At 42.2% G+C, this 72,089-nt stretch overlaps 2 protein-coding genes and 1 long non-coding RNA gene across 9 annotated transcripts; 2 read left to right on the forward strand and 1 right to left on the reverse strand.

Annotated features, from left to right (window-relative positions):
- The first annotated feature begins 8,954 nt into the window (after positions 1-8,954).
- On the forward strand, positions 8,955-56,164 carry eya1 (EYA transcriptional coactivator and phosphatase 1). 7 transcript variants are annotated; one of them, XM_061758693.1, is made up of 19 exons: positions 8,955-9,263; positions 16,530-16,591; positions 19,066-19,196; positions 19,424-19,489; positions 20,907-20,984; positions 22,999-23,065; positions 23,391-23,536; positions 24,932-25,069; positions 31,081-31,163; positions 31,492-31,678; positions 32,733-32,875; positions 33,944-34,027; positions 39,523-39,612; positions 49,528-49,586; positions 50,402-50,562; positions 50,665-50,779; positions 50,856-50,977; positions 52,334-52,434; positions 55,112-56,164. In XM_061758693.1, the coding sequence occupies exons 3-19, from the start codon at positions 19,070-19,072 to the stop codon at positions 55,190-55,192; spliced, it is 1,848 nt and encodes a 615-aa protein (XP_061614677.1). In that variant the 5' UTR covers positions 8,955-9,263; positions 16,530-16,591; positions 19,066-19,069; the 3' UTR covers positions 55,193-56,164. The 7 variants fall into 7 exon arrangements, with proteins under 7 accessions (XP_061614677.1, XP_061614680.1, XP_061614682.1 ...); XM_061758696.1 differs by having other exon boundaries at positions 24,947-25,069; XM_061758695.1 differs by having other exon boundaries at positions 8,956-9,263; positions 23,394-23,536.
- LOC133470370 (uncharacterized) lies at positions 11,941-53,630 on the reverse strand. The gene is made up of 3 exons (XR_009785966.1): positions 53,113-53,630; positions 51,563-51,662; positions 11,941-13,231 (listed from the first exon to the last, which is right to left on the reverse strand). It is a non-coding gene; the product is annotated as an uncharacterized LOC133470370 (long non-coding RNA).
- Positions 56,165-69,715: 13,551 nt separating the features above from the next.
- On the forward strand, positions 69,716-71,235 carry LOC133470553 (tropomyosin isoforms a/b/d/f-like). Its single transcript, XM_061759039.1, has one exon. It carries the CDS (start codon positions 69,724-69,726, stop codon positions 71,233-71,235), a length of 1,512 nt encoding a protein of 503 aa, XP_061615023.1. The 5' UTR covers positions 69,716-69,723.
- The last annotated feature ends 854 nt before the right edge of the window (positions 71,236-72,089 follow it).

Genomic DNA, 72,089 nt, shown 5'->3' on the forward strand with positions numbered 1-72,089 from the left:
CAGTGGAAACTTCCTTTTTTTTCCCTCACAGAAAACAAACCTGTTGTTCAGTGTGGTGTGCTTCAAGGTGCCTAAAGCCCAGGTGCAGCTGCAGCCAATGAACAAACCCCTCAATTTACTAACCCCCCCCCCACCCCCCGATAAGTCCCATTCAATGACCTCTCTTAATTGCGGCGGACCGACATTACCTGTTCCATGCTCTATTCTTCCACATAGTTTCCCAGGCAACTGCGAGTTTTTTTTCTGACCTACAAAAAAGTTGCTACTCCTGTAACCGAATCCCAGTTAGCTGGCGAGCTGCTTGTTTCCATGGCAGGACTGCTGTGCTATTTATATCTATCTATCTCTCTCTCGCACTCTCTCGCTCTAACTGGCACCGAATGTTGATTAATGCAGTAGAAAGTCTCACTTGCTTTCTGATAAACAGAAAAAGTCCAGCGAGGATGCGCGTTTTGAGAGCAAAAAAGTAGCCAGATGCAAGAGGAAGAAATCCTGTATCCAAAAACTCATGTTTATTTTGGCGTATGAACGCATGAATGGAATTTCTTTGTTGGTGTTTGCTAAGCAAAGGCGTGCTGAGCTTCTGGAGCTCGGTAAATCATACGCATAAGTTCTCCTCACGGTGGGCGTCCTCATCAAAATGTCCATCAGAGAATCCGTGGAATTAAAACATTTGTCAGAAGTTCACAAGGAACTCTGTCCTAAAGCAGGGTGCACACTGGTTTTTAACATCTTAACTCAATGTCTTAAATGATTATAGTCTTCTATCGTCGTAGCTTGAATTTGTGACGTGTCAGTCGAAAAGAAGATGTTACTCAACCCAACCAAACAGCAATGTTGTTTATGCAGTGCAATGACCTTTACATTGGGGAGACTAAGCAGCCGCTGCACAGGCGCATGGCGCAGCATCGACAGGCAGAAGATTTATTTTTTTAAACCTATCCCCTGTTTTTTGCGAAAACCACCACTTTTTTTTGGACCCGATCCCTGCTTAGTAGCGTTTACCCCCACCCCCAGCACTTTTTTTATGGCAGTTATTATGAGTGTTAATATTAACAGATTTTCGCACTTCTGGATCGGGCCGGGTCCTATCTCCCTTGAACAGCGGAGGTTCACTGTCCGACTTTTTTCCGTGATGGATTGCACCTTTCTTAAAATAATATAAGGCTTGTTTTTCTTAAAAAACTCTAACTTTGTTTAAGAAAGATTGCCATTTTGTTCTAAAAAAATAAACGACTTAAATTTTTTTTAATTTGCAAATTTATTATCAAAATATTTTTTTTTAATTCTGGGTAATATTTCTTTTAATTGCGGCCCTAATACTCCCTCCTTAAGTGGATGTAAAATCAAAATAAACGGTACCAGTCACAGTGTTACAGGGATAAAAAGAACTCAAACTACTACACGTTAATGGCAATGCATATTCCTCACTTAGTGTTCGACTTGTGAGAATCATGTCTGTGCATTGTCCTTTTACACTTTCCGTGGCATATCTGGAAGGTGGAAGCAAATTCTGACCTCTTTTGTTTGCGTCGTTAGCCAGCGGACTGCAGATTGGCTCTGACCCAATGTGAGTGGCTTCCATCAGGCCAATTCAAACAGACGTTTGACCCCAGACATTTGCCTAATGTGTTTTTGTTGTGTGGACTCCCCGGCTTCGCAAATGTCTCTCTGGCCTCACTACTGTGGGTTTGCTGGTGACTCGCGGGGGGGAGGGGGGGGGGTTTGCTTTGGGACGCCCCCGAGGAGTCTGCCGCGTCGACGGCCAGACTCTATACGTACGGCGGCAGCCGGGGGCCCCCGGAGCTCGGCTGACCCCAACTGCGGAAGGCGAGGCAGCTGTGCGGCCGAGACGGCGGGGAGTGGCGCATTGCTGGACGTCCTTGTTGCACAAATCAGAACCCCGGCCCCCCGACAGTTGGGCCCGGCCCCGACAAATGTTCCCATTAGACGGGTGTTGACAATTTATTACCAAAACCTATTGGTATTTAGGGTGCAGCTGATTCCGTTTTAGTGGCATTCCCGCTTGACACTCGAGCCAGTAAGCTCGGATAAATAGTTAATAGTTGCAATATTTGCTGATCTCAGCAAGATATCCCTCAGCATCCATGAAAAGTTTAGTTTGGGAACCGTTTGTCTTTCTCAAGATTGCACCAGGGAAACAAAGCTTCATCCAACAATGAATTCCATGCATGTTTTTTTTTTCTCACACAGCTCACCCCCTGGCCCTTGCACACACCCTAAAAAAAGAAAGGAAGTCAAAACAAAGCTCGTTTATAGTCTTAGCAAGGCACAAGGCATTTTGTTTATGTTTAAATTGTAAATAAATACCACAAAGTTGGAGAAAAATATGCTCCCACAAAGTTGGCTATGATGATTTCATTCTTTTTTTCCCCCCTCAAACCTTTTTCAGCCACGCACCCACATTGACATATTAAAAAAAAAAAAAAAAAGTCGGTCAAATCTACAGCCATTAAAGCAATTGTTTGCATTATGCCCGCTATGATAATTTCATGTTTTCCAACAGCGCATCTCCTGTCCCCCTGAAAATACCGCATGACTCGTCAGTGGCTTTTTTACATGCCGTCTGTCATTCACTGCTTGCGCTGCGTCATCTTTTCTCACGATCGCGACACCTACTTTCTTCTACCTATTGGGCATATACTCGGTTTATACAATACATACTCTGCTCGAGTGTGAGGTGCCTAAACTTGTCCGACGTGTTGGAATTTCTCTCCTTCATATTCGCTGTGACAATCCGAGATTCGCCGCCTAATCTTTATCTTCTACTCAAAAGCCGTGCTAATCTCAAATCCAAAGCGATGCAACGCTGGCATCTACGGGAATCTGCTAGTCATTACAGAGGGTTTACAAACCTGAATTTCACAGAGGAGCTGAGCGAGACCGTCTTCTACGTCTACCCGTTGAGAAACGTACTTGACGAATCTATGCGTCAGTGGCAGTAAACGGTTGGATTCGACGAGTATAAACGTCCACAGCAGTGAACGAGTTTTTAGACTCCTTTAGTTAGTCGGTCTATATTGTGTTCATAACGCATGTCATATTGATGGCTCATTGGAGTAATAGCTCTTCACAGTGTGCTTGTTTAGCCTTCAGAGAGCCGTCAGAAAGTAATAAAGTATCTCTCGGAGACCTTCCCTAAAAGCGTCTCATAGGTCATAAAGTACAATCTGTAGTCTCATCAGGGATAAATGTGTCATCTTCGCCTAAACACTGTTCCGGAACATAGTAATCAAAACATCATCTCCTTGTTGCGTTTGGAAGGCAAATTGTCTGGGTCGCTCACGCCGAGGTGAGCCATTTACTTCTGTTCCCTGTCAAGTAAAGTGTTGACTTTTATCGCTGCGAGGAAAGCAGGTAGGCCGATCCGATGCTTATGTTTTCGGGCTTCTCACTGAACTTTCATTCGCCACTTGAAACCACTTGACTTGTTTGTCATGTAGCTCGAGGGATCTGTCTGCACTCAGATTCTTCTTGATATGGTTCATGACAGTTTATCATTAAAAGATTGTCTTTGGACTTTTATGACAGCTTGGAAGACTCTGGATTCAAGTTATAGTGGGTTTATATCTGCTTAGCCCTCTGGTTGTGTTTCGGGTTAAATTGACCCACCTTTTTTCTGCTTGGCTTAACAAGTGTAATCAACATATCCAATGGAAATTGTTCATTTCACAAATATGTTTCAACATGCATTTTTTACAAATAAAAAGTTAGTTATGCATTTATTGAAAATTTGATTTCTTTTGTTTCTGAAACTTTTGGATAATTAAACATGCCCTGGGTCAAATTGACCATGCAACATTATTGCTGTTCCAGAGAAACAAAAGTAACTTGTTGAAGATACCGAATTTGCTAATTATTATTTTTAAATTCATAATTAAAAGAAAAAAAGAACAAAAACAAGGGCAGCACAAAACTTTTGATTCCCCCCTCTCCCTTTCTCTTTTTACATCTTAAAAGTTTTGGTTTTTTCCCTGCATTTATTTCAACATTTAAAATGTGTCAATTTGACCCAGGAGCATGATTGCTGTTCCTGAAAAACAAATTCATGTTCAACATAAATATGTATGTATGTAAATTGGAAATGGATGTGCTAATTAAAAAAAAAAAAATAATAAATAAAATATATATATATATATATATATACTCTATATTGGTGATTAAATCGAATCTGCTAATTAAAAAAATATTTATAGAAAAAAGATGTAAATGAACAAAAATGAAGCCAGCAGAAAAAAATGTTTTCTTTACATTTCAAAAATATATTTTTTTTTAACTTCTTTTTCCATACAACTTTGTGTCAAGTTTTAAACTTGAAACTGTCAATTTGAGGCGCAATCTATTTTCGGGGCCATCCCAACAGTCTGCAGTAGCTGTCAGAGGGACTGTGACATCGCATTCAACCTGGTCTTGAATTTCCCTTTGTCATCAGTGCTGCTTTGCTGAACCAAGGATGTGTCACTCCGTTTCATGCTTTTATTTTCATTAGGAAGAGGACCAAGTGTATCCAGTACCTCGCACTTACAGAGCGCACAGACAAATTGCCCGTCCGGCGACTTTATGTCACGGGGGCAAGGCGAGGAGTTTGCGCTTTCGCTTTAACCCAGGTAATGTCTGTGTAAATATATCAGCGTTGTTATTCCATCCAGACTTGCCCATAGTTCAGATTTCTCCTCCCGGTGTGAGACGGCAACATTAAAAAAAAAGAAAACTTGATGTGTGTGACACTGAACAAACACTGAAGTGGTTTTAAGCAAACAAATTTGCGGCATATGCATAAGAAAACATTGCAACCGTGTCACTGGGAGTGGAGTGTTAGGGTTCTGCTTCATCCGCACCATTTTTGATCTGCTTGTCATGCCATTTTTTGCCCCATTTGCACAATTTATGTAAACACTGTCAAGGCGAGTCAGCTCCGAACATGAACGTGTGCACGTATTTTATTGCGGAAAAACACTTGTTTCATGTTTTACGTGAAATTTTGATTTTCATCTTTTTGAGACGGTTGGGCCGACATCATCAAGATAATCCTTGCAAAAGATTTGCTTCCTAATTAATCATTGTTGAAATGTTTGAGTTTAGCATTGCTGCGGCTTACTGAGAAGTGCTCCTAACCGTATGGCTGTATGATACTGCCCCCAGGTGGCCAAGGTGCACACACCAGAAGGACCAACACGATATCTATTGAATTTAAGCAAAAACGATGTGACACAAATTGTTTAATTAGTTAATTAACCTAAATTGTTTTTATGAAGTACAATATTATAGCATGCTAAGTTCCTTATTAAAACACATTACAAACTCATTTGTTAGATTTTTGAGGAGTTTGGAACGGATTGTTGGACTTTACATTCATTATAATGGGGAAAGATGATTTGAGATACAAGTGTTATTAGTTACAATTATGGTCACAGAATGAATTAAACTCTTATGTCAAGGCACTCCTGTGTTTTTTAATGCACAATGTATTAAAAAAAAAAATTCTGGAAAACATTTTAGTTGTTTTTTTTGATTTACTGAAAAATTCAATTCAGTTATTTAAGTTGTTTTGGCAGACATTATAGTGAACTTAAACTAGAGCCAAGAGACAATCATTCACACTACTCTTATTCTTGTCATTGTTTAACAAAAATACCCCAATCCAAAACAAGTCATTTAACCTGAAATTGAAAAAAACAACCTTTTTTATACTCTACGTATGCTAGAGCAAGTACCGGTACATAATTTCACCAAAACTAGCATCCAGTATTCTGGACATAATAAACGATTACGCACAACTACAGTGCAAAGCCTCAAATAAGTCTTCCACAGAGCTGCAGCTTGAAGACAGAGAGCGTAAAAGCAGCACCTCCTTTGGCTGCTGCGCCGCCTGGTTACTTGAGAGCTCCCATCAGTCTATTGAGTTAGCGAGAGCCTGTTCGGCGCGCAATAAACGCCACGCTCGAGCACGGAAACCGGAGCCAATGGATTCACCTGCGGGCCGCCGAGACGGATGCAGAGGGGGGTTGCTGCGTCCTTCGCACTTCCAATTTGTTTATTTCTAGTCCATTTCTTTGTAGTTCCTCGCTGACATGATGAAGGGTAGAAAGAAGGAACTAGTGACAACTGGACATTTTTGTTTCTTTGCGTTGTGTGTACAGGCTGTCAAAACGACTTCCACCGGTTCAACAACATTTCACACTGATCCTAAGCTTAGACATAAAATTGGCAGAGGTCCTTTGAAGTCCTGTCCTCTGAAGTTTTTAACGTCAAGGAGAAGAGTTTTAGTTTCCAGATATCCCAACAGCTAACCTAGCTACTTCTTCTTCTTTTGTGATTTCTGGTAGTCTCGCAGATCAGTCTGGGTACTGCGTCAGGTTTGAACGCGTAAGACTTCTGGTAGAGCGTTAGTGTTTAAATCAGTGGTTCTTAACCTGTGTTCGGTCGAACCCCAGGGGTTCGGTGAGGCTGTCGCTGGGGTTCAACGGAGGACTCGACACACATCGTGCGTGCGTGCTGGCATGTATCCGTAATGCATTTTGAATGCCGTGTTCGTGCCGTTCAAAACGCAACGCTGCGTCAAGGTGGGTGTTTACCTTTTCGAGGATTGTAGAAATAACAAAGAAAAGGAACAGATTTTGTTGTGAGTTTTCACAACGAAGTCCGTTCCTCTGACATGACAGTGGCACTTACCAAGGGGAATGGCAACAGCAAAATTCACATTCACTGACAGAACATTTTCATTGAATTACATTTTTTGTTTATTTTTGTGTGTGAAATTCAACTTTTATTGGTTTTGTTCTTTTAACACAATGATTTTGTGTGCAACTGATGCATGGCTAATGCTGGATGACTGAGAATCTACACAGACAATAAAATATATACATGTTTTGAGTTTGAAATCAACAATATTTTATTTTTCAAATTAGGAAGGGTTCCGTGAACTCCAGATGAAACTGCCGGAGTTCCGTACCTCCACCAAGGTTAAGAACCACTAGTTTAAATGCTATCATCACCTGTGAGCAGGAGGTCCAGTGGCTAACACAGCATTCCATTATTTTAGCTGTTGGTGTTCTTCTTCTGTCACCACCTCTTTAGCGCAATGAATGTTTGATTTCAGTTTTCTCAGTGAAGTTTCTTTTGGGGGTGCTTTAGGGGAATTACGGGTGCCTCATTCACAGATTTATTCAACGGATGACATACTTTTATGGAATGCATAATCGGATATGAAAAAGGGAGTTATTGGAGAAACAGCTTGAGCAAATCACCAATTTGGGGCTGATCAGTAGCAGCTTAGCAGAGTTGAAACAATAACCCAGAGTGGACAGAAGGCGCACAGACGCGGCGTGGACGTGTTGACGGAAGACTTCCACTAGGCCCGAGACGGACCAAGACGATCCGCCCGGGCTCACCCAGCCCCTTAAAGCTAATGACCTAAACCCTTGTTTACCCACCCGGGTCCGTCTGCAAAGGAGAGAACTCCAATGGTGACCTACGACATATGGGGAAAATAGAGCAAAGAAAATGGGGTTTGTGTATTTTGGGGGGAGTGGAAAACAAAAGCAAAAGGGGGGTTGAGTGAGGGCACTCGGGGTCTTAAGACTTCTTTATACTCGCGCGGACGGCGACCGCACTGACGTCACTGCGGCAATCCGGCGCGTAGTTTGCCTTTATACTCCAGCGCAACCCACGCACGCAGTTTTGAAAGTGTGCTGCAGTTCACCTCCAAGTCGAGGGTGTCGCTACTGCTGGTATTGGCTAGGACACCACAGTTTCCTCTGCATTTTTTTGGGCCATTTCCGGTAGCCGTTTTTACTTTGCTTTCAGTAACAAAGAACAAAGCAACAACAATTGTCTGCTAGAACAAATTGACCTAGATGACCAGATGATACGTTTAATTATGCTGCAAAATCGATCGAGAAGGCGCCGGCGTAGATGGTATGTAGAACCAAGGGGCACGCTGAGTACGTCATCACAGCATGTGACTAAAACAGACCAATCATGAGAGATGATCTCTGCAGCGTTCGACGCGCAGCAACTATTTTTGCCGTGTGCGCGGCAAGCTACACAGAGGGGCCGTGCGGGGCAATTCGTCGGTCCCGTGATGCAATGCGGGCGTTGTCAGATGCGCGACCGCCGGAGTATAAGGAGGCCTTTAGCCTCCGCTGATACAATCTGGAGAAGACCCGCATGCTTAAAGACGAAAAAGTGTCAGGGATTCCCGGTGCGTAATAGGAGTGGGAATCGCAGAGTAGTTCACGATATGATATTTCTTTCATTGGAACTGAGAGTATCACGAAAGTATCATGAAAATAGAATACATTCATTTTGTTGTGTTCGGCAAAAATCACGTTTCATATAACAATTTGGGAAACATTGACGGGCTTAGTTTTGACTTTTTGGGGACGTAAGAGAGAAGGTGCGCTAACTCTTGGGATGTCGAGGGTTAATCTTTTATGGGTTGGGACGGAGTATGCCAACTGCGTTGCCGATGATGAAGGGCTTAAAACGTTTTGTAAGTTTGTACCTATTTTATGAGTGTGTGCGCAGTGGCGATGGGGTGCAGACTTTTTTAAAACTTTTTTCTTGAGCAGAAGAGAGTGGGGGTGCACCAACTTTTATTGGGATGTCGAAGAGGGTGTGTGCCTAAAAATGTTTGGGAAAAACTGCCAGGCTATGTTTTGATTTATTATTTTGGAGGCGTGTGCGTTGGAGATGCGGTGCGCCATCTCTCTCGGGAGGTCGAGGGGGTGCGCGGCTTAAAATGTTTGTTAAAAACTGACATATTGAGGCTGGTGTGACCAAAAACTTCCTACTAGAGCAACTTTTCTTTTTTTTCTTTTAGCCACAACCTTTCCCTCCTTTCCCACTCCACTCCATTCCCTCCCTCCCTCCCTCCCACTCCCTCCCTCTCTCTCTCTCTCTCTTTCTCTTTTTTTTGTTCCTCCACTTCCTCAGAGACATACACTACTAGCCAGCGCCTGCAGCAGTAATCGGACAACTCTCTCCGTTCTGGCCGGACCGGACTGGCCCTGCTGAGGTACGGTGCTGGCTGGCAGCAGTGCGGGGGTGCGCTCTATGGCTTCCCAGGCTTAAAATGAAAAAGAAAAAGGCTGTCTTGTAAAGTTTCATCTCCGTCCACGAATCATGCCGGAGATTCGGGAAGGAGAACTTTTTTAGAACATTGGTGCTGGATCTTCTTTCAACAGATTTTTTTTTCTTTTAAGAAGGGATAAAGACACAAGGATTCAAGCATAATTGTAGTGAGTATAATATTTTGTTTGTTATTGTGTGGAATTGCTGCTTCCACTTTATAGTATAGTGGTGTGTGTGTTTTCAAAGAAAGAAACCATTTTTTTCCCCATAAATGTTCATTTTCACATCATGGAGAGTAAAATTAATATTAATTGGATGCAGAATTAATTAAAGATGTAATGATTTCAAAGGATGCCAATGGTCCAGATGGACACATAATCCCTAAAATGTTCAGAAAAGGTTTGAAATGTTATTACAGTTAAACACATTTTTTAAAAAGCGTATCTTTTTTTTTTTTTTTTAAATTGAAGCAAGACTCTATTAAAAGATTCTGGTCTAATTTAAATAAAAAGTTTTAATATGAGGTAAAATAAAATAAACAATTGTTGTATACAAATCCAATATTTCATTTGTTTCCAAAAAAGAAAACCATAAAACGTCCCACTTTTAGCTCCTAAAACTGCTTTTCAGTAGTGTAATTTTTATAAATCAAGAATTTTTATTTTTTTCAAAACATGTCTTAAAGGGAACATTTTCTAAATGGGTCAAATTGACCCATGTTTAAGTTAAAAAACATGTATGGAAGTAACATAACAAACAAATTGCAATTGGAGCTATTCATCCATAAAAATGGATAAAAAATATTCATTAGGATTTTTTGTTGTTGTTGGTCCTGACACTTTTGAATAATTATACACGCCACAGGTCAAAGTGACCCGAGAACATTATTGCTGTTTGAATGCACCCGGAGGGGTAAATAGCAAAAAGTGCTGTCTGAATCGCTCCCAAGTGGAAGCTCTTGACATTTTCTGCCATCTGCTTCGGCCGTGGAATGCAACGAGGAGACCCCGAGACGGAGGGCCGCATTTTAGCGTTCCCGGCTCGCCGCGTAGTAAAGACGACACACACACACAAACGCGCACAGCGAGTAATCACACACTCCTGTAATTGAAGGGGTTTAATGTTATTGGGGAAACTCCTCTCCCTTTTTTTTCATCCTCTTTAGTTCTCTCCGAGGTGTGAGATGAAAGAACTGGAAGCGACGGTGGGCAACCAATGGCTCGTGGGCCATTGGTTACGGAACTGTAAATGCGCAGTATATTACCCAAAAAGAGCAAATTGTAAATTTCGAATGGCCCTCAGAGGGCTGATGGGGAAAGGGACCCCACCCTTGGTGTTAGACAAACACGAAAAGCTGCTACCATTCACTGGCACAATAACCTTATTTATCCAATTAGTGCGTATTTGCTCGCGTGGCTGTATGTGCACAAGCAGGAGCGGTCGGCATTGTGGATGCAGAGAACGGTGGGGGCCGGTGGGGGGCAAGTAGTAAGTGGGATGATTTAGCGGGGCAGGGGTTGTTTACTAAATACCGCCGGGCGTTGTTTTGTTCACATGTTGGTGTTTGGGCCTGGAAATGAGATTTAAAAACAGCAAAAGCACTCCAAATATGTGGAAGTGACCGAATTGAACGGATGTGGAAACCCACCCTCAAAAAAGGCGATTTAGTTGTCAGATGAAAAAAGGAGCTTGAATAATTACATTTTCTTTTCACAATATAAAAATAATTCCTGTATAAAATGTCATTTTAACCCTCTCATTACATTTGTTTCTCAGGAACAGCAATAACGTCCCTGGATCAATTCTAACCGCAGCTTGTGTAATTAACCAAATGTGTCAAAAAGTGAAACAAAAGAAAATCCCAAAGGATGTATATCCATTATTTAATATGATATATCAAATATCTATTTATATCTCATTATGAACTCCACTTGCAAATATGTGAACTGAAGCATTTAGGTTGTACGTTGATTACACTTGAATATCGAAAAACTACTTGTCAGCTTTGATTTATGTTTTTCAAAATAGGTAACAGGAGGGTTTTTAACTCTACTTGATTGCATGATAACACACTTTTTTAGATTCATGGCATGGCATGAATCCTTCGTAGACACGTCAGTACTTTTGAGTGATATTCAACTGAGCAATTCAGCTACAATCAGCTCGATCAATCATAATGTTGAAATCGAGATTTTAAACCTTAATAATCCTTCTGGAGGCCTTTCCAGAAGTGATTGTGATGAGGTTTCGTGTTAGACTTCATTAGCAAAATGCTGATAATTACACTTTTAAAAAAATGACGCAGGTTTTAATCAGCCGTCAGCGTTTTGTTTGCTCAGGTTGATGAAAGGCAAATGAGGAGTGATTTACATTTAAATATGCACACTGAGTTTATTTGATTAGTCTCCCGCCGCTCAAACTACAACACATTTTGAAAAATTTGCATTCGCGGTCCGTCATCCCAAGCGGCGCCCACTCGCAACATCTGTGTCCAATTGTCGTGCGCGTCCACATTCTTTTGCTTGCCTGCCGGATTTATTTTCCCTGGGCCACCATGTGGACTCAGCTGACCAGCTTAAGTGAGGATTAGACGCTTTAAGGTTCACATTTTTTTTTTTTGATTAAAGAAGTGCAAAACATGATAATAAATGGCCTAATGATATTAGGTATCAGTAACAGCCCTTTTTTTTTTTTTTTTAATGCGCTGTAACATATTGGGAAACCCTCACCATTATAATTTTACAAGCACGGTGATGTTAATATTGAAATGGAAGGACTGATTTCTTAAAAAAAAAAAAAAAAACATCAACAAAAATGCTGTTTAAAAATCCAATCAAGTTAAAGTGACTGAGAATGAAAACATCAATCATGCCATAAACATAGACAGTTGTATCGTATTTCATTGATTTAAATTTTGAACTGAATGGGCTGAGATCTGTATTTTACGAAAGGCGTTTTAAAAAAAACCTAATAAAGTTGCTGTTGAACAGGACATCATAAAGTTCCAGAGAATGGAAACATCAATCATGCCATAGACATCAACCGTAGAGTTCATCTTCATAAAAATAAAAAATGTAAAAAACGATACAGGTCCACCGTATTCCACTGTTCAGTCTAAACTGAAAGGAACTGATTTCGAGATTTCAAGTAAAAGCGGTTAAAAATCTAACCAACTGCTTTTGAAAATGACATCAATAATTTCCTGAAAATGTCATATAAATGATGCCATAAATATCAAAGGTTGTGTCGAGCTACATGAAGATGCTATTTTCTTGCTGTTGATTTTAATACCGAACTGGAAGGACTGATTTCTTATATTCAAGGAAAACGGCTTTAAAAATCCAATCAAATTGTTTTTGAATCAGTAATCATAAAATTCCCGAAAATGTACTGGTTAAAAATCAAATAACGTGCTTTTGACAAAGGCATCATAAAGTTCCTGACAATGTAAACATCAATCCTTGCGATAAACATCAGAAGTAATGTTCATCTAGGTACATAAAAACGATACAGTTCCATCATATTATGAGCATATTTTGTTGTTGTTCTTTTTAATACTGGCCTGGAAATACTGATTTCTTGAAGTAAAAACAAAACAAAAACATTTTAAAAAAAGCGTTTTTGAATCTTAAAGGTCCTGAAAATAGCACCATCAATGATGCCATAAACATCAACAGTAGTGTTTATCTATGTAAAAACTAAACAGTTCTGTCACATTCCAAGCATATTGAATGCATTTTAGTACACAACTGTAGGGACTGATTTCTGAAATGTGCACAGACGTGGCCTAATGATATTAACCATAAACCTGACAGTAGATTTTTATGAGCTCCACCATACAGGGTAACCCTCAGCACTCAAAGTGTCAGCTTATGTTTACCTGGAAAACAAACAGCGAGCAACCGTGACGGGAGCCTGTCGTGGCAGCGCTTCTCCTTCTTCTCCCGTCGTCACGGTGACGCTTCTCCGCCCGCTTTGTTCCCGCTGGCTTCAAAGACGGACCCGGCGGCTCAGATCCAAGGAGATAAAAGATGCTTTTTCTTTGGTTTCGACGACAAGTATTTCGAAGGACGGCTTTGAAGTCGGTCTTCTTCACGCCTCATTCTTGGCTTTCTCCTCACCTGGATGCTTTCACCTGCGCGCAATGGCGGAGACACACGTAGAGGAAAACACTTAAACACAAGTCACCATCATTTCTCCTAGATAATGTGCTGTAGCAAATGTGTTTTCCTGCTTTTTCTTCATGGTTTTCCTTCATTGAAAAATATTCTCTCACATGGGGAAAACATGCTAATGTTTTCCCTTTCATTTATAAACTTTTCTCCTTTTGAAAACCATTGCTGAAAAGCAAGTTTTTTTTCTTTACATACCGTCACCATATTATAATACGCATTCAAACTAATTTCTTAAATTTACTTTGGTCCTTGACGGATGTTGGAAAATTTAAATGGCCCTTGATAGATTAACACACACACACACACACAACACACACACAAACACCAAAACATTTCAGAAAAAATATAACTCATGAAACATTTAATTAAAAATTAATTAAATTAAAAGAAAATATAAAGTTGCACAAAAATAATCACAAAAAATGACAATGTGCAGTTACATTTATTTAAATTTATATTCTCAGGACAAATATTTCTGTAAAGTTGCACAAAAAACACAATGCCTCAAAAGTCGCAAAAAAAAAAAAAATGCTGAAATATTTTCAAAAATGCTGAACTAGCCCTCGGAAGTCACACAAAAATATACTTAAAAATATGTTTGATTTTTTTTGAAGGAAAAATATGGTTCAAATGTCTCACAAAAAAATATTAAAATATTTTTTTAAATTATAAGTCAGAAAAAGATATGCCTCAAAAGTTGCACAAAAATAATACAAATACTTGTGTTAATTTTCAAAAAGAATACGTTAAAGGTTTCACCAAAAAATAAAAATAAATATATATATATATATATATATATATATATATATATATATATATATATTCAAGATTTCAGGGAAAATGTGCATCAAAAGTTGCACAAAAATATATATATTTTTTTTAATTAAAATTCAGAGGTAATATCCCACAAAGGTCAAACGAAAAAGGATGTAAAACTATTTAAAAAAATGTCAACTGTCAGGAAAATTATGCCTCAAAAGTCACACAAAAAATGTAGAGTATGTTAAAAAAATACTTCAATTACATTTCCAGTATTTACTCTATGGTAAAATATGCTTCTAAGAGGTTAAGAAAGCAGAGGAAAAGCATAGTTATTGACCTAATAGGTTGCACTGTATTGCTTTGGGTGATATTTTTGGTTTGTTTTTTGTTTGTTTTCAACCTAGTGTAACACACTCAAAAAGCAATTCATGTCAAAACTGGGGGCAGTGCATCTGACTTGAAAAAAACCAAAAAAACTCCACTCTTATGCTCTTGACCCTGTATCCCCACAGTGGGCCCTTAGTCGAGTCAGCTCTAATATAGTGTTATGGCCGCGCCGGTGTATGGCCCTCGTGCGCTCTTGATGTCGGACTGAGCTCTGAAATGTAACTGTCAGCTAAAGGAGAGTAATAGAGGTGTCGGCGCTGTCATAGGAAACATATGTGGCTCCATATGCTCGCATCGGCGCATTGTCTTCAGATGGGCCTCCGAAAGTGCCCTGAGCGTGTGTGTGTGTGTGTGTGTGTGCGTGTGTCTGTGTGTGCCCTCATGAACTGGGGGCCTCTCAAGAAGACATTCTGTTTTACAATGTCTGAGTGAGCACTTACATGTACTGTATAATTACAGCGGTGTCTTGAGATAGGAGTGACCCGAGCAGTTTTTCCGAATATGAGTCGACGTTCGGCAGATTTTTTTGCTTCGACTTGCGAGCAAACATTTTGAGAGTGCTGTATTGTGCCAGTGAACTCAACTCAACTCACTTGACAACACGCAGCAGTTTGGCAGATGGTGAACAAGTCTTCAAAAAAAAGAGGCCTCAAGCTGTTTCATGCACTCCCACTTGAAGTGTACTGTCAAACTAAATATAAAACAAAGAATTACACCCTGTGTATTTAAAACAATCACACAATTTTGCATTTGCCTCTGCCAAATAGGTTAATGCTAACCTAACACCATATGGGAAACTCCACTGACTGGCTAACAGATAGCATTTATGTTGCGGTATTATAATCCTTTAAGCAATGGATATTTGAACACAAACAGTGGAGTAACATATGTAGACAGACAATTTAACAATAATTACAGGCATACATTATCCTTTGAGAAAAACAACTAACATTACTGCAGATTACAGTGTATGCCCGCATATTCGCATATACACATATATATATATATATATATATATATATATATAGTTTGTTGTTCCCTTTGTGCCTCTTTGCTCGCACTGAATGGAGCTTTGACCCTCACTAGGGTCGCAGGCGTGCTGCAGCCTATCCCAGCTATCATCGGGCAGGAGGCGGGGTACACCCTGAACTGGTTGCCAGCCAATCGCAGGGCATATACAAACAAACAACGATTCGCACTCACATTCAAACCTACAGGCAATTTAGAGTTGTCAATTAACCTACCATGCCTGTTTTTGGGTTGTGGGAGGAAACCGGAGTGCCCGGTGAAAACCCACGCAGGCACGGGGAGAACATGCAAACTCCACACAGGCAGGGTCGGGGATTGAAGCCCGGTCCGCAGAACTGTGAGGCAGACGCTCTTACCAGTCGCCCACCATGCTGATATATATATATATATATATATATATATATATATATATATATATATATATATATATATATATATATATATATATATATATATATATATATATATATATATATATATATATATATATATATATATATATAGAGAGAGTTTGTTGTTCCCTTTGTGCCTCTTTGCTCGCACTGAATGGAGCTTTGAAGTTGTGTATTTGTGTGCACTGCCGCTGCCCTCCAGGCCCGCTTGGGGGGCGGTGAGGGGGGAGGCAACACTGACGCTCATTAGGGGCTGTCAGTATAGACCCGAGCAGGGAGGAGCTTCAGGGTTGGGGGGATTGCTGATGAATTTCAGATAGTGTCAATTGCACATGAAAGATGTGCTGAGGATGCCCGGGCTGTCACGCTCGGCTGGTTGCCCGCTCAACACGTCCCATCTTCCCATCCCGAAAACCTGTGATCCCTCACTTCTTCAATCCACCCCCCACACCCCTTCTTCCTGCTTACCTTGGCTAAGTCACTTTGCATGTTGATTGGGAGGGGGTCGTGGGAGAGGAGGGCTAATCCAGTTTGCAGCTGTCGTAGGCCCAATGATGAATCGCCTCTCCAGGAGGAAACGGTGGCGGAGAGAAGACCGTTCTACTCTCGAGCCGCTTCAACGATAATGTTTTCCCAGAGACGAGGCTTTTTGTCTCACGCTAACAAGGAGTGACTTTGTTTCGTCCAGGCGGAGAAGGCAGGAAGAGGACTCGCAGGGCTCGGGAGGACTCAAAGGCATCTCGGTGGCAGGTAAGACTGAGATACCAAAGATGACTTCACCAAAGCTTGACCCTGAGTGAGTGTTATAATAATGCTTGAGGGCAGAGGTCATCGATGGAACATATTTGCGAGCATACTTTTTGAATTTGGGACAGCCAGCTGTTTTGTTTCATAGTATATTGTGATATATAATAATGTAATATATCGATATTGTTATGTATCCTTTCTGATATGGTTATGATGCAGTATCAACATCGATTGATTTGATGGTGGTCAGCAGTACATTATGATGTTTTTGATCATTTCTTATCATGTGAATCTCAGTACAGTAATGCCCTGAATATTCGAGGTTCACGATTCACAAATTCACCTATTCCTATTCAAGTACAACTTAATGTATGTGCAGAATCACAAGCCTATACAAGTTAAGGGCGTCCATATAGTCAGTCGCTCAAAGTGCGGGGGTGAGTCGCCAACTGTCATTTTTTTTGCGATGGTCCGGTCCAATTGGGTTCGACCGCATCGATAAAATGTGTTTGAAATTATATAAAACTGGATTGGAATTATAGTTTTTAGAATACTGTAGTTACGTTTTGAAAGTTTTTGGGGGGGCGTCAAATACTTATTTTTTTTTTTTTTTCGATATTCACGGCAGGGCTTGGACCCTATTCATCAAATGTCAAAGGTAGTGTTCATCTAAACAAAAACGTAGATGAGCACTACTATATGTGCAAAGACAAGAAAGATTTTGAATCTAATTCTCGTTTCCTTTGTTGATTTGCAAAGTAAAATGGAAAGACTGGTTTGTTACAAAATGTACTGCTTTTGACTAGGGCATTATGCAGTTCCTGATAACTGAAACATCAATCATGCCGTAAACATCAAAACCTCACTTTATTTATTTTTTTTTAACCAAGCACATTGATCTTTTTTATTCATAATCTGACTAAGTTAAAAACGACTCAGGCAATTATGCTATTTGGCTAACGCGATGTTACATCGTGCATTTGGTCATTGTTTTTTTCATACACATCTTTCCAATAGATGTCTTTCATAATTAGTTTTTTTTTTTTTTTAGAGTGTTCTGCCCTTGTGGCCGCAACAACATTTTCTCCAATTATCATGAGCTCACCATCACGAGCGTTCAATCCTCCGTTGTCTCGCGCCCGTCCCGATCCTTTGGGCGCACGGTCGAGCTAAACGTTCTGTGCAGTGTTTGGTTTGCTTCTGCGTAAACAGGGCAACAATTAAGGCGCTTGCCAGAGCAAACACGTCGGCCTCCTCGCCTGCCAGTCATCAGCGAGGCACACAAGCGCACACAGCCTCCTGTAATCAAGCTCCTCAGAGCGCATCAAAACGGCCAACATCTGGCTCGGGGACAGCGAACATTTCAGCTTGACGTGAGCGGAGGAATGACAAATTGCTTTGTTTGTCGCTGCGACTTTCATAGCTGACAATTGCTTACAGCGCATCTGTTTCTTTAAGGGAAACGACGACCAAAACATACAGTAATAACATAATTCTATAGAATGTAAAGAATTCAACAGTTTGTGCATCTTGATGTAATGCTTCAATTCAATTTATTGTGCTCCTTCTTCTGGTGTTCCCGCCTTGGCCAGTATAAGTATAGTACAGTAATATGGAGACAAAAGAATCGAAGTCACCACTACACTTTGTGACTCAGTAAGCTGCAATATTACTGGTAGTTGTTTGTTCGCATAAGATAAAGAATATATGCCTGGTAGTGCTGTAATATTGTCTGTCCATATGTGTTGCTCCACTGTTTTTGTTCAAATCTCTGTATCTTAAAGGCTTATAATGCTTTTTGACTTTTTGATGCTATTAGTGAGCCCGTCTGTGGTGTTTTCCATGTGTTAGCATTAAGCTCGCCAGGCATTCCTAAGTGAAGTAGTTGTTTTGAATGCACAAAAATATGCAATTCTCTTTGATTGATGTTTAGTTTGACAGTAAACTTCAACTTGGAGTGACATTAAACAGTTTGAAACCTTTTTTTTTTTTTTTGAAGCATTGTTCGCAAGCTGCCAAACTGTTGCTTGTTGTGTGACGCGACTTGAGTTTGAGCACTCACCTGGGATGATTCTAGGATGAAAGGTTTAGCAGTGCTGAGCTGCCACTGCTTTGTACATTTGAACACAATTCCATCCCCACATTTGTGAAAGACAAGCAATCAAACCATCGAATCTGATGAAAGTTATTTAAATGCCGAGCCACAGCAAAAGAGGAATGTCTTGGAATCGTAAAATATTAAATTTTTTATTGCTGCTGTTGTATTTTCTTGTAAAAACCAAGTACTGTATTGTTTTTACACTTTTCTTGTTTAAAAAAGGACACAGTAAAAAAAATGTATCTCTTAAATTTTAGGGGTGCTGGGATTCAATTTAGTGGTGCTTCGGCACCCTGAAAAATGGTCTCGAAACAATCAAACAATCATTATTGCAAAGCAGTACTCGGTTTTGTGAACAAAGCCTTTTTTGTCTCACCAGGTTTATGGAAATGCAGGATCTAGCCAGTCCTCACAGCCGAGTAAGTGGAAGTAGCGACTCTCCGACCGGTGCCAGCCTTGACAACTCCCACATCCATAACAACAATTCCATGACACCAAATGGCACTGAAGGTATCCTCGCCATTCGTCAGTGCACTTTTCTCTTGCGCTGTCGTTTCCCGGCGATTATTATCCACCGTGTCAGTACTCAATTCCCTCAGCACCACTGGAGTTTTGCATGAGGTTTTCCGCAGTATATAGTTGTTGACTAAGGTGATAAATGGACAGGACTCATGTCTCGTGTCCTTTTGTTTTTTTTTTTTTTTTTTTTTTTTTGCCGCTCTTTCTCCCCCCCATAGGTGACAGCATCACAATGCTCACCACCGCAGACTGGTTGTTAGGTTGTAACTCGCAGTCCGCCTCAGGTTTGTCTAAATTTTGTTGTTTTGCATTGAAAGGACAATACTTGCAAGAGGATATCCTAAATTTGCATAGCGTGGCTTCAACTATTGTACCTTTCATTCAGGCCCTCTGTGGTGTTTAAATGTGTCTTGCCAGCACGGTTTGCAGTGAGCTGATTGGTGCCTGTGAATAGAAAACCTTTGGTTTTCGTTTGTTCATGCTTAGCCACCCTCCAACCATTTTTTTGTGTGCGTGTGACTGTGTGCTAGTTTATGCATGCACACCAGCATTATTTTTTTTCCTTCGTTTTCCTTTTTTTTCGCCCCCACCCGCGTGTTCTCGCAAAGTATCGCCACTTGTCAGCATGTTTCCGAGCTGAACAAACACAGCGGAAAAACATGTACGAAGTGACAGCCGATGGCTTCTTCATTTCTGCGGAGCATGACCGCCTTGCCCACATTGTCAATTTGTTTTTCCCCCCGAAAGAGGAAAAAGAAAAAAGAAAAAAAGTGGAATGATTTCAAAGATTCCTGAGCTGTCAGGTAGCTGTGAAATTGTTCTTTACGCATCTATCAGTGAGCTTGGTAATGGAGCCAAGGTCAAAAAACGGTCGCTACGCATAAAGATGAATTTATACACAAGTGCCTTTTCCTGGCAGTTCAGTTATACTTGGTTGTCATCGCGAAAACAAATCCTGCCGCACGTCACATGAATCATTTGCCAGCGTTTTAAAGCGTTGATTTAGAGTTGTATTAGCCTGCTTGTATGCGATTTTAACACAGATGAAACCTCTCCAAGGCCGGATTTACAATGCAGGTCTGAGTGCATTGCACACAATTGATCAGATTAAAAGAAATCTTCTGTCAACCCTCCAAAAGTTATGCAAGCTCAAATAAGACTACTTACATAATGCACATGTTAAAATAAGACTACCGTAAATCCCCCCAAAATTTGGGAGGTTAAAATAAGACTACTGTAAACGCTCCAAAGTCGCACATGTTAAAGTAACACTACCATAAATCCCTCAAACGTTGTGCGTTGTCGAAATAAGACAACAGCAAAAGAACCTAAATGTACTCAGGTAAAAATAACATTACTGTAAATACGCAAAAAGTCCACAAGTTAAACTAAAATTAACATTGAAAAAGTTTCCCAGGTAAAAATGTATCTACTGTAAAAAAAAAAAAAAAAAGTTGTGTGGGTTACAATAAGGCAACCATAACTCTCTCAAAAGTTGGGCAAATGAAAATAACACAACTGTAAAAACCACCCAAGCTAAAATTGTATTTTATTTAAAAAAAAAAGATAAATTACCGTCAAAAACCCAAAAGTAAGATCATCGTGTGACAAGAATGACTTTCACATGATTATTTATTTATTTAAATTATGATTATTCAATGTGACGACGTGGCTTGTTGGTCTTTTTTTTCTCCTTGGCAGTTAAAAGTGAGCCAATGAGCAGCAGCGACATCGCCACCTCAGTAGCAGACACCTCTCTGGACAGCTTCTCCGGATCAGGTGAGTTTGAAGTTTGCGCGCGTGTGTGTTTAAGAACAAGACCTTTTGCCTTTGTCGGCGTTTTTTTAAATATGCTGACATGGGCGTGTGTGTATGTGTGTGTGGGTGTGTGTGTGTGAGTATGTACACCGGGCCGGTTCCCATGTCGGTGAAAGACGGAATTAATAACTTCCAGCGGAACAGGGCCAGTGTGAAGACCCGCTTGGAATCCCTTTGTGATTATTATTATTCTTTCGACAAGTGAATGAAGGCCCAGCTGCATTGACGATCCCTAAAAACTCACCAATTTCCATGTGTCGGTTGTAGTTTTTTTTTTTTTTTTCCCCTCAACAGTATCGTCACCTCCTGTAGTAAGGCCTCTGGAAAGTTAGAAAAAAATTTGTCCGCAACACCAGTTATATCGAGCAACACGAAATCGGGTGGACTTGTCGATCATGGCAGGACGTACGAAAAAGTCTCAAGGACCCATGCCCGGAAGTGAACGGGATTATTTTGGGTGATTAATAGGCCATATATGCACTTCTATCTGGAGAGTTTGAAGGGCAACACGCAAATTGTGCAACTCACATGATTTTTATAAAGCTGTTTATGTCTTTACTGTTACGCACTTTTGGCTTTGCTGTTATAAAAAGAAGTGTAGTTCAGTGGACCACCACCATTTGCTCAATAAGGATTAGCTTTACAATGAATCAGCAACTTTTTGAAAATGGGACTCTAAGCGTTGTTGTTTCAGCATGGGAAACATTTACCCATATTTTTTGTTTTGCATGTGTCTTTACCGTTACTGATAAAAATGATTTGAAAATGACCCTTATATGACCTCGCCTAAGGAGAAACAGACAGATACTGTATTTCTTAGAAGTAGCCATCAGGTGGTTTAAACTATCTCCTTCCATGCAAGTATTTACAGTATTAGATATTATCGCTCATTATTCTGCAAGTGCTTGTCCTGTCTCTTGTCTACTAAAGGGTTGACATTTTTCCCTTCACAGTCTAAAATATGGATTTTGTTCCGTTTGACTCTCGCAAAAGCAGTATTTCCAATTGCAGCTTGTTTGTACCTTGTATTTCCATTTTAAACAAACAGTTGTTTTAAGGTAAAACAACTGCAATCAAAAAGGATAATGATTCTCAACCCTTTGGTTAGTATCTAATGCCCCCAAAACAGTATTTACAAACTTTAAGTGAGTAGTTTGTTTGTACAAAGGATTTTCATTGTAATGCTAATGAGAACAACTGTTTTCAAGACAAATAAAACAAGTGTGAGCAAAAGAGATGAAGAGCCTCGTTCAAAAACCATTTACTAGTGGGCTAAGTTAACAGCCCTGTGGGAGTATGTAGTCGTGTATTGTGGTTGTGGCTTTGGCGGCCTGTTTCAGCTGTGTGTTTAAACCAGCGGTTGCCATGGCAATAAATGAGTCAGCACAACAACAACAACAAAAAAAACTGATCCTCCCCTACCTGATTATTTTTGCTCCATTATTATGATGCGGGCGGCTGACTGGTTAGAGTGTCTGCCTCACAGTTCTGAGGGCCGGGGTTCAATCCCCGGCCCCGCCTGTGTGGAGTTTGTACGTTCTCCCCGTCCCTGCGTGGGTTTTCTCCGGGCACTCCGGTTTCCTCCCACATCCCAAAAACATGCATGGTAGGTTATATGACAACTCCAAATTGCCCGTAGGTGTGAATGTGAGTGCGAATGGTTGTTTGTTTGTATGTGCCCTGCGATTGGCTGGCAACCAGTTGAGGGTGTACCCCACCTCCTGCCCGATGATAGCTGGGATAGGCTCCAGCACGCCCGCGACCCTAGTGAGGAGAAGTGGCTCAGAAAATGGATGGATGGATATTATGATGCGTCTTTTCAACCTTAAAGCAGGTCATCGAAATAAACAGAGTAATGCAGAGCCGTAATTACCGGTTCCTCTGAATCTTGGGGTTCTGTTGGCGAAAACTAATATTTACGTTGCTTCTGAGTGTTTAAACGTGCTCTTGTCTCTCTCCTAACTCTCCTCCTCAGCTATTGGAAGTAGTGGCTTCAGCCCAAGACAAACGCACCAGTTCTCCTCACAGATTTACCCTTCCAAGTAAGGCTCCTTTTTACTTGTTCCTAAAAAAAAAAAAAAAAATTATTTAAAAAAAATAAGCAGCGTCCGACTTCATTTGGACCTTTAATTAGATCCTCCTGCCAGATTGCCAAGTTTCGAGCGGCTTTGTTTGCCTGGATGTCTGCAGCTTGTGTCGTAACTTCTCCTCGTCATTGGCGATACGATTGTTCTCGCTCTTCGGCTAAAGAATTTGTGGCAAACCAGGATAAGCGGTGTTGAAAATGGATGCCTGGGTGTTTTTTATTGAAGGGCCGACCGAGCGCAATTTTTTTCATGTTGTGTTGTTGTTTCATCACTGAAACAGCAGGACGTATCCGCATATTCTTCCGACCCCTTCGTCCCAAAATATGGCCGCGTACGGGCAGACGCAGTACACCACAGGAATGCAGCAAGCCGCAGCTTACGCCAGCTACCCCCAGCCTGGCCAGCCCTACGGCATCCCGGCTTACGGTAAGAAGCAACGTCTTCTCTTTGTTTTCAAAACAATTTGTACAATTGTGTTATCCTACTTTCATTCCTGAAGGTCAAGACGTTGCTTGAGAGCGACCGTGTTCTCATCATTGTCACTGTTATGGCAGCAATTTTGCCGAGTTGTTGTTTGTTGCCTGCATGTTCGTGACTTTGTCAGTGACTTTGCTGATCATGCTCGCCAAAGATCAGAAAGATGCAGTATGGAGATCCCCAAAAAAGTCTGTCTTAAATTTGAATTTGCTTAGCACAAATATTAAGTTCAATAAAAAAATTACAATTAAATTAATTTTTAAAAATAAATTACATTTTAAAAATGAATTAAATTATAAAAATAAATTTCATTTAAACATTTTAAAAATTATAAGTAATTAGAATTTGTGTAAAATGTGTTTTTCTAGGATAGTATAGAATCGGTCACGTGATGGTCATATTTATTTTAAAAAGGCAACTCATACTTTCTTAACAATAATTATTATATCAGATCGGGGATTCCCAAACTGTGGCGGGTCTCGCTGTGGGGTGCGCATGTAAAGGCAATCTGGTAGACTGTTTTCACATAATTAATTTTTGGGATGTTTTTTTGAGGTGATGGGTCTGTGTTCAAACTCAGTCAGGATTTCGAACACGGTACATAAAAAGTTTGAAAAAGCCAGCCGTAGAATCAGTTATCATAGTAAAAATGTTTCAAACTGATTTTATATAATATATAAAAAATATTCGAGTAACATTTCTGAACATTTGTTACATATTAAGCCCACTCTTACTGGTTACATTCAGTGAATGAGAGGTCTGGGGTCTTATCCTGTAGCTAGCACTGTTTAATATGTACTCTTAAATCAATCGTGTTGCAACATTTCTCAAAATATTGTAAAATATTTAGCCCATATCCTTGTGGTTACATTTAATGACTAAGAGGTTGTAAATTTAATTGAAAAGTCATTTAAAATGTCTCAAAAAGTCTTAGGGTAAATTTGATTTCCTTAAAACTACAGTTATGTTTTATATACAGCACTATATCAAAAATATAATGGAAACATTTCCTAAATATTGGGAAATGATTTTGTAGTCTCATTTATTCAATGATAGGTCTTAAATTTGTTTAAAGTGGTCTTAAATGTTGGTGTTCCTAAAGCTGGTGATAACATCTTTTCACAGATGACTCATCTTAGATTACAGATAATATAGTAAGTGTAACCTGAAGTAACCAAAAAGTTTGTTCTGCAGGGGTACGAGATCGCTACAAGGAATCAGTAAACAAATCAGCGCCGGGGCCATTGTGATCGGCCTCGGCCACATCTCGGTGTAATTTCAGACCTGTGACTCTGGACTCTTGTCAAGAGCATCAAACCGATCTGGTGTCGCTAACTGATTTAGGTCCATTGTGGGCAGGCATCAAGACGGAAAGCGGCCTGAGCCAGTCGCAGTCGCCGGGCCAGACGGGCTTCCTCGGCTACGGCTCGGGCTTCAGCACGCCGCAGACTGGACAGGCGCCATACAGCTACCAAATGCAGGGTGAGGACGTCTGAATCCTTGCTCTACTTTGTTGGAGAGTGGACTCCTGCGATTCGCGGGTGACAGGGACGAGCAGACGCAAATAACAAAAATCAGAGGATAATTGACGCCCGTTATAACTGCATTGAAATGTTTTTTTTTCTTTTTTTACCCCCCAAAAAATTGTATAAATGGGGATAAAATGCCAGTACGCTTTTTCAGGGTTACTCCCCCCAGAAAAGGAAAAATGAAAGAAAAAAAGAGAATTTTTTTTTTTTTTTAAATATCGGCGGTGGTGCCGAGCCGCGAGTATCCGAGGGTCCACTGTACATTCTATGACTCCTGCCATCCATCCATCCATTTTATTAACCGCTTATCCTCACTAGGGTAGCGAGCTGCTGGAGCCTATCCCAGCTATCTTCGGGCGGGAGGCGGGGTACACCCTGAACCGGTCGTGACTCCTGTCAGATTTCCATAAATTTAAATCATCCACTTTAAGTGGGGGCACCGCGGGTTTAGTTCACAGTTATCATCTATCATCAAAATTAGGTGCACTGACGCCGATTCTAAGCGAGGAAAATACCTCCCTGCCTTTAATTTAAACACCACGCTGACTCGCAACGCGGCCAATCCTCCCTCTTGAAAGAATCAACACAAGATGGGGGGAAAAGTGGCTCGGCACTTAGGAGGCACCCCAACTCCCCAGCCTTTGTTTTTCTCTCCCTGTGATCATATTTGTATTTGTTTAAGCGTTCAGGACGGTGGAGATTTATAGCCTTGAATCTAATAAAGATGAGCTGTTGTGCACCCACTCCCCTCCTCTTGCTTTCCCCTCGGAGCCGCAAACGTTCCACCTGCGTCGGCCATTTAGCTCGCCACATTCCGTGTTTTCTCGCTCTCGCTCGCTCCCTTGTGACAGAATCCTCCAGAATATCCAACAGTAAATAACGCCAGCAGCTCAACCACAGATGTGGCACGCCGTAGCCTCTTTTCCCGTGGCTCCGAACCAAAAACCAGAGAGCCTGAAAAAAGGAAAGGGTGAAAGGGGTGGAGGGATTGGTTTGACTCACGATGACAGCATTATGTCCCATTTGTCTTCTCAGTATTATGCTTTCCATTCTCTTTTCGTCGACGTAGCTCGGACGCGGCTATCAAATCCCCTGAGTAGCTTGAAGCTGTTAATTGACACATTTGCCAGCCATGTTGGACGACAGATTGGCCCCTGATTCTAAAAACCATGGATCTGGCACTCCCTGGCCTATTGATCCATGCCTCAGGGTGTCCACGGATAGATTTCTCTGTATTCTTACGTAGCTCTAAGTCTTGCACATACAATCATAGCCCCCCGTAAGTCCTTGGACTTGCTTCATCTCGACTGATTAAACTGTTGAGCGCAATGTGGGATCAGTTTGGAGAGATCCGAGGATGACACGATCAGACAAAACCATCTTTGCCAGAAATATGAGAAGGAGACCTTTCCTGTGTGATTGTGGGTATTCAAATCATCTTATCCAGGTTTCCAACAACCAAACCAAAGTCCACATGTTCACAAGTTACACGTTATCCCTCCACCAGCTTGTGGCCAGCTGTCAAGGCGGCAGACGATTAGATTAATGTTTCCGCGCCTCGCTTTCATGTCCAATGCCACGGAGATTTGCGTGGCTGCGCCGACTCGTAAAGGGCACAAAGGCGTTCTTGTATGGCAACTCGCTTGGCAATGGATGGCGTTGCGCCTCACGGATTGTCACAGAAACCTTGCGAGGTGTGCGCAAAAAGACGGCGAGAGTGCGCCAAGACCAAGTGTTGTGAGAAACACAGTGATGAAGAAATAATCCAGCAACACTAGCTCTTTTCTCAAGACACATCGGAGATTCAATTCTCTCAATAGGGCTCCAATGACTCCATTCGCTCTGAATGCAGATTCATTGGACGAAACAGACGTCAATCATTATAGCAGATTATTTTTAATAAAATAAGAATATACTCAAAATAAATAAACAATAACAGGAACTTGAATTTAGAATTAAAATTATATCATTAATGAAAAGAATGTAAATTGTTTTAAAAAATTTAAACTAATAAATTCATCTGCAGAATCAATTAACTAAATATTAAGTAAAACAAAAACATTTGAATAAATTAAATAAGAATTTGTATTTTTTTTGTATTTAGAAAAGACATTTCATAAAAATAATAATTTTAAAGTAATTACAGAAACTAAAAAATATATATTTTCTAGATTAAAGTACAATTAATGAAAAAAATAAAGGACCGGAAGTATTAAAAACAAATCTGTATTTTGTAATGAAATAAAGCTAAATGAATACATAAAAGAAATGAGGTGACAGGAACTAGCCATCTGTATTTTTGTTTCAATTGAGAGTAAAAGAAATTACACTTTTTTCTTTTGAAAAATAACAAAATAAAAATTTACTAAAAATCAATTAAACTGGTATGTTTTAAAAGGTAAATAAATACATTAAATGACAAGAATTTGTATTTATTTTATTTAAAAATAAAATAAAAAATGAATTTTAAAGAAAGTACCAATAATATATTTTTTCTACACAAAACACATACAAAATAAATTACAGGAACTATTAAAAATCTACCTCTATTGTTTGTAATAAAATGAAACTAAAAAAATACATAAGTAAAGAAATAAATTGTCATGTTTTACATAACGATTTGGAAGTAACATAGGTCGGGAGAGGGTTTGAGCAGATGCTAATTATGTGAATAATTGGATTCCAGCATTCCGTCAAGCAAGGAGAGCCCATCTGGACTTGATAGCTGATTCCCAAGTGGGGCATCCAAACTTCTGCTACAAATATTGTCCGCTGATGATAGACATAGCCCATGGCGAGGAGACTGATCAAGCAAAGCAAATGGACTTCCAATTGTGGAGCCAGAAGGCAGGCAAGCGGGAGGGGCTATCTGGGGAGTTCTGATGTCTGCACTTGAGTGAGTGAACTAACTGGAGCAGGACAGAGGGAGGGAGCGAAAACATGCCCCCAGGGAACCGCAAGACCCCCGATCATAACCAGCACCGCCGCTCTCGAACAGCACGGCTCCATTCTCGGTCCCCTCGGCTTTTATGTGGCTCCTCGCTCTCCGCGGAGAAAGCCTCCAAACCCTGCCAAGCGAGCACTTTTATGTCCATTTGAACTGCGCTTCAGGCTAATTTGTTGTCATACTCTTCTTTGCCTGCGCCTCTGATTGTTCTGTCAGACTTTCACTCCGTTTTGAACTCGGGAACCAAAAGAAGAGGGGGGGGGGGGGGGGAGTTTTTCAATTTCCCCTCACAGCCCTTGAGAAACCAAACAAGGTAGACAGATGTAAAATAACCGGTAGAGGCCGCGGGATGAAAAGAAAGTGAAAAATCTCCACGGGTGTAGGGGGGAAATTTCACAAATCATCTGTATGCGGCGCTTCGGACGCATTTTGTTTCTCTTCTGCAGGCCTAACAGAGAACCGCATTGTGTCCATTTTGCATCACATACTTCCTTTCCGCTTCCCCGATCTTTTGACTGCCTTCTGAAAAGCTGCTTTACGTTGGTCACGGTGTGGGAGGGCCCCGATAATCACAGCATGAAAGGAGCTCCCTCTTGTTTGTCACTGGGGGGGGGCAAGGTGTAATTATGCCCCCATTTAGGGTCAGTAAATTTATCTCCCTTCAAGTGGCACTGGGTGTTTATGGCAGGATTACTGGAATAGAAAATGTAATGAAGTAAAACATTTATTTTGGTAATGTGGGGTTTAAGGCAACTTTTACCCAACATTTCATAAATGTACCAAATTATTTCGTAGTATACTGGCTAAAATGTCCTCATAATCTAGCTAAATTTGGTCTTAAGGTAGTTTTATCTGGAAAATACATCTTTTTTTGTGGTTTTTAAAGTAGCTATTCAAACCAAGTTGTCTTTGGATGCCATAAAAAAAATAACATTTTGAGTGCTGTAGATTTTTTTTAATTAATACATTTTAACTAAATATTTTCCTTTTTTAAGGTTATTATTAAAACATCTGTCCTTTTTTAGGTTAATTTTTTATTTTTAAACACGTACTGTATTTATTTAAAAAAATACACATTTATAGCAATTTAGAAAATAACCAAAATAACTTTCATTTTTGTTTTATTTTATTATTGTTTTTACATTTTGATAAAAAAAAAAATGTCATTAATAAATTACATATATTTGAAAACGTAAAAAAATATTTTTAATTAATATCTACAACACAACTTTTGTGACTGAGTTAAAAGATACCCACTGCAGCAAAAAATAAATAAAAAATAAAAAAATCAGTTTTGGACAGATCATTTTGGGCTTAACTCTATATCAAACCATACGAGCATTGTCGTGGTACATAAATCCTCTTCCATCTTATGTAGACATTAAGTTTATCTTTGTTGGCAGACGTTCAAATAAAGCACAGAGACTTTATTAAGACTTTATAACTGACGCTGATGTTGAGTCTGAGAGTTTCCACTTTCAGGGGGGTGGGGGCACCTGTTTGTATTATACGCCTGAAGTTATTATCATTGAGTATAAAAACCATACCTTCTGTCTCTGCCATCCGAATAGCATTACAATTGTAGCTTCTTTAATAGGCGTACAAGTCACACGTCGGCGGCCATTTTCTGTGACGTCTTACTCGCTCGCGCCTGCGGCAGATGGAGCGCAGCTGAAACGCAGAAAGACAGTTCGAGCCTGGAGGCGCCGACCCTCCGTTCCTCTAATAAGTCCTGCTGTGTATATTATTAAGCCATTAGATGCTATCAGGCCCCCTTTTGAATGACTTAATTACCCAGGAGGGATCATCCTTTGAGTGAGTGAGTGAAAAGAGAAACATACATATTCATTGAGGCGGGATGTGAGCCCCCATCCCCCCTGCACCACCCTACCCACCTTCCCTCAGTCTTTTACCCCGGACGTTACCCTTCAGTAGCTCCCGCACAACCGATCTCTTGTGCTTGTCCCGCTTCGGAGAGGCAGGTTCTCTCCACTTGTTTTCTGCCCATAAAGCCCCCCCTGGATTGGTGAACCTCCCCCACTGTCATTCATCAGGCCCGATTCAAGCAGTGATAAAGGGAGGAAGAGGAAAAAGATAAGGTGGCTTTCAAGGGTTATACTTAAGAGAGCCTAACTTCCAACATCCTGGCGCAACCCCACCACCACCCGACACACGCAACCTCACAACAAAACACAACAAAATGCCAATTAAAATAAAGCACCACATCAAATTTTGCCAACAAGCTATTCAGAAAAAAAGCGATGTCAAGCTGTTTATTGTCACTCCCAGTAGTGATTTAACGTCAAACTAAACATAAAACCAAGACAATTACTGCTTGTGTATTTAAAACAATCACAAACAAGTCCGCTAGCTTAATACTAATAAATAATGGGAAACGCCATAGGCAATGAATAACATGGGTGTTGCAGTGTTACTGTATAATCCTTTACGCAACGGATATTTTAACACAAATGGTGCACATAGACATGTAGACTGACAAAATAATTATATTCAGACATATTCTTTATCCTCTGCAAAGAATGACTAATGTTACTGCCGTTTATTGAGGCGCTGGACCGGCTTCATTTGCAGTACATCCAAATGTTCACAATATACTGCCCCCAGGTGGCTAAGATGCGCACAACAGAAAAAACAGAACAAGTGTCTATTGAATTGAAGTGAAAAATGTGCCAAGAATTGCCTAATTTCTTTACAGTCTATTCAATTATTTTTTAAATACAATATTACAGAGTGCTATTTTTTGGGGGAAACCCCAAAGCGTGACTCACTGACAGCAAATCATGGAACACGGACCCTTCCTGAGATTTGGGAATGTCATTGAAAGCCATGAAAAAGTTAAAGCACACTTTAAATTAGCAAATGTCTTAGGTAGCAGTTCTGAATGAAAACATGGTATTTTTAGTCTGTATAAGATAGTCAATAAAAGTATTTATGGTTTTTATATATACTATATGATGTCTGTGTAAGTCAAAGCTATGATAATTTCCCTTTCCTAGGTGGTACGTTCACAACAACGTCGGGATTGTACACCGGCAACAACTCCCTGACGAACTCGACGGGCTTCAGCAGCACACAACAGGTATGTCTGCACCTTTTTTTTTTTTTTTTTTTTAATCCTCCTCCCTCTGATCGATTGGAACAGCAAACTTTCAAAGTTACACTTCATCCGTGACACGTTTGAGAATGAATCACTCTGGATGTCACACGGCTTGTCCGCTGGATTACCTGCTGTTGCTGTGCTCTTGTCCAGATGTGGGACAAAACTGACATATGTTTGCATTTATGTTTTGGGGAATCTGTGCTGTAAAGTAGCAATAATGGTGAAGGACATATCTCACGTTACTCCACCAAAAAAAAAAGGTTTCAAAATGTCGCCAGTTTTCCGCCAACTATGCATCTCTTCACAGGAGTACCCGGGCTATCCTGCCTTCGGCCAGGGTCAGTACGCTCAATATTACAATAGCTCGCCCTACACGTCGCCCTACATGACGAGCAACAACACCAGCCCCAGCACGCCCTCCACCACCACCACCTACACCCTGCAGGAGCCCCCGGCCCCCATCACCAGCCAGGCCATCACGGACAACCCCGCAGGTGGGAGATTCGGACGCCATCTCGTAGGGTGACTCGGACTCGAGCTGCAGATTTCAAATATTTTTTTATTATTTGTTCACTCACTTGACTTTTGTCAAAGCAGCGGTACATGTCAGAAAATGGGAAAAAATGTTGATCATTGTTTTCCAAAAATAAAGCAGAGGTTTGTAAATTTCTTAAATCAATCTGCGTTCATGGAGAACTACAGAAATCAGAGAATACATACAACTGAGAGGCTGAAATCAGAGAATTTGGACAATTTAAGTTTAAAAAATGGCTAGATGTACCCTCCTCATCTATTGTAGCAGCAAAAACTTTGCATATTTAGTTTCCACGGAATAGCAGCGCTAGCAAAACTAAGTTAGCATTAGCACTTTGAACAAGCCGATGTTAGCTAAAGGCTGCTACATTGGTAGCAAGACTTATTCGTAATGGAGTGTTACTATAACACTAAATGTTATCAATTTGAAGCTTTATTATTTTTTGGGGGAATGTACAATCAATTACAAAATTACAAAAAAATCTGAAATGTTGGATTACGTACAGCAGCCGCATGACGGCAAGTTAATAACCTATTAACTTCAAACTCCATTCACAACAACGGGAGAATGGACGAACACAAAACAACTCTTGAGCGCTTCAAGTGCCAGAAATATGAGTCTCGTAAATATAATATTAGGGATATTTTTAAGTTCCAGAAAGTGGTGGTAGGTGGCTCCAATGAGCATTGCTGTGTGCATTTTATCACCAACGCACTGAATTACACACATCTCCAAACCCAGAGTACCCAGCACATTTGAGGCTGTTATGGCGACTAAACGGACGCCAACTGTGCCTTTCGTCCAAATAGTGTTTCATTCATTATTCATGAACTGCTAACAGGGATTGTTTGATAATGGAAGCTTGCAGTGACCTCCTATTTTTACCAATGGACAATGACTTCAATAACGGAACAAAATAGCGCCATCCTGAGTCGTTCGGCGTCTCACATTAAGACAAATGTCCTTGCGAAGAGCAAACTGACATATCTTTTCATCATCTGTTTTCCTTCCAGCGGAGTACAGTACCATCCACAGTCCATCAACCCCCATTAAAGATTCAGATTCGGATCGATTGCGCCGGGCCTCGGATGGAAAGTCACGTGGCCGGGGCAGAAGGAACAACAACCCATCGCCGCCGCCCGACTCTGACCTTGAGGTAGGGGTGAGCTCGCTACCTTGGCGACAGACGGCCTCGCGGGACCTTAATCCACTTAGTGTATGGGCTGACACTTTGCCTTTAACGCACGATGAGCATTAATTCATTATAAGAAACGGTTCCTTAACCAGGCATGAATAATTGACGCGTTGTGGAATCATGACTCACACATATCTTATATAAAGTTCTCTTCTCATTAATAAGCAATCAGGGGGGTGATTAAGAGGAGGTGAATTATACCAGGGTGGCAAAACTACTCACACTGTATGTAAGTAGAAGAAGCTAAATTAGATGATAACAACTAAAAAAAAAAAGAAACCTTATTGTACGTTTTTTCAGATTAGACTAGAAAGTTGTGGTTTTTAGGCTGGTACAAGACATTATAGCTGACAACATCAAACAATTCTCTGAAACAAAGCCATGAATGGAATATGTTGCTTTTCCGAATCTTTTGCTGTTGTTGTTAATGCTCCCTGGTTCACGTTCCTCCTTGTTGCGACATCGTAAGACCCCAAGATCTCAATCCATGAAGCAGCTGACTTTACCTCTCTCTAGTTATGTATTTTTTACGTCGTGTAGTCATCTGCCTAGGTTGAAAAATGTAACAAACCTATTTTGACAAAATAAAGAGTTGAAAGTACCAGTGTAGAAAAATAAATACTCAACTAAAGCACAGATACCTGACATATCTAGAACAGTAACAAAGTGTTTGCCCTAAGTTACTTCCCACCACAGAATAGTACACATAGCGGTCATCATAACTGGACGCTGCTTTATTAATATGAATTTTCAGCGAGCAGCCTTTAAAGCGCTGACATCATTGCATGTTAACATATCTAGTTAATTAGTTTGTCCCTATCGACTGCTCTAATGTAACGCGGCAAGGAGTGGAGGGCTGGTGGGAAGCGTTGCGGTGGCCGACGCAAGCAAATGGACCGCGATCCCCACGGTGCGCGAGTACACGCTCCTGGCCTATTGACCAGGAGGATCACCTTGCAGCAACGACAGAGTGCTGCATCGATTTTGAATCTTTTCCTCTCTGTTTTTGTGTCCTTCCTCCTCCACCAGCGAGTATTCATCTGGGATCTGGATGAAACAATCATCGTTTTCCATTCCTTACTCACGGGCTCCTACGCCAACAGATATGGACGGGTGAGTGACATTTTAACGCAGAAATAAAAGACAACTAAAGATGTGAGCGGGGGTGAAGGCGCTAGGAAGGGAAGGAAATTGAAGTGTCAGGAGTCGGACTATTGCTTCTATACATTTCTGCTAATAGGGGATGTCCAAAAAAACCTTTTCAGGATGGGATCTTCACAAACACACAAGAGTTTTGGTCTGGCTCTGACCTTGTGTAGTTCCCCCCACATACAGTGATGAAAATGCAAATGATTTGTAATTTAGTGTCGCCTATTTGCCTAGTTAATGTGGTTCAAATTTGGTAGCAAACTGGACAAAATCTCTTTGAAGAGCCCCTGGAAAGTACCCTAAAGTGGCCACTTCAAACCAAAATGGCTGACTTCTTGTCTCTTCAGGAATGGGTTCTTGAGACTTTTTTCTAGGTCTACTTATGATAGGCACACCTACCAAATTTCATTTTACTAAGTGAAAAATTTAGGGCTGAATTTTCCAAAATGTCCGGGCGATCCCTTACCAAACATTATTTTGCTCATTTGAATCTATGAGTCTAAAACCAAATGGCAGACTTCCTGTGTCTTTTCAGGCTTGGGTTCTTTAGACTTTTTTGTCGGCCTACCACATTTCATTTTGCTAAGTAAAAGTGGCTACAGGGTGTGAATTTTCATAAAAGTCCACCAGGAGCTCATTACAGAGCCAATATTGTGGATTCACGCTGTTTATTTGGTTCTAAGAAAGACCACAAGTAAAAACTCATGATCGGCATTGGGAAATAGACGGTGGAAGCAGTTCAGCACGTGGTAAGGAGAACTCACTGTTCAGATAATTGCTTCTTTTTTTAATAGCGCCAACGAGGCTTGACAAGTATTTGCCTGCAGCTGTCGAAGTGGTGCGTGGCTGCCCGGGGGGCACGGCTCGTAACAGTTGGACACAGGATGTTTCCTGACACTCTTAAATGTCCCTCTCTCTCGCCCAAATGACCACACGGTTGCTTTAATTAAGCACTTCTCAAATTGTTCTGGAACAAAATTCAGAGGAAAAAAAACCACAGTAAATTGGAATACATGTGCTGTATATACATCGTAACAAACATTTTATTATAGCACACAGTTATTTTCCCTGTGCATGCTCATAAGATGAAACGTTTACTTTTCCACGCTGGGCTATTTGTTATTCCATTGAAATTGCCTCTCTAAATTTAAACTTTCCAAACAAACTGTTTTTGGGTGGGGGGAAATAAGGCAGAATCGTATTCTCATGGTTTGGTTTTGAGGTCATCCTTTCAATACGGCTACCAAACTTCCAATCGGGCACTGTAAACTTGGAGATACTGCACCCGTTTTACATTTTTGGGGGGAGGGGAGATTGTTGATGGATGCTTTTAATTCTCTGGATAAAATTAAGAAAATTAAGTTTGAAGATAAACACTTTACATTTTTCGGAATAAAAAATAACTTGTATTTTTTGGGGCATCGAATTTTCAAAAGTCTTTAACAAAGACAATGCAATTTGGACATACTGTACATATTTTTAATTTTTACATAAGGAAAACTTTTTTTTCATAGAAATAAATAAAGCTTTTCATTCACTGCATGAAATAAACATACAAAATGTGTAGATAAATATTTAACATTTTTCACCGATCCCAATGATTTTTATTTTTTTATTTTATTCAGACAAAAAGAAAAAAAACGTCATAGGCTTATCATTGGACAGCAAGGGGGGGAAATCATCAAAATAATGATCGCTGCATGATATATTTTCAGGAATTCCATATGTCCCTCGCGGAATTTTATTATTACTACAAAAATGACCCCTGAGGGGAAAAAGTGCAATGGTGGGAAAAGTCAGCGACGTCGTGAATCCTCTGTGATTCAATGTAAACAATCAGCCGGTGAGGGAGTTAAGAAGACAAGCACGCCACAAGGCACCACCTGCCTCGAGATGTCAGTGCCACCCCCCACCCACCCAACCACAGTTCACTCTTACCAATAGCCCCCCCACTCCTCCCTTTACATCTCCACCTCTTTTAAGCTCCTGCTCTGGCCAGGCCAATGGCACTCCAGCTGGCTTTAGCTGTCAAAGCTTTATGGGGGCGAGCTGCCTTGATGCCAATTAAAAAAGCCGATAAGAACAGCGCGGTGTTTATGAGAGGGGAAGGGGGTGTTGTTGGGAAGGGTTGTGGGGAGGGGCTTAGGGTAGGTCACCGGGCGTGAGGGAAAGTGTGGATACGCGCCTATTTATAGTGATTACGGGGAAAAGTGTTTTGTTTACGCCATCCAGACGGGGGATGACTTGAGCGACAGACAAAGGGGGGTGGTTGAAGATTACCGTGGATGTGTGTGTGTGTTGGGATGGGGGGGTCAATTTCTTTCCTGAAGTCGTTTATAGATGTGCCTTGCAGATAGGCTTTGAGTGAGTGCATTCTGCAGTTGCCATTTTTAGGGCCCGAGCACCAATGCCCTCTTGGAATCGTCGTTGACTTATTATCCATCCTTCCCACAAATACATCGCCTTTTTGGAAGCCACAAAATGCCCAAAAGCTCAATGTTTTCCTCAAATGTGTGTATTTCAGTGAAATTTTATGCATTTTTAGGGGTCGCAAAAACAACCCCCTCACAACTCACAAGGAGGGCCCATGGAAAATTGGACAAAATGAGCCCCCGGTACCAATTTCGCCAGTCGACACGAAACTGGGTGGACATGTCTATCCTTACAAGACACATGAAAAACTCTCAGGCACCCAGGTTAAATATTGAACAAAAGGTCGGCCATTTTAGTTTGAAATAAACTTGTTGGGCGAATTCTAGGGCCAGCAGAAAGTTGGAAAAATATTGCGTCTGACACCATTTTCAACATTGACACGAAATTGAGTGGACATGTCCTCCATAGGAGGAGGCACGGAAGAGTCTCAAAGACCCATATCTGAAATTGAACAGGAAGGCAGCCATTTTGGTGTGCAAAAAAAATATTTTGGGGGCAAACTCCATGAAAAAGGGTCATGGAGAGTTAGAAAAGAAATTTGCCCACCGTCACCAGTTTCACCTATCAACACGAAATTGGGTGGACATGTCTATCATAACAGGACAGACAAAAAAGTCTGACCCATGTCCGCAACTGAACAGGAAGACAGCCATTTTGGTATGAAGAAACTATCTTGGGGGTGAATTCCATGAAAACACATCTAAGAGAGTTCGAAAAAATTTTGCCCGCCTTTGCTAGAAATTAAAAAGTTCCAAGAATGGGTCTTTGAGACAGGAAGTCAGCCATTTTGGTTTGAAGCAGTCTTTTTGAGACAATTTTAGGGCTGACACTTTTCTTACTCGCTACTATTATGGAATTCGCACAAATGAGCCCCCAATCATAAACCAGATTGGCCATGAAAAAAAAAAGGGTCCGTTCATCACAGCTCAGAGCTTTAGTATTTCTTCTTTTATTATTGTTTGAACAGCCAGAGTGGCGAGTAGTGAATGGGACTCTAGCTGCTGTCACATCCTATAGAAGGTCAGATGAAACGGGGCCCTTATGGAGGCGAGAGTGTTTCCTGCTTCGTACACTGGAGACCCTTTGGAAGTGTGCGTGCGTGTGTATGTGTGTGTCTGAGACTGCTGCTGTTTCTTGGCATAAGCCTTAGCTCGCTCTCTACCCATCATGCTAGGCTGGGAATAAAGTAAATAAACAGCGGAGGGTCGTGGGGCAGCCCTCTTTCACCCCCAAAACAAAACAGTGCCCCCATCAAATAGCCACCCACCCCCCTCTCATACCAGAAGAAAGGCTATGGAGATGCTAAGATCTTCTGACACTTGAGGAGCAATATGTCATTTCGGGCCGTCAAAAAACAGACGCTTGCACAGTCAAAACAACCGCTGGTTAGAAAGGCCAAGACAAAATAAAAGAACGTTTAAATTAATTCAGTCAGATAAATGCAGGGTCTTCTGTTGTGGCTAAGATGCGGTCATTTCGCGGGATCTCTGGGTAAAACAGGTTGTTGATTGTAAAAGTAGTTTTCCATCTTATTTCTTTGTCAAAGTTATGGATAAATGGGTATCCAGTCGACCGGAAAACCTCCCCTCTTTAGTATCAAAGCTGTGACAGAGTTGGAATGATGCTTGTAAGGGAATTCTGCAATGCTAGGAAAGGATTTTCTTTTTGAAAAACATTTTGTCTATAAATTTGAAAACATTGTTCTTAGGAAATACATCCACACTCAATTTCTGAATGATTTCTTTTTTAATCAAAACATTTTTAAAATTTCCAAATTCTTTTTTTAATCCACAAAATGAAAACCATATATCTCCAAATTGTTCTTTTTATCCCCAAAATAATAGCATGCATTTTCAAATTATTTTCTTTTATCTGAAAATTGTCAAATTTGTCTCCTTTTTTCATCTGTAAAATTAAAAACAATTATTGTATCTTATATTTGTTTCTTAATATTAACAATGGATCTCCCAAATTTTTTTTTATCCCCCCCCCCCCCCCCCCCCCGCCCCCACACACACACAATTTTTTAAAAGTATCAACATTTTGGGAGTCAATTTATCATTACATCTTCCATTACGACTTTCTGCAAGGCTTTATTTGTTTGAATTGCATGGCGGGCCATAAACTGCCCAGCCCTTGGTTATTTTAATTAAAATTGACACCACCAAGAATTCAAACGGCGAGGTTCAAGCACAAAGCCTACAGAAGTGGAGGAGGCTTGAGGCCTTGTACTTGTGCGGTTGTTGCGCTGTCATCTTCAGTGAAAATAGAAGCACTATGGGCTACGACAGCTAATCAGCAGAGAGCTCAGGTGAGTTTTCAGGTGGTTTAACTGGGTAATCCCTGCTTCTGGTCTCTGCTAGGTCTGTTTTCACTCCCAAAGCAGCTGCAGACAGGAGAAAAAAAATAAAAATCCTCATCTTTGCAGCTTACCCTTTGACTGTCGGAAGAAATCTACTAACTGGAAGTGGGGGATATCTTAATCGTGAGTTTTAAAATGTATTTAAACCTTTTATTTCGGCCTATTCATTATCTTTTGAAAGGAGGAATTAATGTCATTAACTATTTACAGCGGAGTCCTCTTACAGAGGGTATCATCATGAAAGCACGTGTCAAATTACCAATCGCGATTTACAGGGAAATTTACATTTTGTTGTCAGGAGAAATTGACTCACAATGTGAAGAAGGGCAATTTTTTTTTTTTTTTTTTTTTTTACGTCATGCCGGTGAAGTGTTGTAAATCGACCACCCCCAACCAGAGATGAGTCATCTTCTTCTTTTTTTTTTTTTTTTTTACAGCATTTATTCCCATCCGTGGGTCGTTCTAATAACTATTGTGGGTCCTCTCTGCACTGTCGTAAACACGCCAGGCCAAAACTTTCAAGTGGGCCTAATGTCTTCTTTTATGAGAACAGCCTGCTGGGAAATTATTTGAGGGGCCTAGCTTACTTTCACCCCAAATGAATGCAGAAAAAGTGAGGGGGAAAAAATGAAAGTCATGATTGTTTTTTTTTGTTTTCTTTCAGGACCCGCCATCGTCTGTATCATTAGGACTACGGATGGAAGAAATGATCTTCAACTTGGCCGACACGCATTTATTCTTTAACGACTTGGAGGTGTGTCTCTTTTTTTTATTTTTATTTTTTTTCCTTCTGTGTGATGATTTAGTGTTTTCCGAGGGCTATAAAGTGTGACCGGAGCGTCCATAAGAAGCAACTGCTTCATAGCGTGGAAGCCTCCTTCTCAGTTATCAGTCTCATACCGGAGACGCATTACTTTCTGAGCCCTCAAGGGACATCATGAATTTTACATGTCAGTCGTACACCACCCCCAACCGTAGCGGCACAATTTGTCAGGCTTTAGCGTTTCTGCGGCCGTCTCCTCCTGTCAGTGTGTCACGCTGAATGTTTGGTGTCGCTGTCCACCTACGCCACATGTTGCTTCCCACAACCCTCGGCACTCCCTGGATTCAAGTTGCATGTGTTTTAATGCAAAAGACGAGCAGTGAATGTTATTGATGTTGTCTGTCGAACTCGGTGGCTAATTTCTTTGATGTCTTCCCAAAATGTTGTTTTCGAGGCCTTACTTTTCCATCGGGCATTTACATCTTGAATCCACCATTCAAAGGTCTTAAAATGAACAATCGACACGGTCTTACAGCCATGTAGCTAGCACAAACCCACACACACATCACACATGTACAACTAAAATCGTACAGACAGTAAAAGAGCCTCAAATGTACCTTGCTTTGTACTTTGCAGCCTGAGTGGAGTCATAATGTTGGTTACGCAACGTCTCGTGCTTCAGCGGACATGTGCTAAATGCCTGCTAGAATGCTAACAGTTGGTATTCTAACATGTAGTAACATAAGGATTTGATGAGGATTTGACTTCTTGACTCATGTCGTGAGAACTGATAAAATGCTAACATGCTAACAGTCGGTATGCTAATATAGCATGAGAGGAACCTGAGTAGAAAATAATATCCTGATAAGGATATTACATCATGCTCAGCCTGGCACTGACACAACTCACATTTCAAATGAGAACTTTTTAAAATGCTCAGCGAGAGAGAGAGCAACCTGAATAGGACTTATGAAGATTTTACATCTGGCCGTGCATATGGACCATTCCTTTGCTCCATTGAGCCAAATGTCCAACAAATTGTTACTTTGATATGCCACTGTTTGCCGCTAACAATTGTCGACCGAGGAGGAGCGACATTCTACTGAAGGGGTATTGATCTCTTCTCCTAAAAGCAAGCGGGACTGCGTCAAGTGTTAAGTGCGATGCCTAAAGCAGCGCTTCCTCTCCGCTGATTTACAGTACAGTTGCCCGGGCTCGGATAGCTGCGGCTTAAAACGGAGCGCGCCTATAAATACCTCTGCCAGCAGCAGCAGCAGTTATGTATTTAAGCATGTGCAGAAATGCATATGCTCTGTCTAATTTAGTTGGAAGCCATAAAGGGACACCCCAGAAGGCTGTGCAGCAACACAGGTGCAGAGTTTAGTGCAACTGCGAGGGGTCCATCAAAGTCTTAACACTGCCTCGCTAGAACGACAACATTAAATATGGCCATGGTAGTCGAATCGATGTTAGCATTTTTTTGCACACATTCATTTATTTGAAAGAAAACAAATAATTACCCATTCTGTAAATGTGTTTAATTTTATTTTGAAAGTACAATATAATAATATAAGCTAATATTTAAAAAATATTGAAAATAATTTGAAAAAGTTTTAAAAATATGTATTTAAATGTTTCTATTGCATGTATTATGGCTATAATATTTATTTAAATTATTTTTTATCTCAAAAGTTTATATATTGTACATTGACGGAAATTGAAATAACCTTTTTAATACAAAAAAGAACACGATTATGAATTTTTTATTTGTTGAAATATTTCAAAAAAAATTTTTATTTACATATTTTAAATATAACAAAATATGGGGTGGATTTGTGTTTTCTAAGATGTGTCAAACTCTTACCAACTGGTCAGCTGCATGTAAATCTTTTTATTTCATTGAATTTATTTTTATTCCACTTTAATATTTTGGGGGGCATTTTAAACAATAGTTATTTGATCATTATTTCACATGCCGTTGTCACTTTCAACTTTCAGTTTCTTAATAATGCGCACGGAAAAACATGTAAATGTAAATATGCTTATATATTTATGTCTGTATGTAGTACAATAAATCACGTATTGCCATGAGAGCAACAAATACGGTGCATAAACTCAAGGACAAAACAAAACAATAAAAATCCACCATTTTGTGTTCCGAGCAACAGTTTGGGAAAGCGTGCTCTAAACTGAAGCCTGTAATGAAACCCCACAAGACTGACAGTTGTGAGTTTACTGTAGCTCCGAAACGCTGGTCCAGTGTGTGGGAAACGGGGGCCTCTATCTCAAGCTTCCCTGCCTTGTGCTCTCCTCTCTGTGGGGTACAGGGCCGGTCATCTACCCCCCTCCTCCCTCCCAGGGTGAGAAAACAACTCTGAAGGATAAAGGGGCATGGGGGCAAACCACTCAGGGAGGGGGTTGGGTGCGGAGGTCTCTGAAGGTGGGAACATTTTCAATTAGTGGCCCGATGCCCCCTTCAGACTCGCACTCCAAACACACCCGTCCCACTTCCACATGCTGGAACTGTGGAAGCAACCCCGTGACTCTGAGAGCTGCCTGCTTTTTATAGCTCCCTGGGTTGAAACGTGCACTCGGCCCTGTTAATGAGAGATGCTGTGAATTGCACACTTAGCTTGTGCTACAGGCCTCCAGAGTCTCTTTGCTGCGGGCCTTAGCCTGTTGGTTTTATGTCTCGCCGTAGTCAGGTTAAATCCCACAATTCCACCTGAATGGTAGCTTTATTGTGTTTTTTGTTTTTTTTTTGGTCCTGTGTGGGAGGTCATTTCCAGAAAAGCCAGCTGTGCTGCAGTTGATTGTTTCAACGCACAAAGTCCGTTTTAAAGGGGAGAGCTGTTTTTCACATTTTATATTATCATTCCGTCAAAATCCAGAACCTGTGACTCGCCACCCACATCCCAGCATCCCACCGCTGTGTATTGAGGCACCAGCAGAGGTTGAGTGGGCAGTGAAAATACAGTGGTGCCTTGAGATATAAGTGATTCGATAGAAGCCGATGTTCAGACGGTTTTTTTCAAAAAGCAGGAGTTTGGCAGATACACAACAATTGTTCAAAAAAGAGGCTTGAAGGTGCTTTTTGCCACTCCCAGTTGAGGTTAACTGTCAAATGAAAATAAAACAAAGAAAATTACACCCAGTGTATTGAAAACAACCACATAGCTTAACCTTTCGGCCCGCTATCTTAATGCTAACGCTAAATAGCATCAGTGTTCTGGTCCTTTAACTCTCTAAACAACATATATAACTCAAACAGCAGCAACATGTAAACTGACATTATAACAGTACTCACAGTCATACATTCTTTATCTTCTGAGAAAAACAATTAATATTAGTGCTGTACTTATGAGCTGAGAGGTGTTAAGACGTCCATCGGTCTTATAGGTGGCCAAGGCAGACACACCAGAAAATGTTTCCTGGAATGTTTTAAGGAGCGACAAACAGTTCAGCCATCATACCGACTATTTTTTAGGCTGACAAGCAAAAATATTTTGCAAACTGGATTTCCTTTTACTCCTGTGAATATTTGTAAAACCAGCATGTACTATACCTCAGTTTTTCTTTGGTACCATTGTTTGAATTAAGTAAAATTACAAAAAGTTTAAACATCATACCCGACTAATTATTATGCTGACAAGACCCACTAATATGCTGATATTTGTGTTTTTGTTTGGGAACATTGTTTGACTTAAGTCATGACAAACAGTTCAACCACCATACCCGACTAGTTCTTACACTGACAAGAAAAAACATTTTGCGAGCCACGTTTCCTCTCACGCCTGTGAATATTTGTCAAACCAGCATATCCTTGTGCTTTTGTTTGGTACCATTGTTTGAATTCCGCAACTGTTGAAGCGCGGATCGGAATGAAGTAGCTTGGAAGAACTCTCCCTTTGTTACCCACATCCTGTGTTTGACCCCCAGGTATAATCACAGCCCCTCCACCCACCTCCTCCCTCTCCTCCAGGCCTATACCTGCGGTGGGAACTGAGAGGGGGAGGAAGACACCGGGGGTCAGTGAATGACAGCCTCTATCGGTGGCGTGTCGGTGTTGAGAACCTGCGAACCGCTGATGAGCCTCTTTCACATGGCATTAGGAATCCCGCGATGACGGCCGCATGATCAACAAAAGATATTAACTATGCAGGGAAAATGGCCACATTTATTAAAAAATAGCAGACAGGAAACCAGAGGGGGGGAAACGGGCTCAGTGTTTTTGGCGCATTACTGATTAACCTTCGCTTTGGTCTCCGCTGAGTCGCCACTCCCGGGCTATACAGGAAGAGTCGGGCCGTCATCACTTGATTGCTTGATGACAGACGCCTGCAGAACAAAGACGCCTCTGATAGCTTCCTGCCCTGCTGAAAAGTTTTCAGCAGACGAGTGAAAAGACAGCGTGCCACAGACGGGAGGAGAGGTGGAATGATGGAGAAATGGCCTCCTGTCCTCAATTACTGTGCATTTTGGGGTGTTTTTTCCCCTTGTTCCCTCTTGAAATTGCTACATTTCCTTGTCATTATTACTGAGCATATTTGGCAAAATGTATATTCAGTAGGTGTCAGACTTTTATTTTCAAAAACTCAGCCCTGGCAGCCACTTGCACTTAGTAACATGAAATTGAACAGGCACGTCTGTTGTGAGTAGACCCACAAAAAAGTCTCAAGAACCACTTTCTGAAAAGACCCAGGAAGTCTGTCATTTCCGTTTGAATTGGCCATTATAGGTTCATTTCGGCCAGTTACAGGTGTCCGATTGCTACAAAATTTTAGCCAAGTACCTATACTTTCATCATTGTTTTTTAATCATTCTTCTTAGGCCAAATCACCTTTCTGAGTTGTTGAGTTTTTTGCAATCCAAGAAACAAAATTTTGCAGGCATATTCATCCTGGTGAAAAAAGATAGATCTTTAGACAGAAAGATGGCTTGGTCACATCTCCCGCATTTTTTGAAAAATCAGACCCTAAAGAACTTATTTGCCAAGTAACGTGGAATTTGGTAGACATGTATTTCACAAGCAGACTCACAAAAAAAGTCTCAAGAACCCATATCTGACTGCTGCCATTTCTAGATGTCGCAAAAACTACTTTCAGATTGCTAAACATTTTAGCGATGTATATTAGACAGATTGGAGAAGCTAAACTGCGACAAGTTTGAGTTCATTTTAAGGGGTTTCACATTCTCAGGAACTCGTCAAATTTTGCAAGTATCTTTATCTTGATTAAACCGTACATTTTTGAAGGGGTGTGACCTCAAAAATTGGCTTGGTTGCGCTCAAGGAATTTTTGAAAATCCTTCCCTTAGGAATATAAAATTTGGTAGACATGTCTATCACAAGTAGAGCCACAAAAAATCTCAAGAACCCATGCCTGAAAAGACGCAGGAAGGCCACCATTTTGGTTTGAAGTTGCCATTTCACGTTTTTGTCCAATTACCGTAAAATGTCAACCATTTATACTTGACAGATGTCTGATGCTCAATTGTGAAGAGTTTGTGCCGCGAGGCTCCATCCATCACTGCTCGCAGCGTTAATATTCACTCGGGTGCTTCTGAACCGAACAGAAAAGAGTCTCTCCTGAGTACAGTAGGAACATCTGGTCTAGGTTAACGGTGATTGTAGCTTTTAGAGAGAGCGGTGTTTGCTTGTTGAGCGGGGGTGCGGGCTGGACGGAAAAGAGATGTTCAAATGCTTCTGAGAAAGTCCCTCGCAATTGTCGAGGCTTGTCAGTCTCTAACGCCCAAAGACTTATGCGCTCCTTTCATTTGTATTCCGGGAGGCATTATTCTCATGCAGTATTCCGACATTTCACCGAGGCACCGTAAATTTCCAAGCACTGCCATTTTGGCCGCTCTCCATTTTGACCATACGGCTGTACTTAACGGGCTTGAACCTGCCCCATCCATCCATTCGTGGCTCTGCGGTGTTTACGAGGCCGTCAGAAGTGGCTCCTAATGAGTAAGTGTAAGGGTTACTGTACGACATTACTCATGGCCACCTCCTCCAGTCACTTCCTCCCCTCCCACCCCCGGTCCTCCCAGGGAGTCCAGTGCAGAGGTTTATGCTAGCCCCAGCAGGGAACTGTAACTGTTTTTCAGTTGCCCTTCCTCTTTGTTCGGTAGAAACAGGTTGATAAATGTCTCTGTCGTGGTTCTAAGTCGGCAGTCCTACGAATCATTCCCTTTGTAAAACAATCATGATGTTTCATATGTTTTTTAGACTGAGACCTCCATGTTCCAGATCATGTCAGCTCTAACCTTAAAGAATGAACCCAACAAGCTCCGATTAGGCGGTTTTACCAGATGAATGGTCTTGTGATAGGGCCTGGTTCATTAGCAGCTAATTACTGGACAATCGAAGCATTCCAGTGAATGGAGGATTTATGAGGTACTTGACCCGAGGAGTCGCCGTGGTTTTTCCTAAACAAGCAAATGTGCCTCTGCTGCTAAAGCAATTAAAACGAGTACGTCAGAATTTGGTCATTTTTAAGTCACGCGTTGGTATGTGAGCATCCTCCAGGATTATAGATTAAAAAAAAAAACTATCAAATGTAGGCAGTTGGACGTTACAACACCGCTAAAAGGGCAATTTTCTTAAATCCACTTGACTTTGACAAAAAGGCATCTGTGAGTCCCATTAAGAAAGTAAATGTGATATTATATTGAAAGGTTTGTACCTTAAAAACATGCTGGTGTTTCAATTTCCACTACTTTTTAGGAACATTGTGAAATGTTCTAAAAGTTAGGAAAGGCTACGTTAAGCATTAGTTTTGTATTTTTTGGAAGAGTAATATTTGCGTATCTGAAATATCTTCAAGATGAAAATACGGGCTGCTAGTGAGGGCAGACCCCGTCTCATTGGCTTTCTGCTCACCATGCATACCACCACCCGCACTCTCCATTTATTAACCTCTTTATTCCCAAAGTCCACACTACTCTTTTCAGTGTTCTGTACCCAAACAACTGGAACACTCTGCAACAAAAAAACAAAACTCACCTCATTATTTTAAAAAAAAAATTCATCATTTAAAAAATTTGGTTAGGGATACTGTACATGATCGCTGCACCTGTTTGTAGCCTGTTATAAACCTTTTACTCACCATGTGCTATGACGTAATGTACTATATTATCTAATATGTAACTATATCACAGTGTACAATTTCTTGTATTTGGTTTTATTTTGCTTCATTTCACTGCTGTCTGCAGTCAGGTCAGCATTGCAAATGAGAATCTCTTCTCAATTGCCTTGCATGGATAAATAAAGGATAAATAAAAAATGGAATAAAGAAATAAAGGGGAACAGCTGCAAAAACAAGGAAACTGTTGGGTATAATGCTGCATAACACCAAATTGCTGCTTCCTTCCACTATTAAAGATCACCTGGTGAGTTTCGGGAAACTTGTTAAGTCAGTAGCTAAAAGTTCCATCTTGTGGACCACTACGCCTGCATGTGAGGTCACTTTGAGCTTTCTACCCTCTATCGGTGTGCGGGAGCCCCAGAGTGGGAGGGTTAAAGGGCCACAGGGTCAAAGTCTTTTCCTCTCTGGATCCCGGGGAGGAGGCTTTGGCGAGAGAATGGCTGCATTAGACAGGGCTTGGAGAAGGGGGTGGGGGGGGGGGGTCAAGATTTTAATTCTGTTAAAAGAACAGCTGGTTTGAGTTTCTCCTCACCTCACGCTCCCCTTCCCCTTTCTCCGCGCAAATCCAGGGAGATGAAAAATTTGTTCAGAGGGGAACCAGTAAAATAGAAAAGGTTTACGGTCCAAAGCCCTTACCCTTACCCTGCTCCAGCATTAGCCAGGAATGCAATAACGTCAGCGTTTGGACTCGCTTAGATTGACTTCAAACCAGGAAGTTCCATTCACTGTTTGGGTGTCCTAACAGCCGGACGGGATTTAATTAAAAAAGCTTTAAAAAAAATATGGAGGGATTTTTCGGACTTGAGAAATTCCTGGATAAATTATTATTTTTAATAATTTTAACATTAAACAGGTGAGTCGGTCGGGGAGCCATTTTAATGGCTTTTTCGGAAAATCACAAGCCTGTGACCTAAGCCACTATTGGTCCTTCGTTAGTCGGTCAGATTCGTTGTGAATACGCTGCTACAAATGACAACAATATACACACAAAATTAACTTCCTGCTGCTGTGCCTTAAGGTGCAATATTATTCTCCAGTCTCCACAATAAGGATTTTTTTTAAATCTTAAAAGACTTTATCTGTCAAAGAGCCCACAAGTGAAGAAGAAAAAGTCTGGCATTTAACAGTTTTGGTGGTACATTGTGTGTTGTGCTCTGATAATCTCAGCACAGAACACCACACACACAAAGATTCTGTTTCATCCTCGATCTGAAATCCAGTCCTCCAAGACAAAACTCTCGCGTGATCAAACGAAGTCTAACAAAAAAGTATAAGAAGAAACACTACCGGATATGTTGTGTCGATCCTTCCCCGATTGTGGACAGGAGGCAGGAATATTATAGAACAGGGTTGCCGTCAATATAGACTCGCTTTGGAAAATATTTCTTTGCATTCTTGTGAACACACTTATACAAAATACAACATTAGGTAGGACCTGCTTGTTTTTATTTATGGCCGCTTTCTTGTTCCTCAGTCAGGTTGCTTCTCGATTGGCTCCATTCAGTTTCACACCACAATTGACCGAGTCATGACTCGGGAGTAGTCGGCTTTCCCCGCATTTTTCCTTGTAAATATTGAATACGTTTAATATTTAAGATTGTCGGCCCCAGCCTGTTTTGAACCCTATTATCGGGACAAATTCACTCTTAACACACCTCAGATCACAGGATAATCTTTTAAGACATACAATAGTCTTGCCATTTGTCATCCTTAGTCGGGAAGGGGAAAAATTGGGACAAAAACAGCCCGATTATCTTTATGTGTACCGGGACTAAATCTCATCTCAGATTATTATTGGTCACAAAACATACCGAGACGTAAATACTGTCCCGGAAACTCTCGTTCTCCTCCATTGTTGTTGTTTGTCAGTTGTTTTTTAAGAACCTTTACATCCTGAATTCTAGATTAAGACCTGTCACCCCTATTTTCACTTATCTTGCTAATTTCCTGGCTTCAAGATTGAGTCTATGCTCGACTTTTTACTTCACACCAGCACTCACTCACATCTCACTATAAGTGGATAGGGGGTAGGAGGGGGCACTAACACTAGGGCTCTCCTAAAAATGGAAAACTAAGAACAGATTTTTTTTTTTCACCAACGCTCTCCTGCAAGTCTTTAGCTGGCTGGCTGGCTGGCCGGCTGGCTGGCTGGCCCCGGGGCCTGTGATGGTGTGTGGCGCGGCAGCAATCAGAGGTCATAATTTCATTGGCGGTTAGCATCAGGTTCAATTTTTCTAGTCGGTTACATTTAGCAGAAAGTCTGGATTGTGTTACTGCTCGCCCGGACAGAGCTGGAGAATCGCGGGACCTTTCCAAGAAGAGCCAAAGGGAAGAGTATTACCGTGCACATGTGCTCACAAATGCACTATTAGAGCCAAGGCCTAGCAACCTACTATATTTATATACATCAATGTGCCTAAAGATGGCGGCTCAAACACTAACCCAGGTTGCTGAAAAGGCTTTTTTTTTCTTTTTCGGTTGCCTCTCTCTCTCTCTCTGGGGTTTGTTTAGACGGCGCTGGTGAGGGCACATGGGAAGAATTATGACATGTGCTGATTCAGAAGGTTCTCGGACCAGGCCTTTCAACACCGGGGCGCCCGGCCAATGCCAGGCTGTGTTTTTTTATGCTGGTGAAAAATGACAGCGAAGGCGCAAGCTCGGGACTGCCACTTTTCTTCAATAATGAAGCCTTTCTGAATACTTGAAATAGATTGAGCCGGGTGGGGCGTACTGCAATGTTATGTTTCGTGTTTTGCAGGAATGTGACCAGGTACATATCGACGACGTCTCTTCGGATGACAACGGTCAGGATCTAAGGTAAATTGCTGACATGTAGTCCGAACTCGCCAAAAAAGTGGTACAGTTACGTATCTGTCAGGTGTCTTCCAATAATGAGTAGTTTGACTTTATTTTACTTGCATTGCAAGGTGATTGTCTCTTTATGCTTGTATGACATTTAGGAAGATTAAAATTACAATTTTCTTTTGGAGAAATTTGATGTTTTTTTACTTTGATGACACACTACGTCACTTCACGTTATGCTTCTATGACAGTTTGGACTGTTCAAATTTTCAAAAGTCCAACAAAACTTGTGAAAAAGTGGTACCATTTGGAGTTCAGTCAACATTTTTGGGGAAAATGTGCGCCGAAAATCAAAATGGCCCACATTTGATTTTTAAAAGAGGATGAATCGGGTGTTCATTTGTAGATGAGATTTTTTTTTTTAAAGTGCATAAATGCCAATACATGTAAAATATGTAAATCTTATCATTGTTTAATAATTACTAATTTAAATTAATTAATCAATTTAATAAAATGAGCTTACTGAGCTATATGAAAAAAAATAGGGGAGGGGGGGGGGGCATTCATGGGCATAGTCCCCAAAATGAGTTACTGTGCCCGCCTTGCCCTCACCCCCTTTATTGTAGACTTTTCATGCAAAACTTTTTACAGCAGGTGAGTTGTTGTTTCTTTTTTGGATTGTGATCAAACCACAAGGAGTAAACATGATGATAACCACAGAGCAGTTTGAGCGTCCTAATTCCTTTTGCCATTATTTCCTATGGGAATAATTGCTCCGGAAGTCACATTAAGGCGTTTACCCACGATGTCTTTTTCAATCTCGCACGCAGCACGTACAACTTCGGCGCGGACGGCTTCCACGCGGCGGCCACCAGCGCCAACCTATGCCTTGCCACAGGTGTGCGGGGAGGCGTGGACTGGATGAGAAAGTTGGCCTTCCGCTACAGACGAGTGAAAGAAATCTACACCACTTACAAAAATAACGTCGGAGGTAATCCCCCACCCTCTCCCCCCGACCCTCCCTCGCCACTTTTTTTGCATTGGGTACTTTTCGAAGCAGTCCAAGGCAAACAATGTTCCCGTACGCTTGCAGGTCTCCTGGGCCCTGCCAAGAGGGAAGCCTGGTTGCAATTGCGAGCAGAAATTGAAGCCTTGACGGACTCCTGGTTATCACTGGCACTGAAAGCACTGACGTTAATCCACTCAAGGTAAAAGTCGGCTGAGAGGAGGGGGAAATGGTAGCCAGTAAGTTTGGAATCTAATAAACGTATTCTTTTTTTGCAGGTCAAACTGTGTGAACATTCTGGTGACCACCACGCAGCTGATCCCCGCCCTCGCCAAGGTTCTGCTCTACGGCCTGGGCATCGTCTTTCCTATTGAAAATATTTATAGTGCAACTAAAATAGGTAAAGTTTTGCTCTTTTTGTTGTATGTTTTAGCGTGGTGTTTTGAGTTTTAAAGGGGGGGTTTTGGGAACACAAACGGTGGAGCAACACACACTGCTCATGAATAATGTTCCATTGGCGCTTTTTTTGTTGAGTTTTTAGGGCATGTAACGTTTGAAACATCACAGTAATTTTGAGGCGTCAACTTGGAGAACCCCTCAGAATTTCGCCCAGTAGAAGCTTATCGGTAGATATTTTCAACTGACAGCCAATCGGAGAAGGGGTTCCCAGAATAGCAGACAAAACCAAACGCTCGAGGCAATATGTTGAGAAATAAGGAAGTTATTATACTGCATTACTCTCATTTCAAGGTGTTGTTTGACCAGATTTTTAAAATGTAATATCACACAAAAACGTTTCCCAAAAAAAAAAAAAACCTCTCTGGAAGCCATCGCCCCATTTTCTAAATTCTTGTTGCGTTGTGTCCATTCCAACCACGCCGAGCATTTTCACATTGTCCTTTTTGAGAAATCTTGTTAGGTTGCGCCTGACAGGCATATATTCTTTATCCTCTGCGGAAAAAAACCTGCTATTACTGCAGCTTACCTAGGACTTGACTTCTCTTCCATCTCCATGTATATCCATGTCTGTATTTTACCATCCCCTGGTGGACTTGGTGCACACAACGGAAGGGGCAGCACAATGTCTATTGAATTGAAGTAAAAAAATAAAAAAAAATGCATCAAACTTTTAGTATATTCCATTTAATCATGTCATTACTGTATGTTTTTATTAAGACCAATATTATGGAGTGCTATTTCTCATTAAAAACACTTTACATCAGTTTTTCTTTTTTGGGCAGCTGAAACAGAGATCTTAAGGCATCAATGTAATTACATACAACACCTGATTCTACTCATTTCTGTAAAACACCACTAGGTGACAGCATCCCGTGTTTCAGGTTTCTTCAAAGGATTATTAGTTTGTTTTGAGTTTGAGGTTGAGTTTTGGGAAATCGTGCTACCAAGTGATGGGTCCGGGGAGATCCAGTCAACAGATAGGATTGATGTTCGTCCTATGAAGGAATAGGCCTCATCAGCTCGGGGATTATTTTCTCTGAGCGGGGCCTCTCTCTGCATATGAAACCACTTCGAGACATTTATGTCATTCCACAGCAAGAAACCTCACCGCTGAGCGTCCCACTCCTCCCAACAACCTCCATCCCCCACTCTTCCTGCGAGCCTGTTTCCAATGCAAAACAAACATCATCCACGTGCACAGATTTTAAGGGTTCTTGAGAAAAACCTTACGTTCCTGTTTCAATTTTTTTGCATCAATGGCACTCATCCTTTTCATCTTTCGATTCTTCCCCCACAGGTAAGGAGAGCTGCTTCGAGAGAGTCGTCCAGAGGTTCGGAAGAAAAGTTGTTTACATTGTAGTCGGAGACGGGGTGGAAGAGGAGCAAGGCTCGAAAAAGGTGAGGCGCTAATCCGGCCGGCCCTTTTCCACTGGCAAATCGAGTTTCAAATGTACCGGTCAGATGCCGAAAACCACCACCGATTGTCATTCATTTGTCGAGCAGATTCGTCATCACGCTGTGTCTTAGTTCTGGGTGCTGCATTATTACGGTATACTCCGCAGTCTCTGCTTTGCTGGCGCAGTCCGTCTCTTCTTGAATACAATTTTTCTCCACTTTTAAGTTTTAGTTCTTGGTACATATTAGGGCAGTCACTATTGAATCTTTTTAGAATCGATTCTCCTATTACTTATAGGTCAAATAATTGAATAATAACCACTCCCCCCCCCCCCCCCCCCCCCCACTCAACTCTTTTTTTAAAAATCTATTTTTATTTTGTTTTGTTTTTACTACCAACATTCATTTTATTTTTATTTATGAGGGATGGACTTTGATCCTTACACTGTATATGTTGGTACTAAGTATATAGTATAAATTTGGTGTACAGATTTTGAGGCAGCAAAATGCTAAATGCTAAACGGTTAGCAATCGCGATTAGCATTAGGGCGCTAGCGATTGCCATATTAGGTTAAAAAAAAAACTACTACTATTCACTCAACTCATTTCAACTCATCATCAATCAATCAAATCATATTATATGTACATTACACATCTAACGGTGTCTTAAAAATCACTTACAGACGCTCCTCTGACATTTTTGGCGAAGTATATCAGTGTTTCAAGACTGCGTCCGTCTGCAATACATGTCTTTGTGAAACATTTGTTCCGGCGACGCATACATGGTCTTATTAATCTTCCCCACACTCCTATTAACCTACCATACTCTTATAAACACTTTCTATAATCTCAAATACCTTTTAAACTCTTAAACATACGGTAATGCACAGTAGTATTGTACACTATGTACATTTTATTCCTTGTAATATGTGTTTTCTGAATTTTCTTTCGTATTTGTATCATTTTGTTCTAGGTTAGGAAGCATTTCTTATACCACAAAAAAAATTACAGCATATACACTCTAAATCCTGCAATATGGCAAATTATGCATGATAGGAATATGAAAAAAAAATCAGCAGTCCACTGAATCCGCAGCGGTGCGCGACGATATAGCGAGATAACACTGTACTTCCCTTTATTTGTCCTCCCTAAAGGGCATCTGAGTATAAGAGAGAAAGTCTTTAGTGTTTAATCAGAGCTCTTTCCTCCACCATCTCAGGTTCAGAAGGTGGGGGAAGTGGGGGTGGGAGGAGGTTGTTGGGGTGGAGGCGGTGGGGTTGATGCGTCATAATTATATATTCCCGCTCGGTGCCCTCAGCTGTGTGAGCGCTGCGCATGTAATGCTAGACCATCCCTTTCAGCCATGTTGAAGCCCCACATAAAGGAGCCTTCAATCACGGGAGAATGTTCGCAGTATCGGCACGGGATGGAAAAAGCTCCCCGCTGCTTTTTCCCGATCGGCATTCCTTTCATGTGATGTACAGTACGTACGTAATGTGTGTGTAAGATGTGTGAATTATTATTACTATAAATATGAATACAAACTAAAAATAATAACAATTACATATCAATAATGTACGTGAATTACATGTATGTAAATATGAATGCAAAATGAAAATTAGATGACATTTTAAGCTATAATAATAATAATAATAATAGGAAACAATTTTTGTTTTTACTTTCTGCAATTATCTTGGGGTGAAAGGCTTTTATGCCAACATGGCACGGAGCGCAAAATAATCCAAGTTCATTCCGTCAAGACACTGCACTGGACTGCAAAGGTTCAGAGACCAAAAAAAAAAAAAAAAAAAAAAAAACCAACAACAAAGAAAATGGCTTAGATAACATCTCCATCTTTTCGACTTTAAAAGCAAAGACAATTTACAAAACAAAAAGCCAAAGAGCTTTTAAGGGTCACTGCAGGCCCTCCTAAGCGGAACCTTGGAGAGGTCCTACCGCTGATAAAGTTGAAGGGGGACTTTGGGGGATAACGGAGGGGCTCGCCACTCCACCTGTGACGAGTTCCTTTCATTCTCCTGCTGCTCGGGTTTCCCCTGCTGCATACTCGCCTTGGGAACGGCACAACCGACCGCAGCCTCCGGTGGGAGCATTGTTCGCGGTCTAAACGCGCCACTTTAATGACAGCGCTTGAAGACATTTCACGCACAAGGGAGAAAGTGACTAAGTCAACAATTAATTTGTTTTTAGTGGCAGAATTGTGGAAGAATACTTTTTTGTTGCCTGTCTGATTAGGATACCTGCTTCCGAGGGGTGCAATTAGACAAACTGCTCGCCCTGGAATTCAACAACAATGTCTGCTTTCAACCAAAATGGCTGACTTCCTGTTTAATTTCACGCAGGGGCTCTTGAGACTTATTTGTGCGTCTTGTTACGATAGACATGTCCGGCCAATTTCAGGTCGATCGGTGAAACTGTTGTGAGGGGGCACATTTTTTTTGTAACTTTGCAGGCCCCCTTTTCATGGAATTCAGCCACAAAGCCACCAGGTTTGAACCAAAATGGCTGACTTCCTGTTAAATTTTAGGCATGGGTCCTTGAGACTTTTTCGTGCATCCTGTGACAGTAAACATGTCCAGCCAATTTCAGGTCCATCATTGAAAACAGTTTTTCGTGCATTTATGCTTCAGTTACTGACCCATGGTTTGTGATTCCCCTCCAGCACAACATGCCCTTTTGGAGAATCTCCAGCCACTCGGACCTCATGGCCCTGCACCACGCTCTTGACCTGGAGTATCTGTAGCAACGTCCACCATGCCCTGGCTTCTGCCTTTTCCGGATCAGGCTTTGCTCGGTTCCGGGCGCGGAGAAAACCCAACACAAAATGCCCGTTGTGCTACCTGTGGCGTCTAATCTTCCAAGAGAAGAGGAGAATGGTCAAATGTGCTGACGTCCGGTCACACTTTGTCTTAACACTTTTTTGTTTGTTTGTTTGTCGTCGATGTCCCGAGAGGTGAATTTTACAGCCGTGGTTACTGTGAAAATGGACTGCCTGGACTTCGTTCAGGTTCGATCCCTGTGAGGCTGCCCGGTTCCTCCGTCCCCATCAGCTCCCCACCAGCGTTTCTTATTTATGAACTCTGTAAGAAGGCAAAAACAAAACAAAACAAAACAAAAAGACTCGTTCCTGAGGAGTTTCTGGGCTTTTCTAATAATTTAAGAAAAATGACAAAAAAATTTATTTACTGAGACAATCTTGTACAGAGGTGGGTTGTTGTTGTTGTTGTTGTTTTTTTTTTTTGTGCGTGTGTAAAAGTTTGTAATCACTGGACTATTCCTTCCTTATATCCATGTGCCCTCTCTCAAAGAAGAAAAAAAATGTGGCTTTTTTTATTGAACAAAAAAGCTTGCAAAAGTGTTGATGTGTTCCAGATTTGTTAAGTAAAGGAAATATGTAGATAATTGCATTTTATTTGTGTGTGTTTTGTCAAGACCAAATATCATCCGAACAGGAACCCCAAACTGTTCAAGCACTGCCTGATGTGTACCATGCCTCGTTAAGACGAGCGCTCAGAAGACTTATGATTACAAATTGTTCACTTGCTTAAAGCCTGAAAAAGTCACAAAAGGATCTCTAAAAGTCTTGATGTTCGCCAGTCCACGGTTAGACAAATTGTCTATCAATGGAGAAAGTTCAGCACTGTTGCATTTTGAGCAGCTCAATATGTGTATTATCAGATTTAGAGCTGAAAAATAAAAAAGAATAGAAATTGAAGTTTATTTTGAGAGAGTTATAACAAGCAAATGGCATTATATTCCATGTATACTTTCCGGATGCAGTCTACATTGCACAAATGTGTGAACTTTTTTCCATGATTGTTATTTTATTTTTAATTAGATGTGAGGTAGCACACGAACGGGGCTCTTTTCCAAAATTGTTTTCGCATGTTTGGAACAGATAAGATAAAATGGTCCGTTGTTATTTTGAATAAGCGGCCATTACGCGGCCGCCGTGTCCCGACTGACACGTGTCACAAGTTGTTTAATCCCTCCAGGAAGCAAATAGAAACTGGAGCTGGTCGGCGTCTAGACCAAACAACGGGCCCACATGCTAATCTCGTCTATTTTAATCAAATGCTTGTGAGTGATTTTCAAGTGTCTCATCGCTATTTATAATCCAGGATTTGACATTCTGTTCATAGCCACGCAGATGGAGAAACTAAAAAAAAACAAACAGACAACATTTGAATGCATCACAAAAGACATGCTAACAAACAATGGAGGAAAACAAGGGACACCTGTTTTCGCTTCTCGATAAGGAGAATTATCCAAGAGGAGAGACCGTGGAGTATTGATTTATTTAACCTTTGTTTATCCAGGTAAGGCAATTAAGAAGTGATTCTCATTTGCAATTCTGATCTGGCAGCAGACAGCAGAGTAAAAAAAACGCCCCTCCCAAAAATAAAAGCTATTACAAATACATATTGTAGGTACAAATTGTACTAAGTGATCAGGGCTTGACATTACACTTGACACTTTTTTGGTCACCAGCCATTGTGCCGACTGGTTTCCCAGAGTTACTTGAGACTCAGCATTTTAAGAAGCCACAATGTTATCGTGTATGATAATTTCTTCTCCAACTGAAATACATTTTTCAAGGGTTGGGAGGTTGGCAGGGGTGCTGAGTGAAATTTTTCCCGATTGAAATTCATTCATCAAGGGTGGGGGGGCTCTGAGATTGATATAGTTACAACCCCAATTCCAATGAAGTTGGGACATTGTATTAAACAAATAAAAACAGAATACAATGATTTGCAAATCATGTTCAACCTATATTTCATTGAATAGACTACAAAGACAAGATATTTAATGTTCAAACTGATAAACCTGATTGTTTTTAGCAAATAATCATTAACTTAGAATTTTATGGCTTCAATACGTTCCAAAAAAGCTGGGACAGGTGGCAAAAAAGACTGAGAAAGTTGAGGAATGCTCATCAAGCACCTGATTGGAACAATCCACAGGTGAACAGGCTAATTGGGAACAGGTGGAGGCCATGATTGGGTATAAAAGGAGTTTCCCTGAATAGCTCAGAGCAAAGAGCAAGCAAAGATGGGGCAAGGTTCACCTCTTTGTGAACGAGTGCGTGAGAAAATAGTCGAACAGTTTAAGGACAATGTTCCTCAATGTGCAATTGCAAGGAATTTAGGGATTTCATCATCTATGATCCATCATATTATCAAAAGGTTCTGAGAATCTAGAGAAATCACTGCATCTAAGTGGCAAGGCCAAAAACGAACATTGAATGCCCATGACCTTCGATCCCTCAGGCGGCATTGCATCAAAAACTGACATCAATGTGTAAAGGATATCACCACATGGGCTCAGGAACACTTCAGAAAACCAATGTCAGTAGATACAGTTCGGCGCTACATCCGTAAGTGCAACTTGAAACTCTACTATGTAAAGCAAAAGCCATTTATCAACAACACCCTGAAACGCCGCCGGCTTCTCTGGGCCCGAGCTTATCTAAGATGGACTGATGCAAAGTGGAAAAGTGTTCTGTGGTCCGACGAGTCCACATTTCAAATTGTTTTTGGAAATTGTGGATGCCGTGTCCTCCGGCCCAAAGAGGAAAAGAACCATCCGGACTGTTATGGACTCAAAGTTCAAAAGCCAGCATCTGTGATGGTATGGGGCTGTGTTAGTGCCAATGGAATGGGTAACTTACACATCTGTGAAGGCACCATTAATGCTGAAAGGTACATACAGGTTTTGGAGAAACATGCTGCCATCCAAGCAGCATCTTTTTCATGGATACCCCTGCTTATTTCAGTAAGACAATGCCAAACCACATTCTGCACGTGTTACAACAGCGTGGATTCGTAGTAAAAGAGTGCGGGTACTAGACTGGCCTGCCTGCAGTCCAGACCTGTCTCCCATTGAAAATGTGTGGGGCATTATGAAGCGTAAAATACGACAACAGAGACCCCGGACTGTTGAACAGCTGAAGCTGTACATCAAGCAAGAATGGGAAAGAATTCCACCTACAAAGCAAAACAATTAGTGTCCTCAGTTCCCAAACGTTTATTGAATGTTGTTCAAAGAAAAGGTGATGTAACACAGTGGTAAACAGGACACTGTCCCAGCCTTTTTGGAACATGTTGCAGCCATAAAATTCTAAGTTAATGATTATTTGCTAAAAACAATCAAGTTTATCCATCCATCCATTTTCTGAGCCGCTTCTCCTCACTAGGGTCGCGGGCGTGCTGGAGGCTATCCCAGCTATCATCGGGCAGGAGGCGGGGTACACCCTGAACTGGTTGCCAGCCGATCGCAGAATAAAGTTTATCAGTTTGAACATTAAATATCTTTTCTTTGTAGTGTATTCAATTAAATATAGGTTGAACATGATTTGCAAATCAGCGGCACGGTGGCCGACTGGTTAGAGCGTTAGCCTCACAGTTCTGAGGTGCGGGGTTCAATCCCCGTCCCCGCCTGTGTGGAGTTTGCATGTTCTCCCCGTGCCTGCGTGGGTTTTCTCCGGGCACTCCGGTTTCCTCCCACATCCCAAAAACATGCATTAATTGGAGACTCTAAATTGCCCGTAGGCATGACTGTGAGTGCGAATGGTTGTTAGTTTCTATGTGCCCTGCGATTGGCTGGCAACCAGTTCAGGGTGTACCCCGCCTCCTGCCCGATGACAGCTGGGATAGGCTCCAGCACGCCCGCGACCCTAGTGAGGAGAAGCGGCTCAGAAAATGGATGGATGGATGATTTGCAAATCATTGTATTCTGTTTTTATTTATGTTTGAGACAATGTCCCAACTTGATTGGAATTGGGGTTGTACATAGTTATGTAATACATTACATTAGATCATAGCACATGGTAAATAAAAGGTTTAAACCAGGCTAAAAACGTGTGCATGTACAGTACCCCTAAACGATAATGGTATCACTCTTATCTCAAGTCACCACTGTATCTCCAAATGTTGTTAGTTGCTTTTTCCCAAAATTTGTGGGGAAAAAAAGCACTATTTAAAAAAATAAAATAAAATCTAAAACACAACAAAAAGGGAGTTACGTACTTTCATCGAACAGCAATAGCTGGTCAGGTAAGTAGCGTCATCATTTCGATGGTCACGGCTCAGCTACAACATGTAACACAAGCCTGGATGGGGACAGCCAAAACCGCATGGGAGAATTAAACATGGAATGTTTTTGAAAGCCGCACTATGTGTTCAATATGTCCATCCATTGTTTAGTTTTTTTACACGGAATGAGGAGCGTTGGCCGGGTGAGCCGAGTGTGCCTGCCAGGTCCGGACAAAGTACTCAGGCTGGACAAACCGCCGGAATGCACCAGTACAATGAAGACTAATGTGCCCCCCCCCCCCCCCCCTCTCCCAAGCACTCCCGAGCCCCCCCCCCCCCCCCACTTCCGAACAGCTGAAAGATTGTCCAGAATGACTGTCACTCCGCTGCTCTCTCTCTCGAGCTAACTCCGGAGGTGGGTTATCTTTGATTGCTTTTCCTGTCGGTCATTTTGGTGCCATCCTGACAAACTAATTTTGACAAACAAGTGTCAGTGAAAAAATAGTTATGATGGACGTAGCATAGCATTTGTGCAGTAAATGGATCACGATTTGGGTTTTCGCGGTGTTGAGGCAAAAGATGGACCCAAGCACAGGGAAGCAAAAAGAAAGGCAGGAGTTCAGGATTTTTACTAAAAAAAAAAAATTTTTAAATCACAAAGACAAAAAGGCAAACACTAAATTTACAACGTTCAAAAATGTAAGATCCAAGTAACAAAGAAACACAAGGAAACCAAAAAAATAAAAATGACAGAACTAAGGAAACATGACATATGATGACAATGCACCATCAGAGAATGAAGGAAAGCAGGGAACTAAATACTAACAAGACAACGAGGCACACCTGGACAAGACACGAGTGGCTGGAGGGAGCTGATTAGTAGACACAAGGAACAGGGCTCACGAAAACGAGCAAGACATAACATGAAAATAGCACACCGGGAAAACATGACATAACACAAAAACAAAATCTAATCAAAACAAAAACACAGATCTTGACAAAATGTTAAAAAACGTTTTTTTCTCCTTTTTGCATTTTCCTAATCTATTTTTATAAAATGTTATGCCATCCTGACAAACAAAATTCAAGGGAAATATAGCCCACTTTGCAGATGCAAAAAAATCACATTGTATATAATGATGGACAGATTGATTTAATGTTAATGTTTAAAATCTAATTTGTGCAATCCCGACAAAGACATTGTGCTCAAAACAACCTTTTGATAAAAAAAGGGGTTAAAAAAATCCCCAAATAATCTAAGAATGTTGGATTTTTTTTGCCCTTATTTTACTGGAATGGGAAAAATCCATGAGCAAGTCAGGTAAATTCTGGACAAAGTAGTAATAAAACATCGGCCATCTTACAAAGCACCATTTTTTTAACCCCAGAGAATTTCAAGCAGGTCCAGTGTTGGGCATTCCTGACACCAGGACATCCCAGCCGCCATAAAAGTGCACTAGTACAATAAACAAGCCAATGGTGATTTACTAGCTGGCCCAGACACTGATTTCATGCAGATTTCCACAGCGGGGGCCTCTGGCTGTGCATCACAATTGAACTTGGATTGTGTTACATGCATATCAAACCTCCCTCCGACAACACGATCTGCCACATCTCTCTTTACGACCTATTAATAGGCCTCTCTTTGCTGTCTAATGTGTCACCGCTTTGGTTAGGGGGTGGGGGAATTAGTGTCTGTAGCCGGCAGATGTTGGCAAATTGTGACCAAAAGAGGATGCCGATGGGAGAAAAGTGGTCTGGCCGGGAATTTGCGCCCATCTCCTTTGCGTTGGCATATGTAGATGACAAAATCCCCTAAATGTGACTTAACACCAGTTTAAGCTCTGATTAAATTTAGGAACTGAGCCCTGAGAAAGTTTGCCCCACCTCCTTAGATAACAAAAAGGACCCCAGAAAAAGTGAGTCTAAACAAGGCTCCTCAAAAGTGGGATGTGATGTCATATCTAGGTGCTCTGAGATTCACCACTGCCGATTTTGAACGTCTTTTTGGCTGATCCAGGGCCATGTTAGCTTTAATTGCAGTTTTGCGAGAGCTATGGACATGTCAAAGTGGCTGAACATTGAAAAATTGCAGGTAAATTTTCCCGGCCCCTCAAATGTTTGGTCGGATAACTCTATTTGGGTACTCCAAGGTCCCCGCTGGAGGGTTCAGAAGGTTTCAAGGCCTGCTGGCCGATTCAGGGCCCTGGTTGCGATGGCCTTAAACCTGATTTGGAGGTAACTTTGCGCCTGATTAGTGGACACTTAGAGGTCCCTGGTCCGACTAGTTTTAAGTTTTGGCCACCCTCCTGGCTGACACGGGTCTGTAGCAGCACTTGGCATAAATATCCAAAAGCCAAAACTGTCGGAGAAAGGACCGCAGCAAAAAGTGAGTCCAATCAAAGCTCCTCAAAATTGAGCTCTGATGCTACATCTAGGTGCTCGGAGGTTCCCCCCTGCCAATTTAGAAGGTTAAAGGGCCTTCCTAGTTATTCCAAGGCCTTGGTAGCTGTAAACACATTTTTCCAAGAGCCATAAATGTGTAAAAGTGGCTGAACATTAAATAAAATTGCTGGAAATTAACAGCACGCCCATGTAAAGTTGGGTCTGACGCCCATATTTGGGTGCTCCAAGGTTTCTCATTGCAGATTTGTAAGGGACTTTGTCAAGGCCCTCCTGACTGATTCATGGCCCTGGTAGCAACCATTGTAAACCCTATTTTGGGGCAACTATACATCTGAAAAAGTGGAGGAGGTATGTAACCACTGGAAGGAATAGTAAAAGGTCTTGCTAGTAAACATAAACAAACACGGCAGTCCCGGGGGGAGGCTCGGGAAGCGAAGGGGGTTGTCTCGACGGGGGGGACAGATCTGTTAATCATCAATGGCTGGATTTTCCACCCCACCAACCCCTACCTTTGAAGGGTGGCTTTGTGTACCTGCACTACAGACAGGATCATGGAATTTGGGGGGGGGGGGACAGGAAACCGAGGCTTTCCCTAGCTTTTTCCGGTTCCCCACATCACACTGCGTCACAGAAAACCATGCCGCACTGGATGATCAAGAGCATCAAGAGACCTGAGGGCCACCACAGTCAAGTTGTGACTGTGGAGTACACCAAAGGTTTACATTAGCATAAGTTTGATGTTTTTCTAGGGTCTACTGTGTTCAATTTATCCAAGAGATTTAAGGGTCGTGTGTATAGTACATGTTAAGTGTACACGTGTATGTGTGTGTGCACCATGACAACGAGAGATCCGCGTGATCCTCTATGTGCGACCTCGTAACCCGAGACATTCGGTGTTGGGGGAAGCTCGTTCACACGGCAATCACCGCGCCACACCTGACTAGGGCACTGATTAGTGTAGTAGTGTAGTGCGGTGCCACTAACCAATGCTAGCGATACAATCAAATGCTAATGGTATGGTATGTTAAAATACAAATATGTGGGAGACAAGAATGGATCCCTGTGCGGGACCTTCAAAAAAGTCCTAGGCCTACATAATGTTATATGTATTCCTTTATTTTATCTTTAATATAATTAATAAGCAACAATTTCCTGAGAAATGTAAAAAAAAAAAAAAAGTGACATATACAGTACATAGTATTTGTTCCTGTTCTGACAAATCAGAGCAAGTATCCTGTTCATTTTGAATGGTATTACATTAGCAATGGCTGAAGTAACGGGGTTCCAAAAGTCTCACATTGTGTTGGATTTTGCCAATTCCAACCTCACATGGGTGCCAGATTTTTACAATTCCAAGATTGCATAGGTCCAAGATTTTCCGATTTCCAAAATCAAATTGGTGCCAAATTTTCCAAATTCCAAGATCATATTGGTACCAGAGTTTAATCCAAAATTGATATTGTGTTGGATAATTCCAAAATCATATTGTTGTGGATTTTCCTAATTTTAAATTCACATTGGTGCTGGATTTTCTTAATTCAAAGATTACATTGGTGCAGGATTTTCCTAACTCCAAGATTACATCTGTGCCGGCTAGTTCCCAGTTGTTGCCGGAATTTACTATTTCCAAGATCATGTTAGTGCCGGATTTGTCGAATTCCAAGAGAATGTTGTCAGGAGATGGGAGCACTTCCTTTGTTCTGCCGGTGCTCTTCGTCCAGCTGGTTGGTTCCCAATCAGACCTCAGAAGTTCTTCTCCACATTCTGACTCTTGATGTGTTCTTTCATGGCACGAGTCCCGTCCGTCACCCACCTGGGCAGAATGTCGTATGTCTTGTACGTGCGGTACTGGGAATCCATGAGATTGACGGTGTCCTCAGTGGTCTTCTTGGTCACGTAGACGCGGTACTCTTCGGGGACCCCTGAAGTCTGGAGTTCCTGCAGTCGATCCTCCTTCAGCTCATTCATCCACTTGTCCTTCTCCTTCCAGTCCTCTTTGACGCGAATGAAGTCAGTGAGCCTCTCCCGACGTCGAAGCAGGGCCTCCTCCTCACGCTCCCTTACCTGTAGGGTTGCAAAATCCCATAAATCTTTTTAAATTTGGAAACTTTACAAGGGAATTTATTGGAATTTGTGGGAAATTATGGGAATAAACCAGGAATTTATCAAGGTTGGCGCTTATTGGAGAACTTAAGTATAGTTCAGGTATATTTTAACCTAATGACTAGACCTCATTTGTGCAAGTACTGTACAGTTGTATCCTGACTTACGAATGCTGCAACTTATGCGATTGATTTTTTTGCTTTGAGTTGAAAAATTTGACTTACAAGTGAACTTCGGCCACTCCTGTATAGTCGTATAAAGTACTTCTACAACAGGAGTCACCAACTTTTTTGAAAATGAGATCTACTTCTTGGGTAACAATTAATACGAAGGGCTACCAGTTAGACACTACTGAAATAACACATTTGCTTAAATTACCTTGAATTGTAATTGTTATTTTTAACAATTAATGATATTCAGCTACACTAACAATCAAAAGGGGGACTGCCAATAGAGCTTGTCTAATTTAATTAAATTCCAATGAAAAGTTTCCAATTTGGAAATTTCCAAAATTCCCCATCTACGGTTCCTTTGAAAGTTAATTAAAATGTACCCCCCTTTGAAATCCTACTCACCTGCTCCTTAATGAACTGCAGGTGCTTGCGGCCATCCTCCTGCCGGCTCTTGTTCTTCTCGTCCTCCTGGGCCAGGGCGATCTTAGTGCACTTGAGCACCCTGTCGAACTCGGCCTTCTCTCGGGAGTGCTCCACTTCCTCGCAGCGCCTCTTCCAGTTCAGCTGCTTGTCTCGCTCAGCCTGGATCTTGCTGTTGAGGATCCAGCGGTCCAGCTTCATGATCTGCGTGTCCTGGGCCAGTTGGGCCTTCTCCCGGTGGCGCTGGTACTGCATGTAAGCCAGCTTTTCAGTATTCTTCTTGGTCTCCGCCTCCTGCTTCATGGAGCACATATCCATCTGCGTGATCTGATTCCTCAGAACCTGGGCGGCGTTGATTTCTTCCTGTTTCTTATGAGCCACATTCTTCAGAACGTCCAGTTCTCGCTCGATAGCGTTGGGACCCCTGGCATTGGTAAGTATCCGCTGGTGCTCTGGAATGGTGAGCACGACCGGATTGACATCGGATTCGTCGCGTGGCACCCTTATGTTGTACAGGAAGCCTTGGTGGCAGATCACCGTTTTCTTTTGCGGTTTTTTAAAGGAGAGGTTCATCCTAAATGGATCTCTGACTACCCAGTTGGTGAATCCTTGAATCTGAGGAAGCTAAACTCTAATAGCATTGCCTGGGTTGAACCATTAACTTCTGCCACCTTTGTCACCAATTTACAAAGTGATAGAAAAATGCGAGTTGCCAGCATACAATGCGCCATCGTGAGCCAGCGGATCTTTAATTGACAGCCAGTCATCGGGCGACATCATAGGCTGAGGCCAGAGTACACATCGCTGTTACATCACAAGATGGCTTCATTACAAAGCTGCGAGACTCGGCCAGCGTGTGAGATCATTTCTGACTCCTTCGTCGACTCAATACGTTGATGTCAGGCCTTGTTCATATAGAGCTGGGTGTGCACTAACCCTAGAAACTTGTCCGGGTTTACTGATATCATCCATGAAATTGATGTTGACACTGTCTTTTAAATTGAATATTTTTGTTCGTTTCTCAGGAATAGCAATATATCAATTAAACATATTAGCCCAAAAGTGTCAGAAAAAAAAAATACCTCAAGAAATACTGTTTATATCTAATTATTAAATATATTAATCACCATTTTCCATCAATATTCATAGTCGATTACACTTATTACTTTTTTTTTTTTTACAGTTAATTGAGTGCTGGTATTTAATTTTTTTTATTTTAAGATCATATTGTTGCTGGATTTTCCTAAAGCCAAGATCACGTTACTGCTAGATTTTCCTCATTCTAAGATATTGTCACGGAATTTCCCTCATTTGACTATGTTGCCCCCTTCTTGAGCCGTCACCTTATCGTGGTGGAGGGGTTTGTGTGTCCCAATGATCCTCGGAGCTAAGTTGTCTGGGGCTTTATGCCCCTGGCAGGGTCACCCATGGCAAACAGGTCCTAGGTGAGGGACCAGACAAAGCACGGCTCCAAAAATCCCTATGACGAATACAATAACTGGATAGAGGTTTCCCTTGCCCGGACGCGGGTCACCGGGGCCCCCCCTCTGAAGCCAAGCCTGGAGGTGGGGCTCGAAGGCGAGCGCCTGGTGGCCGGGCCTGCACCCATGGGGCCCGGCCGGGCACAGCCCGAAAGGGTAACGTGGGTCCCCCTTCCCATGGGCACACCACCTGTGAGATGGGCCATAGGGGTCGGGTGCAGTGCGAGCTGGGCGGTGGCCGAAGGCGGGGACCTTGGCGATCCGATCCCCGGCTACAGAAGCTGGCTCTAGGGACGTGGAACGTCACCTTTCTGGCAGGGAAGGAGCCCGAGCTGGTGTGTGAGGTCGAGAAGTTCCGACTAGATATAGTCGGACTCGCCTCCACGCACAGCTTGGGCTCTGGTACAAGTCCTCTCGAGAGGGGTTGGACGCTCTTCCACTCTGGAGTTGCCCACGGTGAGAGGCGCTGAACAGGTGTGGGTATACTTATTGCTCCCCGGCTCGGGGCCTGTACGTTGGGGTTCACCCCGGTGGACGAGAGGGTAGCCTTCCTCCGCCTTTGGGTGGGGGGACGGATCCTGACTGTTGTTTGTGCCTATTCACCAAACAGCAGTTCAGAGTACCCACCCTTTTTGGAGTCCTTGGAGGGTGTGCTGGAGAGTGCTCCCGCTGGGGACTCCATCGTTCTGCTGGGGGACTTCTATGCTCACGTGGGCAATGACAGTGAGAACTGGAAGGGCGTGATTGGGAGGAACGGCCCCCCAATCAGGACCCGAGCGGTGTTCTGTTATTGGACTTCTGTGCTCATCACGGATTGTCCATAACGAACATCATGTTCAAGCATAAGCGTGGTCACACGTGCATTTGGCACCAGGACACCCTAGGTCGCAGTTCGATGATCGACTTTGTGGTCGTGTGATCGGACTTGCGGCCACATGTCTTGGACACTCGGGTGAACAGAGGGGCGGAGCTGTCAACTGATCACCACCTGGTGGTGAGTTGGCTCCGATGGTGGGGGAAGATGCCGGTCCGACGCGGCAGGCCCAAACGTATTGTGAGGGTCTGTGGGAACGTCTGGTGGAATCCCCTGTCAGACAGAACTTTGCTCATGTTCCGGGGGAGGCGGGGGACATCGAGTCCGAGTGGACCATGTTCCGCGCCTCCATTGCTGAGGCAGCCGACCGGAGTTGTGGCCGTAAGGTGGTTGGTGCCTGTCGTGGCGGCAATCCCCGAATCCGTTGGTGGACACCAACGGTGAGGGATGCTGTCAAGCTGAAGAAGGAGTCCTATCGGGCCTTTTTGGCCTGTAGGACTCCTGAGGCAGGTGATGGGTACCGGCTGGCCAAGCGGAATGCAGCTTTTGTGGTTGCTGAAGCAAAAACACGGGGTATGGGAGGAGTTCGGTGAGGCCATAGAGAAAGACTTCCAGACTTCTGGTCCACCATCCGGCGTCTCAGGAGGAGGAGCAGTGTGGTTTTCGTCCTGGCCGTGGAACAGTGGACCAGCTCTACACCCTTGGCAGGGTCCTCGGGGGTGCATGGGAGTTCGCCTAACCAGTCTACATGTGTTTTGTGGACTCAGAGAAGGGGTTCGACCGTGTCCCTCGGGGGGTCCTGTGGAGGGTGCTTCAGGAGTATGGGGTACCGAACCCCCTGATACGGGCTGTTCGGTCCCTCTACGACCGGTGTCAGAGCTTGGTCCGCATATCCGGCAGTAAGTCGGACTCGTTTCCGGTGAGGGTTGGACTCCGCCAAGGCTGCCCTTTGTCACCAATTCTGTTCATAACTTTTATGGACAGAATTTCTAGGCGCAGCCGAGGCGTAGAGGGGGTCCGGTTTGGTGGCCTCAGTATTGCATCTCTGCTTTTTGCAGATGATGTGGTTCTGTTGGCTTCATCAAGCCGTGACCTCCAACTCTCACTGGAGCAGTTCGCAGCCAAGTGTGAAGCGGCTGGGATGAGACTCAGCACCTCCAAATCTGAGACCATGGTCCTGAGTCCGAAAAGGGTGGCGTGCCCTCTCCAGGTCGGGGATGAGATCCTGCCCCAAGTGGAGAAGTTCAAGTATCTTGGGGTCTTGTTCACAAGTGAGGGAAGAATGTAACGGGAGATCGACAGGCGGATCGGTGCAGCGTCTGCAGTTCTGCAGACTTTGTATCGATCCGTTACGGTAAAGAAGGAGCTAAGGCGAAGCTCTCGATTTACCGGTCAATCTACATTCCTACCCTCACCTATGGTCACTAGGTGTGGATCGTGACCAAAAGAACAAGATCCCGGATACAAGCGGTCAACTTGAGTCTCCAATGCAGGGTGTCCGGGCTCTCCCTTAGAGATAGGGTGAGAAGCTCGGTCATCCGGGAGGATCTCAGGGTAGAGCCGCTGCTCCTTCACATCGAGAGGAGTCAGATGAGGTGGCTGGGCCATCTGATTCGGATGCCTCCCGGACGCCTCCCCGGTGAGGTGTTCTGGGCACATCCCACCGGGAGGAGACCCCGGGGACGACCCAGGACACGCTGGAGAGACTACATCCTTCGGCTGGCCTGGGAACGCCTTGGAATCCCCCCGGAAGAGATGGATGAAGTGGCTGGGAGGAGGGAAGTCTGGGCGTCCCTGCTAAAGCTACTGCCCCCGCGACCCAACTTCGGATAAGCGGTAGAAAATGGATGGATGGATGGATGGAATATGTTGCTGCAGGCTTTCCTAATTCTAAGATCATGTCAGTGCCAGAGTTTCCTAAACCAAGATCAATTCAACAGGAGGGTTCATTAAATTGAATCGAATCTGTACAGTTTTTGTAAAATAATAATAATGGAATAAAGTAAAACAAAATATGAAAAATTAACTACAAAATGAGGTATGACTGAAAAGAATGGAAGAAGAATGCAATAACATGACTAAATTAAATTTAGTATCGTAGTTGCTGGTAAATAGTGAATACCTAGTACCTAGTATGCCGTTTCAAAGCTTCATGCAGGTACTACATATCAGCGTTAAGCACACACACACACACATAACAACTTTGGCTTTAAGTAAATTAAAGTTTGGACCAAATCAAACAAATTTGTCAAGCTTCGTTTCCACCAAGGTGTTTGGTTCAGTTTTATAAAAAATTCAGTTTTTCTCCCAGAAGAGCCATCCAACGTCCACGATGATCCCACTTAAGATGATCAGACACTTGAATCTCCCTGTGATTACCCACTTGACATATACAGTCTCTGCTTACACAATCATTGGATGGCCTCACTTGTCAATCATAGCAGCACCCCCCACTAGTCATGATATCCCTCCCAAATGATCCATCCACTAACTATCCCACTTTGGGTGACCAGACAGTCGGAGTTCCCTGGACTTCTGACACCTACAGACAATGCTTACAAGAGCAGACAAGTCTGTCAAAAAAGGAATCGAGCTTCAAGTCCAATAAGCGTTTGGCAAAGCTTGTTGTCCTCAGTTACTTGAGCAGCGTCAAAGTCACGGAAGACATTCAGGGCAATTCAAGGATGTTGATGGCACAGTGCTAATTTCTGTGACATCATGCACGTCTTTGATGCCTTTGCGTCTTTGATAGTACAAGTCACTAGTGTTGGACTTGGAGAGGGTTTCCCCAACACATTGCTCTTTTCATTCTGTATTTGTGATTAAGGAGTCCAATACAAACAATGGCGACCTCAAGCACAGAGTCCGACTGCATCCTCAAGTGGAAGAACAGGAAGCTGATGGAGAAAGCTGGTGAATTCAACAACCTCTGGGCAAGCGACATCCAGGTGCGCAATCAAAAAGTAGAGGCAACGCAAGCCAAGCACCAGGCCCTCGAGGAGAAACTGGACACGATCAACAAGGAGAACGTGGAATTACTCTCACAGCAGAAAATCTACGAAGCTAAAATATTCCTGCTGACACAGAAGAGGAATCTCCTGGAGAACCAAGTGAGTGACCTGAAGGCACTTGAGGTCAAGATGAAGAAGAGGATCAGCGATCTGGAGGAGGTTGAGGGGAACTTGGAGCGGAGACTGGCAGTACAGGCCGAGCAGCACAAGGAAAACGTCAAGAAGACGGAGGACAAAATCCATAACAGTTTCCGCGATAAAGAACGGGCACTGCAGGCGAAGACGGACGCGCAACGCATCGAGATGGAAAACATGGAGAAACGCGTCCAGGACATCAAAGATGAAAACAGCACGCTGAAGCAGGAACTTAAACGTGCAGTGCAGCGGTACGAAAAGGATCGTGAAGCGCACCGAAAAATGACGGCCAAGATCGAGTTTGACTACCAGGTGGACCTGAGGACGGCAAAGATGAAGAACAAGGTGCTGACGGACCGAGTGGAGACCTTGTCGACGACCACAGAGGAAAAGGTCAAAGAGAACGAAGCCCTGAGAGAAAGGCTCAAAAGCAAGACCCTAGAATTGGAGAAAAAGCGGGTGGAAAACGCCGACCTGCTGATCCAGATCGAGGCGTTGACGGAGAAGCTGCAGAGGGAGCAGAAGCGCACGGCCACGTTGAATGAGCGCGTGACCCGCCTGGAGAAGGAGATGGAGTCCATGTGGAACAAGTACGAAATCGAGCAGAAGGCTCACCTGTTCACCAAAAAACATTCGGGTTTGGTACTGCGGAAGCACAACGACCTGTTGGACAGGATCAAGTTCCTGGACCACCGGATGAAGAGTCAACAGGCCAGCATTCAGAAGCTGGAATCTCATGTATCCGCCAAGTCTACCTTCATCCGGAACATCAGCCTGGACATCGAGACGTCCATGTCGCTGGTCAATGACCCCAAGAAATTCATCAAGGAGATCATCCGCATCAAAGCAAAACTGTTCGCCGACGACAAGGACTCGCATTTGTCGCAAACGGCCGAGCTGGTGTTCCAAGCTGTGGAATCGCAGAAGTCAAGGTTCGACCGCTACGACACAACCATCCACAACCTTCGCAAGCAGCTCAAGCAGAAGGAGCTGCACATGCTGCGGCACATTGAGAAGATCGAGAAGCCCCGAAGCGAGCTCATCAAGATAGTCAATGAACAACGGCGGGAGCTGGCCAAACTCAAGAGCGATATGAACCAAGTAACTCACACGCTGCGGGAAGTCAACAGCTACCTGCCACAGAAGGTCCAGTTGTGGGTCAAGCACAGGATCAGCGGGGCGGTCACAACTGTCACGCCAATACACTAGAACAGGCGGTGGGCAACCCATGTTCAAACTATTTTTTAGTACCTTGCTTGCAGTTGCAAGACGAAACCTTAACAACAACACGATGGCGGTGGCTCAAAACGTACTAGCCCCTTGGTGCAAAATTTTGGTGTGTGGGTAAAAATTTGAGGGTACACCTTATAGCATATAGCTACATTGATTTGACAGCCTTTACCAAACAAAAGAGTTGGCACACCTCTATCTCTGGAATCATAAATCCCACAACACTTTTCTAAAGGTAAAATATAAAACTAAATCAAATCAGATGCAATTCAGCACTTGACCTTCATTTCAAATCAGGCCCAGTTTCATTACAAAATCGGCCCTAGCCCGCCCTCACTTGTTATGTGTAATTCTAGCCAGGTCTTGACAACAAACTACATCAGGTTGTGTTTCACTTTCCAGTGTTTTACACCACAATACATGACCTCCAACAATAGTGATCCTGTTTCCAGGTTTCTGGTTTGCAGTCACTCGGCCAGGTTAGCAAATAAGCTCCGTAGTATGTATACTGGTTATACTGTTAAAGACCACCGTTGCAATTACCTGTGTAAGGCTGTTGTGTAAGACTGCTGTGTTGTGTCAGTTGTTTTTTTTCTGACTCTGATTCTGATTCTTTCAGAAACTGGTTATTAGAAACTAAACACATTGTTTCCATTTTAAGGTGAGGTTTTTGTTCGTGTTTTTTTTAGAGCGACTGCTCGCATCAAACTGAATTCCCTTTTAAAATATAAAAGTGTCATGAAGGTTTTTATAGGAAAGCGATACAGTTCCTCTCCCTGGATGCTACTTGATAAGTGAAAACACCTTCAGCAGGTAGAACGTGCAAAAGTGTT

The sequence above is a fragment of the Phyllopteryx taeniolatus genome, chromosome 20 (assembly GCF_024500385.1).
Source record: "Phyllopteryx taeniolatus isolate TA_2022b chromosome 20, UOR_Ptae_1.2, whole genome shotgun sequence".
NCBI classification, from domain to species: domain Eukaryota; kingdom Metazoa; phylum Chordata; class Actinopteri; order Syngnathiformes; family Syngnathidae; genus Phyllopteryx; species Phyllopteryx taeniolatus.

What these genes read in the sequence shown, in the direction of transcription:
- eya1 (XM_061758693.1), top strand. Translation starts at nt 19,070, where the DNA reads ATGGAAATGCAGGATCTAGCCAGTCCTCACAGCCGAGTAAGTGGAAGT. An exon ending in ATACAGCTACCAAATGCAGG is followed by an intron (nt 25,070 to 31,080) that starts GTGAGGACGTCT and finishes TCCCTTTCCTAG; the next exon opens with GTGGTACGTTCACAACAACG. An exon ending in GCTTCAGCAGCACACAACAG is followed by an intron (nt 31,164 to 31,491) that starts GTATGTCTGCAC and finishes ATCTCTTCACAG; the next exon opens with GAGTACCCGGGCTATCCTGC.
- LOC133470553 (XM_061759039.1), top strand. Translation starts at nt 69,724, where the DNA reads ATGGCGACCTCAAGCACAGAGTCCGACTGCATCCTCAAGTGGAAGAAC.